This window comes from Protomyctophum parallelum (genome assembly GCF_964188405.1).
Source record: "Protomyctophum parallelum genome assembly, chromosome: 10".
Taxonomy (NCBI): domain Eukaryota; kingdom Metazoa; phylum Chordata; class Actinopteri; order Myctophiformes; family Myctophidae; genus Protomyctophum; species Protomyctophum parallelum.
The window spans coordinates 50,854,980-50,927,068 of record NC_139704.1 but is presented as its reverse complement, the minus strand read 5'-3'; the positions used below and the strand labels follow the sequence as shown (position 1 = coordinate 50,927,068).

General features: G+C 45.8%; 2 protein-coding genes across 2 annotated transcripts in view; both read right to left on the bottom strand.

Moving 5' to 3' along the window:
- The window catches only part of ppp2r5d (protein phosphatase 2, regulatory subunit B', delta), a 39,285-nt gene extending 25,979 nt beyond the window's left edge, over positions 1 to 13,306 (bottom strand). The window contains exons 1-3 of the mRNA XM_083775689.1: positions 13,202 to 13,306; positions 9,142 to 9,222; positions 301 to 499 (exon numbers count right to left, since the gene is read on the bottom strand). Coding sequence (XP_083631815.1) covers positions 301 to 499; positions 9,142 to 9,222; positions 13,202 to 13,237 — 316 coding nt within the window. The 5' untranslated portion in view covers positions 13,238 to 13,306. The remainder of the gene's footprint in view (positions 1 to 300; positions 500 to 9,141; positions 9,223 to 13,201) is intronic.
- A 7,707-nt stretch (positions 13,307 to 21,013) lies between these two features.
- On the bottom strand, positions 21,014 to 62,391 carry znf318 (zinc finger protein 318). The gene is made up of 18 exons (XM_083775107.1): positions 61,830 to 62,391; positions 56,766 to 56,887; positions 53,666 to 54,131; positions 51,766 to 52,008; positions 49,610 to 49,830; positions 48,315 to 48,564; positions 48,109 to 48,183; positions 44,135 to 44,295; positions 43,613 to 43,759; positions 42,033 to 42,526; positions 37,928 to 38,004; positions 37,668 to 37,767; positions 35,955 to 36,031; positions 33,924 to 34,208; positions 27,643 to 27,837; positions 26,810 to 26,909; positions 25,989 to 26,107; positions 21,014 to 25,523 (listed from the first exon to the last, which is right to left on the bottom strand). The coding sequence occupies exons 1-18, from the start codon at positions 62,229 to 62,231 to the stop codon at positions 21,771 to 21,773; spliced, it is 7,287 nt and encodes a 2,428-aa protein (XP_083631233.1). The 5' UTR covers positions 62,232 to 62,391; the 3' UTR covers positions 21,014 to 21,770.
- Between the last annotated feature and the right edge of the window lie 9,698 nt (positions 62,392 to 72,089).

The following is a 72,089-nucleotide window of genomic DNA, read 5'->3' as shown; positions in this document are numbered from 1 at the left end:
TCCCCGGCCGGACGTAGAGCGTGGAAGGGACACGTAGTTTTAGAGACCAGGATTACGGCATGTTTTTGTGAGGGTATCTACCCTAGGGGACACGGGGAGAACATGCAAACGTACCTTTGAGAGCGGGCAGCTTGTGCAGCTCCCTGTTCTTGGCCAGGTTGAAGCGGGAGGAGCTCTGCCTCCTCTATATATATATATATATATATATACCTTTGAGAGCGTGCAGCTTGTGCAGCTCTCTGTTATTAAGCGTACCTTTGAGAGCGGGCAGCTTGTGCAGCTCCCTGTTATTAAGCGTACCTTTGAGAGCGGGCAGCTTGTGCAGCTCCCTGTTCTTGGCCAGGTTGAAGCGGGAGGAGCTCTGCCTCCTCTCCTTCTTCACGATCTGAGGACCCCCTGAGTACTTGATCTTCTGCAGCTGGGTGGGGGGAGGGGTGCTGGTGCTGGGGGGGGCGGGGGGCCCGGGGGGCCCGGGGGCCCGCTTGGAGCTCTGCTGGGCCTGCACGCACAAACACACGCACACACACACACACACACACACACACACACACACACACAGACGTACACGCACACATACACGTCATTTCAAATCCAACGCTTCACAGTTCATCTACACAGGTGGTGGGCCACATGAGGCCCCCACATTCACTTAACCCATTCTGAACGGGCACCCATTTTGGTGTCGGCATCATGTCATGCTTTAGCTATTGAAAAATAGCAGATCTACAAGCTCATATCGCGCCACCGAGTGGCGCGATACGAGCTTGTAGGTCTGCTATTTTTGAAAAATTGAAGAGCGACTGACATTTTTTAGAATCTGATCTCAGGTCAGAATGGGTTTTAATGCGGCCTCTGCATGTTAATATCAGAATATTACTTAATATCAAAGCCTGTTAAAACTCACTCAGTGCCGCAGGATGCCTTCGGACGCCTCCCCCCTAATCATGATTATGCTAAGAATGAAGCATGCTGTTATGTAGCTCAGTGGGTCCTCACAGTGGGGTCCGGGGACCCCCAGGGGACCCCCAACAGACCCCCAACGGACCCCCAACGGACCCCCAACGGACCCCCAACAGACCCCCAACGGACCCCCAACGGACCCCCAACGGACCCCCAACAGACCCCCAACAGACCCCCAACGGACCCCCAACGGACCCCCAACGGACCCCCAACAGACCCCCAACGGACCCCCAACGGACCCCCAACAGACCCCCAGGGGACCCCCAGGGCCAGGGGTCATAATAAGGAATCAAACCATATCAACCATATGGAACCAAATGGACCCTCATGGGTCTGTAACTCTGAGAGTGTAGAAATGGAACCAAATGGACCCTCATGGGTCTGTAACTCTGAGAGTGTACAAATGGAACCAAATGGACCCTTATGGGTCTGTAACTCTGAGAGTGTACAAATGGAACCAAATTGACCCTTATGGGTCTGTGACTCTGAGAGTGTATAAATGGAACCAAATGGACCCTTATGGGTCTGTAACTCTGAGAGTGTACAAATGGAACCAAATGGACCCTTATGGGTCTGTAACTCTGAGGGTGTACAAATGGAACCAAATGGACCCTTATGGGTCTGTAACTCTGAGAGTGTACAAATGGAACCAAATGGACCCTTATGGGTCTGTAACTCTGAGAGTGTAACAAATGGAACCAAATGGACCCTTATGGGTCTGTAACTCTGAGAGTGTACAAATGGAACCAAATGGACCCTTATGGGTCTGTAACTCTGAGAGTGTACAAATGGAACCAAATGGACCCTTATGGGTCTGTAACTCTGAGAGTGTACAAATGGAACCAAATGGACCCTTATGGGTCTGTAACTCTGAGAGTGTACAAATGGAACCAAATGGACCACTTGTACACTCTCAGAGTTACATCATAACATTGATTTTACAATATTTAAATTGTGGTCTCAGAGATAGAAATGCCATTAAATGGGGGGTCCTTGGAATTAAAGGAGAATTCCATGCTAGAATGCTTTCTTATCTTTCTTACCTTTCTTTGTAGTTGTTACGTCCCCACCAAAGAGGTCCAGGTGTTTTTGTGTGCAAAAACTCCTTATTGGATATTTTCCCTACCATAAGCCCTCAATGAATTGCATTGCATTGAATGGGAATTGAATGGGGCTATGGGGTGTTATGCTAGTTAGCTTATTTCCATCGAAAGAAGTAGTAAAGTGTGCCGCTTGGGATATTATTTACATTATGAAGAGAGGATATATACAAAGAAATTATAATTTTGAGCGATGGAAATAAGCGAATTAACACAACACCCCATAGCCCCATTCAATTCCCATTCAATTCAATGCAATTCATTTAGGGCTTATGGTAGGGGAAATAGCCAATAAGGAGCTTTTGCACAAAATAACACCTGGACCTCTTTGGTGGGGACGTAACAACTACAAAGAAAGGTAAGAAAGCCTTTTAGTATGGAATTCTCCTTTAAACAGGTTGATAATCACTGTTGGAGCCTTCTCTCATGGGGGTCTCTGTCATATCTTCTCTTATGGGGGGTCCCTGGTATATCTTCTCTTATGGGGGGTCCCTGGTATATCTTCTCTTATGGGGGGTCCCTGGTATATCTTATCTTATGGGGGTCCCTGTCATATCTTCTCTTATGGGGGGTCCCTGTCATATCTTCTCTTATGGGGGGTCCCTGGTATATCTTCTCTCATGGGGGTCCCTGGTATATCTTCTCTTATGGGGGTCCCTGGTATATCTTCTCTTATGGGGGGTCCCTAGTATATCTTCTCTTATGGGGGTCCCTGGTATATCTTCTCTTATGGGGGGTCCCTGGTATATCTTCTCTTATGGGGGGTCCCTAGTATATCTTCTCTTATGGGGGGTCCCTGGTATATCTTCTCTTATGGGGGGTCCCTAGTATATCTTCTCTTATGGGGGTCCCTGGTATATCTTCTCTTATGGGGGTCCCTGTCATATCTTCTCTTATGGGGGGTCCCTGGTATATCTTCTCTTATGGGGGGTCCCTGGTATATCTTCTCTTATGGGGGTCCCTGGTATATCTTCTCTTATGGGGGGTCCCTGGTATATCTTCTCTTATGGGGGTCCCTGGTATATCTTCTCTTATGGGGGGTCCCTGGTATATCTTCTCTTATGGGGGGTCCCTGTCATATCTTCTCTTATGGGGGGTCCCTGGTATATCTTCTCTTATGGGGGTCCCTGGTATATCTTCTCTTATGGGGGTCCCTGGTATATCTTCTCTTATGGGGGGTCCCTGGTATATCTTCTCTTATGGGGGGTCCCTGGTATATCTTCTCTTATGGGGGGTCCCTGGTATATCTTCTCTTATGGGGGGTCCCTGGTATATCTTCTCTTATGGGGGGTCCCTGTCATATCTTCTCTTATGGGGGGTCCCTGGTATATCTTCTCTTATGGGGGGTCCCTGGTATATCTTCTCTTATGGGGGTCCCTGGTATATCTTCTCTTATGGGGGGTCCCTGGTATATCTTCTCTTATGGGGGGTCCCTGGTATATCTTCTCTTATGGGGGTCCCTGGTATATCTTCTCTTATGCCTGACGCTCCGATACGCCACCATTCTATTTTCCAGGCGTTGCCACGCGGAAACGCCTGCGCCGCGTCGCAATCTGTGTGTTTCTTCTCCTCTGGATGCTGTAGTATTTAGATGGTTCTATGACTTCTCCTCTGCATGCTGTAGTGTTTAGATGGTTCTGTTATGACTTCTCCTCTGCATGCTGTAGTGTTTAGATGGTTCTGTTATGACTTCTCCTCTGCATGCTGTAGTGTTTAGATGGTTCTGTTATGACTTCTCCTCTGCATGCTGTAGTGTTTAGATGGTTCTGTTATGACTTCTCCTCTGCATGCTGTAGTGTTTAGATGGTTCTGTTATGACTTCTCCTCTGCATGCTGTAGTGTTTAGATGGTTCTGTTATGACTTCTCCTCTGCATGCTGTAGTGTTTAGATGGTTCTGTTATGACTTCTCCTCTGCATGCTGTAGTGATGGTTCTGTTATGACTTCTCCTCTGCATGCTGTAGTGATGGTTCTGTTATGACTTCTCCTCTGCATGCTGTAGTGATGGTTCTGTTATGACTTCTCCTCTGCATGCTGTAGTGTTTAGATGGTTCTGTTATGACTTCTCCTCTGCATGCTGTAGTGTTTAGATCAGTGGTAACCAACCTTTTCAAGCCCAAGAGCCCATTTTATTCCCAATTGTAAGCCAAGATCTACCACTAAAACGTGTTAGAAAAAACACTTGTTTTTTTGCTATTTCTGACAGGCTCAATGCATGTGCACACATCCACACAAAGACTAAAGCTTAAATAAGAATAAAAACTTATAGTAAGTTATATTATCAATGTCAAATAATATTAAAGGACCTATAACATAGAATTCAACTCTTTTCTGTTTTTGGAGCTCCCATATGTGTTTTCTATCCCCACAAATAACCAATTTTGAACAATCAGGCTTTCATATCATATCAGGTGCTTTAATAGAAATTGCTCTCAGGAACAGCTCAACTGATTTTGGCCTCATCGTGATGTCATCAATGTCACCCTACTTTGTATAATTCCTCCTCTTCTTAAGTATTCAGTTCCAAATTTGCATTTCCACTTTGTTTACAATGTCCACCATTGTCGATTTTCCAAGCTGGCATGGAATGGAAACAACCTGGTTTTATCTAGCATCAGTATTATAATGACTCAAATATTAAATAATCTGCATCTGCACCCCCACCACCTCAGGACATTGTGGTACTGCAGCTAGAGATAGAAATGCCATTAAATGGGGGGTCCTTGGAATTAAAGGAGAATTCCATGCTAGAATGCTTTCTTATCTTTCTTACCTTTCTTTGTAGTTGTTACGTCCCCACCAAAGAGGTCCAGGTGTTTTTGTGTGCAAAAACTCCTTATTGGATATTTTCCCTACCATAAGCCCTCAATGAATTGCATTGCATTGAATGGGAATTGAATGGGGCTATGGGGTGTTATGCTAGTTAGCTTATTTCCATCGAAAGAAGTAGTAAAGTGTGCCGCTTGGGATATTATTTACATTATGAAGAGAGGATATATACAAAGAAATTATAATTTTGAGCGATGGAAATAAGCGAATTAACACAACACCCCATAGCCCCATTCAATTCCCATTCAATTCAATGCAATTCATTTAGGGCTTATGGTAGGGGAAATAGCCAATAAGGAGCTTTTGCACAAAATAACACCTGGACCTCTTTGGTGGGGACGTAACAACTACAAAGAAAGGTAAGAAAGCCTTTTAGTATGGAATTCTCCTTTAAACAGGTTGATAATCACTGTTGGAGCCTTCTCTCATGGGGGTCTCTGTCATATCTTCTCTTATGGGGGGTCCCTGGTATATCTTCTCTTATGGGGGGTCCCTGGTATATCTTCTCTTATGGGGGGTCCCTGGTATATCTTATCTTATGGGGGTCCCTGTCATATCTTCTCTTATGGGGGGTCCCTGTCATATCTTCTCTTATGGGGGGTCCCTGGTATATCTTCTCTCATGGGGGTCCCTGGTATATCTTCTCTTATGGGGGTCCCTGGTATATCTTCTCTTATGGGGGGTCCCTAGTATATCTTCTCTTATGGGGGTCCCTGGTATATCTTCTCTTATGGGGGGTCCCTGGTATATCTTCTCTTATGGGGGGTCCCTAGTATATCTTCTCTTATGGGGGGTCCCTGGTATATCTTCTCTTATGGGGGGTCCCTAGTATATCTTCTCTTATGGGGGTCCCTGGTATATCTTCTCTTATGGGGGTCCCTGTCATATCTTCTCTTATGGGGGGTCCCTGGTATATCTTCTCTTATGGGGGGTCCCTGGTATATCTTCTCTTATGGGGGTCCCTGGTATATCTTCTCTTATGGGGGGTCCCTGGTATATCTTCTCTTATGGGGGTCCCTGGTATATCTTCTCTTATGGGGGGTCCCTGGTATATCTTCTCTTATGGGGGGTCCCTGTCATATCTTCTCTTATGGGGGGTCCCTGGTATATCTTCTCTTATGGGGGTCCCTGGTATATCTTCTCTTATGGGGGTCCCTGGTATATCTTCTCTTATGGGGGGTCCCTGGTATATCTTCTCTTATGGGGGGTCCCTGGTATATCTTCTCTTATGGGGGGTCCCTGGTATATCTTCTCTTATGGGGGGTCCCTGGTATATCTTCTCTTATGGGGGGTCCCTGTCATATCTTCTCTTATGGGGGGTCCCTGGTATATCTTCTCTTATGGGGGGTCCCTGGTATATCTTCTCTTATGGGGGTCCCTGGTATATCTTCTCTTATGGGGGGTCCCTGGTATATCTTCTCTTATGGGGGGTCCCTGGTATATCTTCTCTTATGGGGGTCCCTGGTATATCTTCTCTTATGCCTGACGCTCCGATACGCCACCATTCTATTTTCCAGGCGTTGCCACGCGGAAACGCCTGCGCCGCGTCGCAATCTGTGTGTTTCTTCTCCTCTGGATGCTGTAGTATTTAGATGGTTCTATGACTTCTCCTCTGCATGCTGTAGTGTTTAGATGGTTCTGTTATGACTTCTCCTCTGCATGCTGTAGTGTTTAGATGGTTCTGTTATGACTTCTCCTCTGCATGCTGTAGTGTTTAGATGGTTCTGTTATGACTTCTCCTCTGCATGTTGTAGTGTTTAGATGGTTCTGTTATGACTTCTCCTCTGCATGCTGTAGTGTTTAGATGGTTCTGTTATGACTTCTCCTCTGCATGTTGTAGTGTTTAGATGGTTCTGTTATGACTTCTCCTCTGCATGCTGTAGTGTTTAGATGGTTCTGTTATGACTTCTCCTCTGCATGCTGTAGTGTTTAGATGGTTCTGTTATGACTGCATGCTGTAGTGTTTAGATGGTTCTGTTATGACTGCATGCTGTAGTGTTTAGATGGTTCTGTTATGACTGCATGCTGTAGTACAATTTACAATTTACAATTTAGGCATTTAGCAGACGCTCTTAATCCAGAGCGACTTACATTTAAGCAAGAACAAAAGCATGGGAATACATCACATAAAAGTATTTATCATGAAACATGCGTAAGCTAAGAAAGTAACAGTGGAATATCTATATAATTAAACTATACATACACTATACATATAAACTATACATATTTACTACTATGCTATACATATGTACTATGGCGTGCTATGACTAAATACAATACAATTATAGTGCTGTCTACATAACATGCTATAAGTCTGTATCAAATGCTATCTAAGCCAACATAAATGCTATCTAAGGGGTTAGGGTAAGTGCTATGGGCCATGATGGAGTCTGAAAAGGTGGGTTTTAGATGGTTCTGTTATGACTTCTCCTCTGCATGTTGTAGTGTTTAGATGGTTCTGTTATGACTTCTCCTCTGCATGCTGTAGTGTTTAGATGGTTCTGTTATGACTTCTCCTCTGCATGTTGTAGTGTTTAGATGGTTCTGTTATGACTTCTCCTCTGCATGCTGTAGTGTTTAGATGGTTCTGTTATGACTTCTCCTCTGCATGTTGTAGTGTTTAGATGGTTCTGTTATGACTTCTCCTCTGCATGCTGTAGTGTTTAGATGGTTCTGTTATGACTGCATGCTGTAGTGTTTAGATGGTTCTGTTATGACTGCATGCTGTAGTGTTTAGATGGTTCTGTTATGACTGCATGCTGTAGTGTTTAGATGGTTCTGTTATGACTGCATGCTGTAGTGTTTAGATGGTTCCGTTAGGACCTATCTAGGACATATTATTCCTTATAGCAGCTTTAATTATACCAGTCGTCAAATTTGGAGTGTTGCAGGTTTGCTGTTTCTCTTTCTTTTCTTTTCACCAGCTGCAGCTGGAGCTGGTCAATATGAGCTTCTATAAATTATATCCGACCGGTAGATACACACTGGAGATGGACACCACTCTGCTGAGCCTGCACGAGTGGCGTGCGCATGCGTGAAATTGGAAGCCACGCCCACTCCACAGTGTGGTCTCATCTCCCTCTAGTCCACTGTCCGCAGGAGATGAGGAGAAGAGAAACTCACGGAAGGAGGAAATGTCGGCTCACGATTTTGCTTATTCCTTCTAAATCTCTGTATATAAAATATAGCTCACGCAGCGAATCTCTTAGTTACATCAACATTGTTCTTCGACAATATTTTGTTTGTGCTTAAGTATTACGAGTAGATAGGTTGCATTGCCTATTTCGCCTGCCATGCAGTGACGCGCCTACGCTTCCCAGCCATTAGCCATGATGTCCCAGAGCCAACTAATAGAACAGTTGCGACATTTAGGGGGCAAAAGAAATCGCTGATTTAATGGGTAACAGACAGTAACACATTTGAGTCTCAGACAGTGACTGTACTCGCGGACTACCACGCATACTACCGCGGACCCCCTCCACCCCGCGCCAAACTCCTCGGGGACCTCCAGATTGACATGTCAATTATGTTCGGGTGTCAATCAAACCAACTGCGTGAGTGCTGTATAATAAATGTATGTTATAATGTAGGCTATAATACAAGTTCACGCGCGCACATTGTCACCATGACGATCTGCAAGCTCACAACTCGCTGCATGTGGACGCAACAGTTGGAGTTTGTAGATACACGGAATGACGATACACATTTCACAGAATATATTATACCACTTTGAATTAAAACAATCGGTTGTGCTTTGGGCACCAATACAAATGAAATCACCAGTCTCACACTGCATCATATTCATATCTTCACTCGTTGGGAGCTTGTAGATTTGCTATTTTTTAATTCTGTGGACCACCACCACCACACATGACAAAAGTCATGGACTTTGATATAATAACAAAAACAAGAATTGATGCAAATCAATTAATTACCAGCTGCTGCTGCATTATATCTCCATAATTGTGCTATTATATGACATGTATATATCTGTGTGTGTGTGTGTGTGTGTGTGTGTGTGTGTGTGTGTGTGTGTGTGTGTAAACAACAACAGGATGTGACTATGTAAGTGTGAGTCTAGCCTAGTACTGCACGAGTGGTGTGCGCAGGCGTGAAATTGGAACCATACATAGAAGAAATTGGAACGAATAATGCAGCTGGTAATTAATTGATTTCATCAATTTGGGCTTGTTTCTTTGCAAACTGTTAATAAAGTAATCAATCAATCAATCAGAACAGGATGTCAGACTCACCTCATCGGCGTTGTCGGCTGTCGGTTCTTTACTGACACTGTTTTTACTGCTGCTCTTAGGAGCCTTCACCACTGCAGGGTCCTGTACAACCACAACACACTGTTTCTTTACTACAGCGTACAACCACAAAGGTCTGTCTGTTTACCCTCTGACGTACAGTACTAACTATAGGCTATATAACAGTATTATCCAATCAGTGAACATATAGACACATATCTGAGGATAAGTAATCACAGTAATCACTGGTATCCGGAGAACTCGCCACTTTACCAACTCGCCGCAGCGAAAGTCCTTCATCAGTGTCTTCATCGTTATGCTAACATGCTGTCTTCACCGTTATGCTAACATGATGTCTTCATCGTTATGCTAACATGCTGTCTTCACCGTTATGCTAACATGCTGTCTTCACCGTTATGCTAACATGATGTCTTCATCGTTATGCTAACATGATGTCTTCACCGTTATGCTAACATGATGTCTTCACCGTTATGCTAACATGATGTCTTCATCGTTATGCTAACATGATGTCTTCACCGTTATGCTAACATGATGTCTTCACCGTTATGCTAACATGCTGTCTTCCACGTTATGCTAACATGATGTCTTCATCGTTATGCTAACATGATGTCTTCATCGTTATGCTAACATGATGTCTTCGTTATGCTAACATGCTGTCTTCATCGTTATGCTAACATGATGTCTTCATCGTTATGCTAACATGCTGTCTTCACCGTTATGCTAACATGATGTCTTCATCGTTATGCTAACATGATGTCTTCATCGTTATGCTAACATGCTGTCTTCATCATTATGCTAACATGCTGTCTTCATCGTTATGCTAACATGATGTCTTCATCGTTATGCTAACATGATGTCTTCACCGTTATGCTAACATGCTGTCTTCATCGTTATGCTAACATGATGTCTTCATCGTTATGCTAACATGCTGTCTTCATCGTTATGCTAACATGATGTCTTCATCATTATGCTAACATGATGTCTTCATCGTTATGCTAACATGCTGTCTTCATCGTTATGCTAACATGATGTCTTCACCGTTATGCTAACATGCTGTCTTCATCGTTATGCTAACATGTTTATGTCAAACCCACAGATGTTATAGTTCATTTCCAAAGTGATCAAATTATATTGTGCAATTAAATGGTCAGCTATTCAATGATAAGTTGAGTAGAGCCTATATGTGAATACCAATGATAAGTAGCCCTACCATTTAAAAGGTGAGTATGTGAATACCAATGATAAGTAGGCCTACCATTTAAAAGGTGAGTATGTGAATACCAATGATAAGTAGGCCTACCATTTAAAAGGTGAGTATGTGAATACCAATGATAAGTAGGCCTACCATTTAAAAGGTGAGTATGTGAATACCAATGATAAGTAGCTCTACCATTTAAAAGGTGAGTATGTGAATACCAATGATAAAGTAGGCCTACCATTTAAAAGGTGAGTATGTGAATACCAATGATAAGTAGCCCTACCATTTAAAAGGTGAGTATGTGAATACCAATGATAAGTTGAGTAGAGCCTATATGTGAATACCAATGATAAGTAGCCCTACCATTTAAAAGGTGAGTATGTGAATACCAATGATAAGTTGAGTAGAGCCTATATGTGAATACCAATGATAAGTAGCCCTACCATTTAAAAGGTGAGTATGTGAATACCAATGATAAGTTGAGTAGAGCCTATGTGAATACCAATGATAAGTTGAGTAGAGCCTATGTGAATACCAATGATAAGTTGAGTAGAGCCTATGTGAATACCAATGATAAGTTGAGTAGAGCCTATGTGAATACCAATGATAAGTTGAGTAGAGCCTATGTGAATACCAATGATAAGTTGAGTAGAGACTATGTGAATACCAATGATAAGTTGAGTAGAGACTATGTGAATACCAATGATAAGTTGAGTAGAGCCTATATGTGAATACCAATGATAAGTTGAGTAGAGCCTATGTGAATACCAATGATAAGTTGAGTAGAGCCTATATGTGAATACCAATGTTAAAGTAGGCCTACCGATTCAGGATTGTTCACTAATTAATTACTAAATTAAAGTAAAAACTAAAATGCACTAAACCACGGCGAGTCAATAAACTCCCCCCCCCCCCCCCCCCCCCCAACAGAACACACAGCAGCACATTCTAACCACTCATTCTCTATGTACAGAATGTAAGCAACACCCAGACAATATGACTCAAGATTTACAGACAGGACAATATGACTCAAGATTTACAGACAGGACAATATGAGTCAAGATTTACAGGCAGGCAGGCAGGCAGGCAGGCAGGCAGGCAGGCAGGCAGGCAGGCAGGCAGGCAGGCAGGCAGGCAGGCAGGCAGGCAGGCAGGCAGGCAGGCAGGCAGGCAGGCAGGCAGGCAGGCAGGCAGGCAGGCAGGCAGGCAGGCAGGCAGGCAGGCAGGCAGGCAGGCAGGCAGGCAGGCAGGCAGGCAGGCAGGCAGGCAGGCAGGCAGGCAGGCAGGCAGGCAGGCAGGCAGGCAGGCAGGCAGGCAGGCAGGCAGGCAGGCAGGCAGGCAGGCAGGCAGGCAGGCAGGCAGGCAGGCAGGCAGGCAGGCAGGCAGGCAGGCAGGCAGGCAGGCAGGCAGGCAGGCAGGCAGGCAGGCAGGCAGGCAGGCAGGCAGGCAGGCAGGCAGGCAGGCAGGCAGGCAGGCAGGCAGGCAGGCAGGCAGGCAGGCAGGCAGGCAGGCAGGCAGGCAGGCAGGCAGGCAGGCAGGCAGGCAGGCAGGCAGGCAGGCAGGCAGGCAGGCAGGCAGGCAGGCAGGCAGGCAGGCAGGCAGGCAGGCAGGCAGGCAGGCAGGCAGGCAGGCAGGCAGGCAGGCAGGCAGGCAGGCAGGCAGGCAGGCAGGCAGGCAGGCAGGCAGGCAGGCAGGCAGGCAGGCAGGCAGGCAGGCAGGCAGGCAGGCAGGCAGGCAGGCAGGCAGGCAGGCAGGCAGGCAGGCAGGCAGGCAGGCAGGCAGGCAGGCAGGCAGGCAGGCAGGCAGGCAGGCAGGCAGGCAGGCAGGCAGGCAGGCAGGCAGGCAGGCAGGCAGGCAGGCAGGCAGGCAGGCAGGCAGGCAGGCAGGCAGGCAGGCAGGCAGGCAGGCAGGCAGGCAGGCAGGCAGGCAGGCAGGCAGGCAGGCAGGCAGGCAGGCAGGCAGGCAGGCAGGCAGGCAGGCAGGCAGGCAGGCAGGCAGGCAGGCAGGCAGGCAGGCAGGCAGGCAGGCAGGCAGGCAGGCAGGCAGGCAGGCAGGCAGGCAGGCAGGCAGGCAGGCAGGCAGGCAGGCAGGCAGGCAGGCAGGCAGGCAGGCAGGCAGGCAGGCAGGCAGGCAGGCAGGCAGGCAGGCAGGCAGGCAGGCAGGCAGGCAGGCAGGCAGGCAGGCAGGCAGGCAGGCAGGCAGGCAGGCAGGCAGGCAGGCAGGCAGGCAGGCAGGCAGGCAGGCAGGCAGGCAGGCAGGCAGGCAGGCAGGCAGGCAGGCAGGCAGGCAGACAGCTCTGCTGTAGCATCATTCACCATTCCTGTTAAAACCTCTGGTTCCATCAAGTGATGCTGATGAATGAATGAATGAATGAATGAATGCTTCCACAGCACTATAACTGCAGCTAACCCATTAGCTTTTAGCCGAGCCAGGCCTTTACAACAAGCAGCAACAAGCTATAACATGTCCTCCCCAACAATACAACGTATATATAGATATATGCATATGTCTAAACAACAAAATAATTCAAAAATAAAATAAATAAATACACAGCTATATAATTCTCCTAACACATCACATTTGACATTTGTAAACATTGTGCATTCGATTATTAAAATGGGGGGTGGGATTTTCATAAAACATAATTATGTATAAAGCAATACCATCATAAGACAATCATCCTCAATAAGCAACCATCGCCGTTATTATATTGCCATAACGGTAACTGCTACATCCCTCCTCTGTAGCTATGCAGCTGCATAATTATATGCCCGCAATTCAAACACACATTAAATATGAACATGTCATTACATGTTTAACGTCATATCACGGCCATGTTTTCACCTTAGTGTCCTTATTCTTGCTCTTGGCCTTGTTCATGGTGGCTGGATGGAGGCTTCTCTCATTCAGCGGGACATCCGTCACCAGCTCCCCGGCACTCAGACGCTGTGGCTGGGCTGCTGTCAGCTCGCTGCGTCGCTCTGGTCTGGTGGTCTGGTCTGGTCTGCGGCCAGCCAGCCCCGCCCAGCCCACCGCCCCCGACGGAGGAACCCCATTGGTCGACGGACAGGCCCTTCCATCCTGCCTAGTGACGACGAACCCACAGCCTTCTTCTTTTTTTGCGATTGGACAGAAAGCGTCCAATGAGGACATTATACTTTGACCGGATTCTGCTGTGAGTTACACGCAACCTGGTGACCCGTGGAATCCTGTGACCAGGCAGAGGATTATGCCCTTTTCCTAATCGTTTATGTGATGATTTGGTTATTTTAATTTAGCTGCTTATAGATGTGTTGTTGTGTATATTTGAACATGTCCCAACCCAACAAAACACTCAGACAAGCCTCCACCCTCCAAAACACACCTCTTCAACATCGCTTTCCTATAGCCAACACCTTTTCACTGTTTTCACTAATTTAGTAGTTTTTATTTGTGTTACTACCTCTGCCTACCTCTGTTGCTACCCCCCCCCCCCCCCACCCAATGTAAAGCATCTTTGGGTAGCCTACTCAGAAAAGCACTTTATTATATGTTTGAGATATTGTCGTTTTAAATGCCTTGATTAATTGGAAAAATAGAGGACCCTGGTGTAAAGAAGTGTCAGTGCTTTCCCATTCTAAAATTACAATAATAAGTGTTTTTCCATTCTAAAATTACACTATAATAGCCTACCATTTCAATCAATCAATCAATCCTCTTGATATGTTTCATAATAAATTGCAATTTTCAACTTTCAAGTCTCGGCACCGAGTGCCGCGCTATGAGCTTGTAGATCTGCTATTGTAATTAAGTCTGCTATTTTTTAAAAATATTGAAAATGTGGCGCAAATGTTTTAACATAGCTTATATTGTGACCATTTTTAACTCAAGTCTTTGCTTCTGGGGGGGGGGGGGGGGGGGGTCCCTGGAAGGAACTACATATTTTTAGATGGGGGTCGGCGGCCAATTTCATAATCATTTCTGGGGGTCCTTGACATGAAACAGTTTGAGAACCACTGACATATAGAAACAGGTTTTTCAGAAAACCGATTTAGAAGACCTTTTCCTTCTCGAAACGGCCTCAGGTCTAAATGGGAGGAAAAAGGGCCGGGGTGAGTTGTCCAGTATTCCTCAGGCTTAATGTCGTGTTATCCTTTTATAATCATTGTATGATTGTTGTACCACTGTACTTTTTATTTTATTTCTCAACATGTTAAATCTAGTCTGAATAAATATTTATAACATATGTTGTTGACTATAATAGTCAGATAGACTTAAAAGGGTCTTTTTTTTTATCAACTCTCTTCTAACCTGCCATCGTTTCCCCTTCATCCAACACTTTCACAGAAGTGGAAAATCAGCGCCCCCTGCAGTCCAATTATTGTTCGACAGGTAACCATCTCCGGTGTGACTCCGGACTAATCCACATAGCAGCAGCACCGCACATCTGAGAATTAATGTTGTCACTTGTTCTAAAACTAAACTACTAACTAGTCTACATCAGAGTATTAATGTTTGTCACTTGTTCTAAAACTAAACTAACTAGTCTACAGAGTATTAATGTTGTTGTCAAACTAAACTAGTAACTCGTCTACATCTGAGTATTAATGTTGTTCTAAACTAAACTAGTAGTCTACATTTCAGTATTAATGTTGTCAAACTAAACTACGGTAGTCTACATCTGAGTATTAATGTTGTTCTATACTGAACTACTACTATATAGTAACTATAGTCTACATAAAGCAAAGGTAGCCTACTATGTTTACCCAGGGTAACTGGACTAAGGAAAGGTTTGATTGATTGATTGAAATATTTATTAACAGTTTGTAGAATTTACAGTACATTTTAAGCACAAACTCAATACAAAGACTGTCAACTGTGAGTGGACGACCCAATTAAGCATTACACTTGTTTACAACAGGGTCCACATTGTTCAATTCATCAAACAGGAAAGGTACTATGTTTACCCAGGGTAACTGGACTAAGGAAAGGAAAGGTACTATGTTTACCCAGGGTAACTGCATGGACTAAGGAAAGGAAAGGTACTATGTTTACCCAGGGTAACTGGACTAAGCTCAATAACTTGTTTACAGCCAGGCCCTGCTCATAGAACATTTCATGGTAGGGGTTCAATGCCTTGCTCAAAGGGCACTTCAGCGGTGGTAAAATTAACGTGCCGGTCCGGGGATACGAACTATAGCGACCTTCCGATATCAAGACTGCAAACCGTTCGGCCACCGCTGCCTATAAATGGCTGATACCATAGGCCTATAGTGTGTCGTCATCTCATCCTCACCACCACCTTATTAAGAAAACTTCAAATGTAGTCCATTTAATTTAAATGATGTTTACTCAGTTTAGAATATACTTTTGATTGAATTGATCAAAGTATGTATTAACAGTTTTGGAGAATTAGGCCTAGAGTAGGCTATATTTAAAGCACAACTCGATACAAAAACTGTTAACTGTGAGTGGACGACACCATAAAGCACTACACTTGTTTACAAGAGGGTCCACCTTGTTCAATTAATCAAAATTATTGTGTGTGTAAAGTATCATGCTGATACAGCGGTATAGTTTTGCATTGCCTGATGGGACATGGTTGAAGTTAAACACAAAATGTATGCTATGAAGACAAAACCAGAAAAGACTTGTTTACATTAACCCATTCTGAACGGGAACCCATTTTGGTGTCAGCATCACGTTATGCTTTAGCTATTGAAAAATAGCAGACCTACAAGCTCGTAGCGCGCCACTCGGTGGCGCGCTACGAGCTTGTAGGTCTGCTATTTTTGAAAAATCGAAGAACGACTGACATTTTTAGAATCTGATCTCAGGTCAGAATGGGTTCATCAGACCAGTGTGTGTCCAGTGGAAACCTCGTATGAATCTGATCTCAGGTCAGAATGGGTTCATCAGACCAGTGTGTGTGTCCAGTGGAAACCTCGTATGAATCTGATCTCAGGTCGGAATGAGTTAAGGTCCATTTTCAATTGCCGGTAATCAGAATTAGTAATTTTAAGTGTCTTACCTTCATCTTCATTCATGTGGCCAGTGGTTCTTGAGAGAGATCCAGGGGGTCCCCAGCTAAATGATAGTTTGGAACCAAATGGACCCTTATGGGTGTGTATAACTCTGAATGGACAAATGGAACCAAATGGACCCTTATGGGTCAGTAACTCTGAGAGTGTACAAATGGAACCAAATGGACCCTTATGGGTCTGTAACTCTGAGAGTGCACACAAATGGAACCAAATGGACCCTTATGGGTCTGTAACTCTGAGAGTGTACAAATGGAACCAAATGGACCCTTATGGGTCTGTAACTCTGAGAGTGCACACAAATGGAACCAAATGGACCCTTATGGGTCTGTAACTCTGAATGGACAAATGGAACCAAATGGACCCTTATGGGTCTGTAACTCTGAATGGACAAATGGAACCAAATGGACCCTTATGGGCCTGTAACTCTGAATGGACAAATGGAACCAAATGGACCCTTATGGGTCTGTGACTCTGAGTGTACAAATGGAACCAAATGGACCCTTATGGGTCTGTAACTCTGAATGGACAAATGGAACCAAATGGACCCTTATGGGCCTGTAACTCTGAATGGACAAATGGAACCAAATGGACCCTTATGGGTCTGTAACTCTGAATGGACAAATGGAACCAAATGGACCCTTATGGGTCTGTAACTCTGAATGGACAAATGGAACCAAATGGACCCTTATGGGTCTGTGACTCTGAGTGTACAAATGGAACCAAATGGACCCTTATGGGTCTGTAACTCTGAATGGACAAATGGAACCAAATGGACCCTTATGGGCCTGTAACTCTGAATGGACAAATGGAACCAAATGGACCCTTATGGGTCTGTAACTCTGAATGGACAAATGGAACCAAATGGACCGGTCTCAGTTAACTTGACATTGATTTTACAATATAAATGGGGGGGGGGGGGGTCTTAGAGATAGAAATGCCATTAAATGGGGGCATTAAATGCATGTCAAACTGGGGGTCCTTGCAATTAAACAGGTTGAGAAGCACAGCTAAACCAGTAAAAAAAAAAAAAAAAACTCTTATGGGGGTCCCTTGCATGTATTTTCAAATGGGGGTCCTCGGGGTAATTATGTCAATTTGGGGGTCCTTGACATGAATTGAACAATGTGGACCCTGTTGTAAGTGTAATGCTTAATTGGGTCGTCCACTCACAGTTAACAGTCTTTGTATTGAGTTTGTGCTTGAAATGTTACTGTAATTCTGCAAACTGTTAATAAATATTTCAACCAATCAAAAAACAGTTTGGGAACCACTGGCCATAGGAACCAAATGGACCAGGGGGGGGGGGGGGGGTCCCCACTCCCAGTTATTAATCGGCGTTTGCTGGTTCATAATGTCCTCCCGTTTCTTCAGTTGATACCATACCGCCATCTAGTGGTCAAACGGTGTAACTGTCCCATGTGAAGTCAGTGATATTTGTTTGCAGTTACTTTAAGTAATGCATACAAAAGGGACAGAATAACAATTACACCACCGCTGTGTGCGCGCGCACCGAGAGGCCAATTACACCACCGCTGTGTGCGCGCGCACCGAGAGGCCAATTACACCACCGCTGTGTGCGCGCGCACCGAGAGGCCAATTACACCACCGCTGTGTGCGCGCGCACTGAGAGGCCATTTATGCTGCTAGATGTAAGCACCACATCTATGGCGTCAACAATTTAAAAAACAAAAGCCATAATAAAGTTACTTTAAAATCCATTGGTACTGATCCCAGAGGGTTCTGCATTGATCGAGGCAGCAGTGAACCGCTCCCAGTGAGCGCACGGAAACAGTGGCTTTGAATTATAGTGCCTATAATTGCGATATCTTTGAATTCTCCCGACAAAAGATCACCTTCACACAGAAATGCAGGAGCGCAAACCAGGATGACTGGAAGCGAAGATGGAGGGCTGGTCTGAGGACCACCTAGACTAGGGTCTAGGTCCTGCTACCCATCTGAACTGGACCTTAAGACCTAGGACGGTTCTGTGACACTTTAGCGTTGGATTAACTACATACATCATATGTTGAAAAATAGCCCATATGCAAGCTACTATATATCTATTTTTTGAAAAATCGTCTGCAAGTCTTTGAATATATAGGCCTACATTTTTTCACAAAACTAAAATCTTTGTTTCTGGGGGGGGGGGGCATTAGTTAATTTACAAGAAGTCTACAGTAATTAGAACAACAATGTAGAACTATTGTTATTTTGGTCGTTTGCCAAAAGCATGGAATTGTAGACAAAACGGGAGACAAAATATTCTTCAGTTTTGGGTCTGAGGAGTATAAATTGAGCTTAAATTAAACAGTTTTGGGTCTGAGGAGTATAAGTTGAGCTTAAATTAAACAGTTTTGGGTCTGAGGAGTATAAGTTGAGCTTAAATTAAACAGTTTTGGGTCTGAGGAGTCTAAGTTGAGCTTAAATTAAACAGTTTTGGGTCTGAGGAGTATAAGTTGAGCTTAAATTAAACAGTTTTGGGTCTGAGGAGTATAAGTTGAGCTTAAATTAAACAGTTTTGGGTCTGAGGAGTCTAAGTTGAGCTTAAATTAAACAGTTTTGGGTCTGAGGAGTATAAGTTGAGCTTAAATTAAACAGTTTTGGGTCTGAGGAGTATAAGTTGAGCTTAAATTAAACAGTTTTGGGTCGTAGGAGTCTAAGTTGAGCTTAAATTAAACAGTTTTGGGTCTGAGGAGTATAAATTGAGCTTAAATTAAACAGTTTTGGGTCTGAGGAGTCTAAGTTGAGCTTAAATTAAACAGTTTTGGGTCTGAGGAGTATAAGTTGAGCTTAAATTAAACAGTTTTGGGTCTGAGGAGTATAAGTTGAGCTTAAATTAAACAGTTTTGGGTCGTAGGAGTCTAAGTTGAGCTTAAATTAAACAGTTTTGGGTCTGAGGAGTATAAATTGAGCTTAAGTATACGTTGAGCTTAAATTAAACAGTTTTGGGTCTGAGGAGTATAAGTTGAGCTTAAGTATAAGTTGAGCTTAAATTCCGTTATTCGGTGAGGCTATAGAGCGTGGCAGCCCCGCCCCCTCGAGAGACCCGGATTTTTTTCCGCCCCCATAGACTTTTCAAAAAGTATTTATTTAAAGACGTTTACGCCGCGGACAAAGACAACTCTTTATTTAAAGACGGTTACGCCGCGGACAAAGACAACTCTTTATTTAAAGACGTTTTTACGCCGCGGACAAAGACAACTCTTTATTTAAAGACGGTTAGGCCGCGGACAAAGACAACTCTTTATTTAAAGACGTTTACGCCGCGGACAAAGACAACTCTTTATTTAAAGACGGTTACGCCGCGGACAAAGACAACTCTTTATTTAAAGACGTTTTTACGCCGCGGACAAAGACAACTCTTTATTTAAAGACGGTTACGCCGCGGACAAAGACAACTCTTTATTTAAAGACGTTTACGCCGCAGACAAAGACAACTCTTTATTTAAAGACGTTTTTACGCCGCGGACAAAGACAACTCTTTATTTAAAGACGTTTACACCGCGGACAAAGACAACTCTTTATTTAAAGACGTTTTTACGCCGCGGACAAAGACAACTCTTTATTTAAAGACGTTTACGCCGCGGACAAAGACAACTCTTTATTTAAAGACGGTTACGCCGCGGACAAAGACAACTCTTTATTTAAAGACGTTTACGCCGCGGACAAAGACAACTCTTTATTTAAAGACGTTTTTACGCCGCGGACAAAGACAACTCTTTATTTAAAGACGTTTTTACGCCGCGGACAAAGACAACTCTTTATTTAAAGACGGTTACGCCGCGGACAAAGACAACTCTTTATTTAAAGACGTTTTTACACCGCGGACAAAGACAACTCTTTATTTAAAGACGTTTACACCGCGGACAAAGACAACTCTTTATTTAAAGACGTTTACGCCGCGGACAAAGACAACTCTTGTCGTGACAAATCATGACAATAAACACAATGTTTTGGGCCGAACAAAGAATTAGAAAGAAGAAAAAAAACGGCAGGTTACAACACTTTTTTTTCTTCTTTGTAATCATTTGTTTGTTGGCTTCTTACGACGCTTAAAAGGTCTTTAAACAAACACTTTTTGAAATGTCTATGGGAAAATGCATTGGGAATGATTTCCTGGGCCTGGCGTTGTCATGAAAGGGGGCAGGACTGCGACGCTCTATAGCTTAATGCCATCTGGACTTAAGGCATATTCATAGTCTGGAGTTTCAGTGGTGAGGTGACCACCGCTCCGGTGGTGAGCTGACCACCGCTCCGGTGGTGAGGTGACCACAGCTCCGGTGGTGAGCTGACCACCGCTCCGGTGGTGAGCTGACCACCGCTCCGGTGGTGAGCTGACCACCGCTCCGGTGGTGAGGTGACCACCGCTCCGGTGGTGAGGTGACCACCGCTCCGGTGGTGAGCTGACCACCGCTCCGGTGGTGAGCTGACCACCGCTCCGGTGGTGAGGTGACCACCGGAGCTGAAATAACGTTGAGCGGTGGTGAGTAAAAACAGAGAGAAGGGCTGGAGCGGTGGCGGTGGTTTGCTCTTCACCGCGGCTCAGTGACGTCATGTTGTAGTCCAGACTATGTATGTATGAGCCTTTACAGTAAAATAAAGGACTTTCATTTGAATGAAACTACAAAACGTGTCTGTACAACTGTCACCGTTTATTCGTTTTTTTTTTATTTGAACACAAATTAAGCAACATTATCAAGACAAGCTTTTTTTTTTATTGAATTTGTCTTTTCGATTCGTTCAGCTACACAAAGTACACAGACCAGCGGGCTAGGAAATAACACACAGAAAAGAAATATGAGTTAATGTGTTTAGTTGTTGGTGGAATATGTGATTTGTCTGTGTCTATAAAAAAGGGGGGGAATTCACAATTACATTTCGATTCAATTCAACATCGAATGATGAGGTGGTCAAAGGTCATACAAACCAACGTTCTCCCGGGGATCAATAATCAATGATGAGGTGGTCAAAGGTCATACAAACCAACGTTCTCCCGGGGATCAATCGATCGGTCCGTGCCGAGCGTGAGACTCCTGTCAAATCAGTAACGCCTCGTCTCCACCAAAAACAAGGAAGAAATAAACAGGTGAGTCCGAGGCTCGTCGAACGACGACACACAGTATTTAACGTCGACAGAGAGAAGAAGTCCTTTACCTCTTTAAAGCTTCTTCTAGAAAAAGACAGGATTTTTTTTTTTTTTAGCTTTTTTTTTTATCAACGCAAAAAAACAAAAAAAAGAAGGTTGACGGTTTCAGAGTCCAAGTCTTTCAGCTCCAGCATCTCGGGCGGGCGGGTCGGCTGAACGGACGGACGGACCGACGGACGGTCTGGCGTCCGTTCGTCCACCTATACTGACCATCCTTAACGACACGCTGACATTCGGGGAGTTTCTACTCGAAATCGAAGTCGTAGTCGAAGCCCATGGTCATCATGTCGGACGGGAGCCCCAGGGTCTCGGGGGTGGGGGTGGTGGGCTCCTCGGGGTTCTGCTCGTCCTGGGGGGGCGTGGCGCCGGCGGCGGCGTCCTCTGAGGCCTGCGGCGCGGCGGCGCCCGGGGCGGAGGCGTCCTGGCCGCCGCTGGGCTCCAAGGAGGAGGAGGAGGAACACTCCAGGAGCGAGTCGGGCTCGGCCGCCGCGGCGTTGTCGTCGTCGTCGTCCGAATGCTGCCGCTGCTGCCTGCGCGTCTGGTACCGGGTCTGGGAGCGGGTGCCGGAGCGCGTCTGTCGGCCCCGGCCGCGGCCCCGCCCGGCCGAGGGGGTCTTCTTGGCCTGCGGGGAGGTTTTGGACTTGCCTTTAGGGGCGGGCTTGGGTTCAGGCTGGGCCTCGGCCTCGGGTTCGGGTTCAGCCATGTGCTGAAGGAGGTCCAGCGTGGGTTGCAGAACGGACTCTGGGCACGGATGGGGTTCCAGGGCAGGTGGAGGTTGGGCCTGGGTCTGCTGGGGTTGGGCCTGGGCCTCGAGGAGCAGCCGTGTCTGGGGTAACGGGTCCTGGGTGTCGTTGGGACCCGGCTGGGCGTCGGGAAGCGTTTCTTTCCGAGGTGGTGGTGGCGGCGGCGGCGCCTGGGTTCGGGGTGGTGCTTCTACCTCGGGAAGGGGCTGGGTCTTAACCTCGGGAAGGGGCTCGGTCTCGTTCTGGGTCTCGTTCTGGGTTGGCTGGCTCTGGATCTCGGGCAGGGGTTGCTGGGTCTGGGGTGGCGTTTGGACCTCGGGAAGGGGCTGGGTCTGGCTCAGGGGAGGTGGCTCATGGGTCTCGGGTATGGCTTTTTGCGACGCAGCGACTTGGGACGACAACGAAACCTCAGCGGCTGCGGCGGGGCTGCCGTCGGGTTCCTTCAGGGACGACGGCGTCACAGCTGCAGGTTGGGGCTGTGGAGCTGCAGCAGGTTGGGGCTGTGGAGCTGCAGCAGGTTGGGGCTGTGTAGCTGAAGGAGGTTGGGGCTGTGGAGCTGCAGCAGGTTGGAGCTGTGTAGCTGAAGGAGGTTGGAGCTGTGTAGCTGAAGGAGGTTGGGGCTGTGGAGCTGCAGCAGGTTGGGGCTGTGGAGCTGCAGCAGGTTGGAGCTGTGTAGCTGAAGGAGGTTGGGGCTGTGGAGCTGAAGGAGGTTGGGGCTGTGGAGCTGAAGGAGGTTGGGGCTGTGTAGCTGAAGGAGGTTGGGGCTGTGGAGCTGAAGGAGGTTGGGGCTGTGGAGCTGAAGGAGGTTGGGGCTGTGTAGCTGAAGGAGGTTGGGGCTGTGTAGCTGAAGGAGGTTGGGGCTGTGTAGCTGAAGGAGGTTGGGGCTGTGGAGCTGAAGGAGGTTGGGGCTGTGGAGCTGAAGGAGGTTGGGGCTGTGGAGCCGGGGGGGGTTTGGACTGAGCTGCCGGGGGGGGTTTGGACTGGGCCGCCGCGGGCGCGGTGGACTGAAGCCTCTTGGCGGCGGGGGGTGGGGTGGCGGGGGGGGGCATGCACAGCGCCGAGGGCCCGATGCTGCTGTAGAACAGGTCGAACAGGTCCTTGGCGGCGGCCGCGGCCAGGTTGGACTTCAGCTTCTCCGACTTCTGGGCGCCGTCGCCGCTGTTCATGAAGGGCGGCGGCTTGACGTAGACGGCCCGCGTCTGCTCGCTGCGCGGAACGCCCGGCACGAACACGTCGGGCTCCATCATCATCATGGACGTCGCCATCATGGCGTTGGCGGGAGGAGGAGGAGGAGGGGCTAGCATGGACTCCGGAGCCGCGGCGGCTACGGTTTCCCTAGCCGAGGGAGGAGGAGGAACAGCGGCCGCGGCGGCGGCGGCCGCCATCACCATGTTGGCCGTGGCGTAGCTCATGGCTCGGGCCTTCAGGTCCTCCGTGGCGGCCGACGCGGCCTCCGTGGGTCTCGCCATCGGTCCGATGGTCACGGCGTTTCCCGCGGGGGCGGGGGGGGGCGTGGCCTTCGCCCCGCCGGTCCCTCTGGCCGTCGCGGTCGTCGAGGTACTTTCCGCGGCGGCCGACGCCTTCGCCACAGCTCCCGTCGTCGGTACACTTCCGGACGCCGGTACCGTCGTTACGGAGGACACACACGACGACGACGACGCGCTTTTGGTCGTCTCCGTAGCGGCGGGAGGCGGAGGGGGAAGGCTCGGAGGAGGAGGAGGAAGGTTGAGGGGGGGAGGAGGAGGAGGAGGAAGGTTGGAGGGAGGGGGGAAATGGGGAGGAAGCTGCGGCCCGATGGGCGCGGCGTGCGCGTACGCGTGGTTGCTGCTGCTGCCGTCGCCGACACCGCCGTTGTCGGGCGTCGTCGTCGCCGCGGCGAACTGCCCGGGGCGGGGCGACACGTAGCTGAGGAAGGACGGCAGCGGAGCGGGCTTGGTGAACACGCCCCCGCCCCCACCCCTCCTCATCATGGTCATGTTGGGGTGGCGCGGGCCGGGCAGGTTGGGCCGGATGCGCCCGCTCCAGGGCGGGGGCGGCGCCGCGGCCCCACCCCCCACCCCCCCGGGGGGGCGCGTGGCCGCCAGCTTGTGGGCGATCTCCTGCGCCACCGCCACCGACTTGGCGAACGAGTCCTCGGCCAGCACCGTCTCGCGCTCCCGGACCGCCGCCTCGTCCTCCTTCAGGAACTGCGCGGCGATCTGCTCCGCCTCCTTGGCCAGGACGTTCTCCTTCTTCTTCCACACGAACTTCCCGAACGGAGCGGTGGTGGTCGTGGCCGCGGCTGCTGGGGGCGTGGGCGCAGACGCAGGGGGCGCCACGGGGGTGGTGGTGGGCGCCGCCGTCTTAGCCGTCTCGGCGCTCTGCTTGCGCAGCTTGGCCCTCATGGCCGGGCTGGGGCCGCACAGGACCTTGGGCGGTTCGTACGGCTTCGGAGGAGGAGGGGGGGCGGCCTCCTTTTTGGGCTCCTCTTTGTCCTTGGAGGAGGAGGAGGAGGAGGAGGGGGGGGGCTCGGGCTTCTTCAGCGCCTTGGAGGAGGAGGAGGAGGAGTCCTTGTCGCTCTTGCTGCTCCTCCGCGGGGGGGCGTCGTCCCGGTCGCGGCTGTCGCGGTCGTCGTCGCGGTCGTACTTGGACGAGGAGGAGCGCGAGGACGACGACGGGCCGAAGATGTGCCGGCCGTAGCGGGAGCCGTCGTCCGCGCTGCGGGAGTAGTAGCGCGACGAGGACGAGCGCGACTTGTACTCGTCGTGGCGCCCGCCGTCGTCGTCGTCCCTCTTGGCGGAGGCGCCGCCGCCGCCGTAGCGGAGGAGGAAGGCCGAGCGTTCCTCCTCCTCCTCCTCCTCGCCCGGCACCCAGATGTGCTTCTTCTCCGCCGGCCCCACGCCGTCCCCACGCCGGCCCGCCGCCGGCTTGAACTTCTCCGGGTCGTCCGACGAGAGGAGGTCCTTCTTGTTGTCGGCGGGCTTCTTTTCCTCCTCCTTGTTGTTGGCGGGTTGTTGTTGTTGTTGTTTGGCGTCGTCTTTCTTGCCTTTCCCCGCGGCCGCCTTGGGCTTGCCGTCCTCCTCCTTGTCCTTCTTGTTGTCGTCCTCCTTGTCCTTCTTCTTGTCCTTGCGGTCCTTCCTGTGCTTGGAGGACGTCTTGTCGTCCTTGCCGTGCGTCTCCTCGTCGTGTTTGCGTCTCTTGGTCTCCAGCGTGAGGCCGGCCTGGCGGTCCAGGTTCCGCCGCTGCTCGTACAGCGGGTTCTCGTACATCTGTTTCTGTGGGAGGACGCACACACACACACGCACGCACAGAGACACTCACGCACACACACACACACGCACAGAGACACTCGCGCACACACAAATAGACGCGCACGCACGTCGCGCACAGATACACACACAGAGATACGCACGGACAAACATGGACGGACACACACACGGACAGAGACACACAGAGACACACACACACAGAGACACACACATAGAGACACACACACACACACACACACACACACACACACACACACACTTGGATTATTTTTGCCTCACTTTTGTGCTCATCAATCAAAGACAATACGTGTGAGTGCTTCATTGGTATCTTGTAGAAAAAGGCATTTGAACAGAATCATGACGTGCTGCTCCTAACACCTCTCCCTAGTAGGACTGCGTTACCTGTGTGGCCATCAGACTCCTCAGATGCAAACTAAACCCTCCATTCGACCGACCACCGGTCGCACCCACCTTGTAGTTCTCGTTGTGGCCGTGCGTGGTCACGTGCTCCTCGGCACAGATGGCGTCTCCGAAGAAGGCGTGGCAGAGCGTGCAGAAGAAGCCTCGCACGGGCAGCAGGAACTCCGAGCCTGAGAGAGAGGGGGAGGGAGAGAGAGAGGCGAAAAGTTACCCTGAACGAGCGTCCCAACAAGGCTCAGCTGCACTCATTCATGTTTACCTGGCTACCGCCAGCCAGCCAGCCAACCGCGGGACACGGCCACAGCAACACACCTGCCATGAGATGACGACAGCCGGGTTAGTGAGGGGTCAGTCAACGTTCCATCTCATGACAATACAGAGATATGTTGTTTTTGTTCCTTTCCTTTTAAAAAACGGAAATATGGATATGAAAGCACAATGCATCGTGATATCCACGTCGTGGTGGGACTCCATGAGAACATTTATTTTTTTGTTTTTGTTTTTTTTTTTGGGGTGGGGGGGGGTGGGGGGGGGGTGTGAAGGGACAGCGGAGCTCTCCCAACGCGAGTCCGTGGTGCAAGCATCGGGGGGGCGTTTCGGAGCTTCGTTCAGAGTCAAGAGGTTCTCCTTTTAAAAGGAGAACCAGACACAGAACCAGACAGCCAGACAGAAGCACCTGAAGGGAACCTGGAGGAAGGGGATTTACTACAGCTCAATCATTTTCATTAAGAAGAAATGTAATTCATACAAATAAAAAATAAAACACTTTTTTTTTTTTTTTTTTTACAAAAAGGATTGTGTTGAAATCCTTCCTGGTGGGTGATTGTTTTTTTTTTCTTTTTTTTTGTAACGGAGGAGGAAGTCTTAAGTACCTTTGGCCGGCTTGGTCATCTTCTCCTGGCCCGAGTAGGTCTTATTGCTGCTGGTCTTGTTGGGGTTGGAGGCCCAGGGTCTGTTGTAAGGGTCCAGGGTCTGTGTGTGTGTGTGTGTGGGGAATCATAGGTTAGGTCAGGTACGCAAAAAAAAACTTTCAAAACAAAGTGTTCGATCATGAAAATGGCTTCAAAAGCTGTCGTTTTTTTTTTTTTCTTTCTTTTCTTTTTTTTTTTACATTACCAGGTACAAGTTTACAGCATGGTGTTCTTATATTGCCGTAGAGATTATATTCTCAATGCTGTATGATATTCTCGATACTGTAAAGTTTATCCTGAATATTTAGAAATACTAAACATTACATGAGTTACATTCCACTACGATGTCCATTATTAATTAACATCGCAAAGTGGCTTGACAAAAAGTCGATGTTAGTGATATTTGCTAATAAGACAGTCGCTATATTACCAAATATAAGAGTTATATCAGAAATATATCCAACAACAGTCGATCTATCACTTACAAAGGAAGAGCAGAATATATGGAAGGTGGTCCTTTGAGACATAATATTATATTTCACATTCTTCATAAGCCTTGGTAATGTTAACCCAACACCACCACATAACACTGCATCTCAGAACGCGCTCCCAGCCCTTTACCAAATGTTAAACACAATGTACGAATGAACGAACGAACCATCGCAAAGGGGCTTTTTGAGTACTTAAGAAACAAAAATTGCAATTCATTATGAATTCATTTATAATAATAATAATAATAATAATAATAATAATGATATCTCAGGGTTGTTCGTTGCCCCGTGCAGGTCACAAACCTTCCGGTGAGATTTGCAGTGCAAGTGAGTGAAAAAATCGAACATGGACCCCGAGGTGACGTTGCAGCTGTGGCACCAGTGATTCCCCGCATCGTAATATTCAAACAGGTCGGCGGTGGGCGGGGCCTTGGCGCCGACGGACAGCTCTCCTTTGTCCAAAGTCGACTGGTTTTTCGAGGACGCAGCGCCGCTCTGCTAAGAAACACACGTTTATCGGGAGTTAGTTTGGACAGGAACACACACACACACACACACACAGAGAAAGACGCACGCACACACACACACGCACGCACACAGTCACGCACGCACGAGTGCAGAAAACATCTGAAGAATTGATTTGTTTAAACTCTCAGCCCCTGGAAATAAAAAATATCTTACCTTCGTCTGAGTCGATCTGGGTCCCACAAGACAGGATGAAGTTACTCAAACCGATATTTACGGAAATCCAACCGTCTTATTCTTTAAATTATTAATGAGGCTCTCATGACGACAGATTTAAATTGACTGGGTCCAGCGCTGAGGACCGATTCATAAAACAATCCCATGTTGACAGCCTCGTAAATCGCGTTAACATTAAAATTGACTTTCGACCATTTCAATCAGTCTCTGTTGCAAATGCATCAAAAGGTTCATAATATCCCAATTGATCGTTTCATTTTAAATCTCGTCATGCTGATTTTGACTTTCTTGCACTAGCCTATATATAAAAATTTAAATGAATGGGGTAAGACAACCCTGACAACTTTAACTTTTAAGCATTACATTGGAGGACAACTCAATAAAAAAACGACGGGGATTATCTGTGAACAACAAGTTTATGAGACTCGGCCCTCTGTTCCTGTCCCTCAGAACATCCCCTTAATAAGAATAATGACAATAGGTTGTGATGTTGATGAATGCCGTTTCGGTCACACTTAAATAAACGTTTCATACAGTCTGGAGCAACGGAAGCTCTGATCATGAGTAAAATATAAATGCTTCCTTCGTACAGTCTGGAGCAACGGAAGCTCTGATCATGAGTAGAATATAAATGCTTCCTTCGTACAGTCTGGAGCAACGGAAGCTCTGATCACGAGTAAAATATAAATGCTTCCTTCGTACAGTCTGGAGCAACGGAAGCTCTTATCACGAGTAGAATATAAATGCTTCCTTCGTACAGTCTGGAGCAACGGAAGCTCTGATCATGAGTCAAATATAAATGCTTCCGTCGTACAGTCTGGAGCAACGGAAGCTCTGATCATGAGTCAAATATAAATGCTTCCGTCGTACAGTCTGGAGCAACGGAAGCTCTGATCATGAGTAAAATATAAATGCTGCCGTCGTACAGTCTGGAGCAACGGAAGCTCTGATCATGAGTAAAATATAAATGCTGCCGTCGTACAGTCTGGAGCAACGGAAGCTCTGATCATGAGTAGAATATAAATGCTTCCTTCGTACAGTCTGGAGCAACGGAAGCTCTGATCACGAGTAAAATATAAATGCTTCCTTCGTACAGTCTGGAGCAACGGAAGCTCTGATCACGAGTAGAATATAAATGCTTCCTTCGTACAGTCTGGAGCAACGGAAGCTCTGATCATGAGTCAAATATAAATGCTTCCGTCGTACAGTCTGGAGCAACGGAAGCTCTGATCATGAGTCAAATATAAATGCTTCCGTCGTACAGTCTGGAGCAACGGAAGCTCTGATCATGAGTAAAATATAAATGCTGCCGTCGTACAGTCTGGAGCAACGGAAGCTCTGATCATGAGTAAAATATAAATGCTGCCGTCGTACAGTCTGGAGCAACGGAAGCTCTGATCATGAGTAAAATATAAATGCTTCCTTCGTACAGTCTGGAGCAACGGAAGCTCTGATCATGAGTAAAATATAAATGCTTCCTTCGTACAGTCTGGAGCAACGGAAGCTCTGATCACGAGTAAAATATAAATGCTTCCTTCGTACAGTCTGGAGCAACGGAAGCTCTGATCATGAGTCAAATATAAATGCTTCCGTCGTACAGTCTGGAGCAACGGAAGCTCTGATCATGAGTAAAATATAAATGCTTCCGTCATACAGTCTGGAGCAACGGAAGCTCTGATCATGAGTAAAATATAAATGCTTCCGTCGTACAGTCTGGAGCAACGGAAGCTCTGATCATGAGTCAAATATAAATGCTTCCGTCATACAGTCTGGAGCAACGGAAGCTCTGATCATTAGTAAAATATAAACGCTTCCGTCGTACAGTCTGGAGCAACGGAAGCTCTTATCACGAGTAGAATATAAATGCTTCCTTCGTACAGTCTGGAGCAACGGAAGCTCTGATCATGAGTCAAATATAAATGCTTCCGTCGTACAGTCTGGAGCAACGGAAGCTCTGATCATGAGTCAAATATAAATGCTTCCGTCGTACAGTCTGGAGCAACGGAAGCTCTGATCATGAGTAAAATATAAATGCTGCCGTCGTACAGTCTGGAGCAACGGAAGCTCTGATCATGAGTAAAATATAAATGCTGCCGTCGTACAGTCTGGAGCAACGGAAGCTCTGATCATGAGTAAAATATAAATGCTTCCTTCGTACAGTCTGGAGCAACGGAAGCTCTGATCATGAGTAAAATATAAATGCTTCCTTCGTACAGTCTGGAGCAACGGAAGCTCTGATCACGAGTAGAATATAAATGCTTCCTTCGTACAGTCTGGAGCAACGGAAGCTCTGATCATGAGTAGAATATAAATTCTTCCTTCGTACAGTCTGGAGCAACGGAAGCTCTGATCATGAGTCAAATATAAATGCTTCCGTCGTACAGTCTGGAGCAACGGAAGCTCTGATCATGAGTAAAATATAAATGCTTCCGTCATACAGTCTGGAGCAACGGAAGCTCTGATCATGAGTAAAATATAAATGCTTCCGTCATACAGTCTGGAGCAACGGAAGCTCTGATCATGAGTCAAATATAAATGCTTCCGTCATACAGTCTGGAGCAACGGAAGCTCTGATCATTATTAAAATATAAACGCTTCCGTCGTACAGTCTGGAGCAACGGAAGCTCTGATCATGAGTAAAATATAAATGCTTCCGTCTAGGCATATATACTATAGCTTGTTGCTTGGTAGAAAAGGAAAACAAATGTAAAGATATTTTAAAAGATATTTCCGTGAACGGAAATAGCAGCATCCCTACTCGGATTTCGGGAGGCCTAGTTCCAGACTCTATATAACATTCAGGAGGTGTAGTTCCAGACTCTATATAACCATTGCATGGGCGCAAAATCGTCAATAATTTCCATGTCTTGAGAATAATTTGTCGTTGACGTATCTGCCCTGTGAAATGTGTGATTACGAAGCCTAAAAAGGAACCGGAAGAAATACAAATTGTAACATTTTATCGTCATATTTGGGTGACAACTAAAAACTAATGGTCAACTTAACCCATTCTGACCGGGCACCCATTTTGGTGTTGGCATCATGTTATGCTTTAGCTATTGAAAAATAGCAGATCTACAAGCTCATATCGCGCCACCGAGTGGCGCGATACGAGCTTGTAGGTCTGCTATTTTTGAAAAAAATCGAAGAACGACTGACATTTTTTAGAACACTAACACTACTGCTTTAGATTGTGGGGGGCCTAAATAATATAGAAGCGTTTTTATCAAGAATCGATCAATGTCACCGCATGGTCCACACACTACAAATTAAGAAAAAAAATAAACTTTTTTTTTTTTTTTAGCACATTGCCAAAAGGGCAAGACACCCCCTAGTGTCTATTTGTGCACGCCACTGATAATCTATACCAGGGCTGGGCAACTTTGACGATGGCGAATGCGCCAATATATCTCCACACTCACTCCAGAGGGGCCACAGTGCATTACTGTCGTAGCAAAAAATAGCCGATCTACAAGAACTACTAAGATCTACTTGTAGATCGGCTATTTTTGCTATATTCGAATTGAAAACCTGAATAATGTTTTGCTATTTTTGAATTGGAATCCTGAAAAGTAACCTTTTTATTGAAATGCATTTAGTTATAGTTCTGTTAACTTTATTAACTGTAGTGTTAACATAACTACACTGGACACAAAAAGACAATAACATTTGAATACTAGTCATTTAATACTAGTCATGAAGAAATTAAAGTGGGTTTGGAATTGTAAAAGCTGAAATCAATCAGTATTCTGATATTAACATGGGGGCCACATTAAGTGAATGTGGGGGCCGCATATTATACACAATAATCTATATTGTGTATAATATATCCACCCATCTAGCTACATACTCACCTGTCCTCGAAAACTAAACTACAGTAATTAGAACAACAATGCATGTATTTTTTGGCCCAACTTCACCTAGACTGTATTACCTTAATAAACATGGTCATGAATACCTTCTGCTTCCAGTCACTAGTTTAAAGTCTCATTTCTAATGTCATAATATTCTTTTTGGAAAATTATGGTCCCATGGGGGGGGGGGGGGGGGGGGGGGGGTGGGAGTCCCGCCTCGTTGTCTGGGCCAGCCAATGGCCAGATGGGCCCAAACGGATCTAGAAATATGGCGACTTACAGTGCAAGGAATTACAGGCTTCATTTTACGTCCATGTTAGATCTGGGGATCGCTTTGTCCATATTTTGTACAGTCTATGGATGGAACCCAGAACCCATATAGGAAGGAACCAATTCAGAGAAATTAACTGGCTCCCAGTAGAACCCAGTAGAGCCCATATAGGAAGGAACCAGTTCAGAGAGCTGAACTGGCTCCCAGTAGAACCCAAGGTTACAATGGCTAGACTAAACATGATCCATACAATTAAAGGACAACTTTAGTTTTTTTTTCAACCAAGGTTCATGTTTTAGGTTGTTATTAGAGAAAGTAAAAGGTGAGTGTTATTTGTTTTTCATTTGCTGAGGAAGGTCGCAAGACCAAAACGTTGCTCAATCAAATTAAATTGCCCTGAACTGGCAATTGGCAGTGAGCGTAGCCTGGCAGCCTGGAAACCAGCGTTAAAATGACCTCCAATCTGAGGACATTTAAACAGAAAACTAAACAATGGCTACTGGAAAAGGTTCCCCTATAGAGCGTCGCAATCCCGCCCCCTCGAGAGACCCGGAAAAGAAATCGCCGTTCATTTTCCTCATTGGCATTTCTTAAAGTATTTATTTAAAGACGGTTACGCCGCGGACAAAGCCAACTCGGATCGTGACAAATCATGACAATGAACACAATATTTTGGGGGCGATCAAATCATTAGAAAGAAGAAAATAAAGGCAGGAGACAACACTATTTGTTTAGTTTTTCTTCTCATAAATTATTTGATCGGCCCCAAAACATTGTGTTCATTGTCATGATTCGTCACGATCCGAGTTGGCTTTGTCCGCGGCGTAAACGTCTTTAAATAAATACTTTAAGAAAAGCCTATGGGAGAAATGCATTGGGATTCATTTCCTGGGCCACTCGTCGTTCTGAAAGGGGGAGGGACTGCGACGCTCTATAGAGGGTCATATCAGAGGGAAGGATAGGGACGTACTTGTTGTGTTGTGTATGTAATGTTTATGTACCGTTATGTATTTGTGATGTATTCTTAAGTATGGTTTCCGTTCAGTGTGAGAGAGGACCTCAGTGGAAATAAAGTCTTTGAGCTTTACTGTGAAATCCCGCCGATTATAATGATGTATTATTATTGCTTTTCTAAATAAATAAATAAATCTAATAAAAAATATCCAGAAGACATTTTTTAAATGTCGATATCAGGCCTAATATGGGTTTAAGTCTACAGGACTAAAAACCACTGGTTTAGTTACACTGGTCTGTACGATAGACTGACCTGGTTTAGACTAGTCTCCATAAACCACTGGTTTAGACTAGTCTCCATAAACCACTGGTTTAGACTAGTCTCCATAAACCACTGGTTTAGACTAGTCTCCATAAACCACTGGTTTAGTTACACTGGTCTGTACGATAGACTGACCTGGTTTAGACTAGTCTCCATAAACCACTGGTTTAGTTACACTGGTCTGTACGATAGACTGACCTGGTTTAGACTAGTCTCCATAAACCACTGGTTTAGTTACACTGGTCTGTACGATAGACTGACCTGGTTTAGACTAGTCTCCATAAACCACTGGTTTAGACTAGTCTCCATAAACCACTGGTTTAGACTAGTCTCCATAAACCACTGGTTTAGACTAGTCTCCATAAACCACTGGTTTAGTTACACTGGTCTGTACGATAGACTGACCTGGTTTAGACTAAACCCACTGGTGCCTGCAGGTGGCGCTACACTCATCTAAATGGTGGTGGATGCGTTTTACTACCTTGGCCGCTCCGTCGGTCGCCGATCGCTGCTCGGCAGGACTGGCGCCTCGCTCGCGTTTGCTCTTCTTCTGCGGTGGCGGCGACGACGAGTCCTCCGGCTCCTCCCCCCCCTCCCCCTCCTCCTCCTTCTTGACGCCGGCGCCCCCGGGCGGGCGGGCGGGGCGGCGCGGCCGGTCGGACGGCGTCAGGCCCAAGATGGACGCCACCTTGTCCACCTCGGAGCGCTTCCTCTCCGCCGACTCGTGCTCCTTGCGGAGCTCAGAGATCTGGCTCATTACCTCCTCCTGGAGGACGGGAGGGGGAACGCAGTGGCATTCATGGGAAGCGTTTATTGTGCATTTATGTGCATTTATATTTATTGTGCATTTATATTTATGTGCATTTATGTGCATTTATATTTATGTGCATTTATATTTATGTGCATTTATGTGCATTTATATTTATGTGCATTTATATTTATGTGCATTTATATTTATGTGCATTTATATTTATGTGCATTTATATTTATGTGCATTTATATTTATGTGCATTTATATTTATGTGCATTTATATTTATGTGCATTTATATTTATGTGCATTTATATTTATGTGCATTTATATTTATGTGCATTTATGTGCATTTATATTTATGTGCATTTATATTTATGTGCATTTATATTTATGTGCATTTATATTTATGTGCATTTATATTTATGTGCATTTATATTTATGTGCATTTATATTTATGTGCATTTATATTTATGTGCATTTATATTTATGTGCATTTATGTGCATTTATATTTATGTGCATTTATATTTATGTGCATTTATATTTATGTGCATTTATATTTATGTGCATTTATATTTATGTGCATTTATATTTATGTGCATTTATATTTATGTGCATTTATGTGCATTTATATTTATGTGCAATTATATTTATGTGCATTTATATTTATGTGCAATTATATTTATGTGCATTTATATTTATGTGCATTTATGTGCATTTATATTTATGTGCAATTATATTTATGTGCATTTATATTTATGTGCATTTATGTGCATTTATATTTATGTGCATTTATATTTATGTGCATTTATGTGCATTTATATTTATGTGCATTTATGTGCATTTATATTTATGTGCATTTATGTGCATTTATATTTATGTGCATTTATATTTATGTGCATTTATGTGCATTTATATTTATGTGCATTTATGTGCATTTATGTAAAGTGCTTTTGATTCAAAGCGCTTTACATAGATTGATGTGCATTACATTCATCCATATCCTTTCATCCTTTCAGAGTTTTGTAACTCAAATCTTTGCTTCTATAGGGGGGGTCCTTCTATTTTTAGATGGGGGTCCCTGGAACAACATATTTTTAGATGGGGGTCCCTGGAACAACATATTTTCAGATGGGGGTCCCTGGAACAACATATTTTCAGAGGGGGGTCCCTGGAACAACATATTTTCAGAGGGGGGTCCCTGGAACAACATATTTTCAGATGGGGGTCCCTGGAACAACATATTCTAGAGGGGGGTCCCTGGAATAACATATTTTTAGATGGGGGGTCCCTGGAACAACATATTTTTAGATGGGGGGTCCCTGGAATAACATATTTTTAGATGGGAGTCCCTGGAATAACATATTTTTAGATGGGGGTCCCTGGAATAACATATTTTTAGATGGGAGTCCCTGGAATAACATATTTTTAGATGGGGGGTCCCTGGAATAACATATTTTTAGATGGGAGTCCCTGGAATAACATATTTTTAGATGGGGGTCCCTGGAATAACATATTTTTAGATGGGGGGTCCCTGGAACAACATATTTTTAGATGGGGGGTCCCTGGAACAAGCCAATTACTACATATAATTCTGGGGGTCCTTGGCGTGAAAAAGGTTGAGAACCACTGAACACCTGAAACAAACCGACTTTTCAGAAAACTGGGTTAACTGTGTTTGTGTGGTGTATGGTAAAGGTCAAAGGTCAAACTGGGTTAACTGTGTTTGCGTGGTGTATGGTAAAGGTCAAAGGTCACATACCTGCAGACGGCTGATCTCTGACAGCAGAGGGTCTTTATGACCGTCTTTCTCTCTCCGCTTCTTCCTGAGGAGCTCACCTAGCGCACGCACACACACACACACACACACACACACACACACACACACACAGTCAAACACACACACACACAAACGCACACACAGTCACACGCACACACACACACACAGTCAAACACACACACACACACACACTTTTATCTCTGAATCTAAATCACAGATTCTTATCAAAACGGTCAAGACGGTCGCGTCGCTAGTCGCGGTCAAACAAACCATGCCTCAGGTGGTACGCACACACACACACACACGCACGCACACACACACACACACACACACACACACACACACACACACACACACACACACACACACACACACACACACACACACACACACACACACACACACACACACACACACACACACACACACACACACACACACACACACGCGCGCGCGCGCACGCACGCACGCGCACGCACGCGATAGAATTGGTCAACCGTTTGCTAACGTCCGGTCAAGAGCCCTGGGTATTTTTGAGGGGCGCCAAGCCCCTCAAAAATACAGGTTTAATGTTTGTCTTTAGTTCAAAGATGGTTTAGTAAACGCCATTGACAATGGAGGGAAAATGTACGTCATATCGTCGTCTTTATTGTTAATGGCGTTTAATTAAGCAACATTACACGAGAGGGTGTGGTTTAACGTGATTATTGCCACGACAGGGATGCGGTCAGGAACGAGACGGAGTCGAGTTCCGCAAAGCATCACTGAAGTGACAATAATCACGTTAAACCAACACCCTCGAGTGTAATATTGCAATTCTACCACAGTTACCCTTAAAACTAAGAAAATCGCTGAAAGATTTTTTTTTTTTTAATGACAGATGTAGTCACTACGACCACAAATGTCCCAATAAACTAGCTAGCCTAGCCACCGAGTTTGCTAGCGCTCTGGGAAAACAGAGCGGCTGAATTGTTTGTTTTGATTATAGGTGGTGAACAGTAGTGGTTTGATCAACGGTTAGAAACCTGTGTGGAGTTTGCATGTTCTCCCCGTGTCCCCTAGGGTAGGTACCCTCACAAAAAACATGCAGTAATCCTGGTCTCTAAACTGCCTCCCCCTGGCCAGCCGGGACGCCTGATGGAGGGGAAAGGAACTGGTTGGAATAACGTGTTCCTTCCATGCGCTACGTCCAACCAGGGAAACTCCCCCCTGTCAGGTGTAAAGGAGCAACTTGGACACTCAAGCATGAAGGAAGCATGAGTTAAGTCCGTTGCTCTCCCCAGGTTGGTGGAGGGTGTGTAGAGCCCAGGATCACATTAGATGATTGACACAGGGGTGAAAATGGGTTACAAAATCGTGGGATAAAAAATATATATTAAAAAAGAAACCGTTTCAACCAATCAGATTGCTTCCTCTTAACGACCTGTTGTAGAATGTTTGTTTTACATCACCATTACATCACCTGATCGACATGAGTTAGACTTTAATATATCAGCGCGCCTCACTTCACACGGGTGTGATCTTTTGTTTTAGAGCCATTTGGTTCTATGCTCTCGACAGTTACAGATCTAATTCCAACTGTGGAACCTCCTCAAGGACCCCTGGTGGTCCCCGTACGGGCCCCTGGTGGTCCCCGTACGGGCCCCTGGTCTAGAACAACAGAGGCCCTTGAGCAAGGCAGTGGTTGCTGGTCACCTTGCTGCTTCCTCAGTCTCTCCAGTTCCTTCATCAGATATTCTTTCTTCTTCATACGGATGTCTCTCTCTGTCCGAAGCTTCTCCCTCTCTTCTAGAACCTACCACACACACACACACACACACACACACACACACACACACACACACACACACACACACGATCACATAATCATATTAATCAATAATGTTAAGCTGTGTTAGTTAAAAGATGACCAGGCATGTGGCGTTGCGTTGAGTCTTGGTGTGTTTTGAGCAAACCTTTTGTTTTTGACTCTGGTTGTTCTGCTCATCAGACACGCTGGAATCTCGACTCGTCCTGCTTTCCCTCTGTAAAGCTGAGAGAAATATGATGTTTACATCTCTGTAAAGATGATATAAATATGATGTTTACATCTCTGTAAAGATGATATAAATATGATGTTTACATCTCTGTAAAGCTGAGAGAAATATGATGTTTACATCTCTGTAAAGATGATATAAATACAGTATATACACATGTTTACATCTCTGTAAAGATGATATAAATACAGTATATACACATGTTTATATCTCTGTAAAGATGATATAAATACAGTATATACACATGTTTACATCTCTGTAAAGCTGAGAGAAATATGATGTTTACATCTCTGTAAAGATGATATAAATACAGTATATACACATGTTTATATCTCTGTAAAGATGATATAAATACAGTATATACACATGTTTATATCTCTGTAAAGATGATATAAATACAGTATATACACATGTTTACATCTCTGTAAAGCTGAGAGAAATATGATGTTTACATCTCTGTAAAGATGATATAAATACAGTATATACACATGTTTACATCTCTGTAAAGCTGAGAGAAATATGATGTTTACATCTCTGTAAAGATGATATAAATATGATGTTTATATCTCTGTAAAGCTGATATAAATATGATGTTTACATCTCTGTAAAGCTGAGAGAAATATGATGTTTACATCTCTGTAAAGATGATATAAATATGATGTTTACATCTCTGTAAAGATGATATAAATACAGTATATACACATGTTTACATCTCTGTAAAGCTGAGAGAAATATTATGTTTACATCTCTGTAAAGCTGAGAGAAATATGATGTTTATATCTCTGTAAAGCTGAGAGAAATATTATGTTTACATCTCTGTAAAGCTGATATAAATACAGTATATACACATGTTTACATCTCTGTAAAGATGATATAAATATGATGTTTACATCTCTGTAAAGCTGAGAGAAATATGATGTTTACATCTCTGTAAAGCTGAGAGAAATATTATGTTTACATCTCTGTAAAGATGATATAAATACAGTATATACACATGTTTACATCTCTGTAAAGATGATATAAATACAGTATATAATATACACATGTTTACATCTCTGTAAAGCTGAGAGAAATATTATGTTTACATCTCTGTAAAGCTGAGAGAAATATGATGTTTACATCTCTGTAAAGCTGAGAGAAATATTATGTTTACATCTCTGTAAAGATGATATAAATATGATGTTTACATCTCTGTAAAGCTGAGAGAAATATGATGTTTACATCTCTGTAAAGATGATATAAATATGATGTTTACATCTCTGTAAAGCTGAGAGAAATATGATGTTTACATCTCTGTAAAGATGATATAAATATGATGTTTACATCTCTGTAAAGCTGAGAGAAATATGATGTTTACATCTCTGTAAAGATGATATAAATACAGTATATACACATGTTTACATCTCTGTAAAGATGAGAGAAATATGATGTTTACATCTCTGTAAAGCTGAGAGAAATACAGTATATACACATGTTTACATCTCTGTAAAGCTGAGAGAAATATGATGTTTACATCTCTGTAAAGATGATATAAATACAGTATATACACATGTTTACATCTCTGTAAAGATGAGAGAAATATGATGTTTACATCTCTGTAAAGCTGAGAGAAATATGATGTTTACATCTCTGTAAAGCTGAGAGAAATATGATGTTTACATCTCTGTAAAGATGATATAAATACAGTATATACACATGTTTACATCTCTGTAAAGATGATATAAATACAGTATATAATATACACATGTTTACATCTCTGTAAAGCTGAGAGAAATATTATGTTTACATCTCTGTAAAGCTGAGAGAAATATTATGTTTACATCTCTGTAAAGATGAGAGAAATATGATGTTTACATCTCTGTAAAGATGAGAGAAATATGATGTTTACATCTCTGTAAAGATGATATAAATATGATGTTTACATCTCTGTAAAGATGAGAGAAATATGATGTTTACATCTCTGTAAAGATGAGAGAAATATGATGTTTACATCTCTGTAAAGATGATATAAATATTATGTTTACATCTCTGTAAAGCTGAGAGAAATATTATGTTTACATCTCTGTAAAGCTGAGAGAAATATTATGTTTACATCTCTGTAAAGCTGAGAGAAATATTATGTTTACATCTCTGTAAAGCTGAGAGAAATATTATGTTTACATCTCTGTAAAGCTGAGAGAAATATTATGTTTACATCTCTGTAAAGCTGAGAGAAATATTATGTTTACATCTCTGTAAAGCTGAGAGAAATATGATGTTTACATCTCTGAAAAGCTGAGAGAAATATTATGTTTACATCTCTGTAAAGCTGAGAGAAATATGATGTTTACATCTCTGTAAAGATGATATAAATACAGTATATACACATGTTTACATCTCTGTAAAGATGATATAAATACAGTATATACACATGTTTATATCTCTGTAAAGATGATATAAATACAGTATATAATATACACATGTTTACATCTCTGTAAAGATGATATAAATATTATGTTTATATCTCTGTAAAGCTGAGAGAAACATTACAATGCTTTATATCTCTGTAAAGCAGACCCTGGTCAGACTGGACTAGTTTACTGGTCTAACCCTGGACTAGTTTACTGGTCTAACCCTGGACTGGTTTACTGGTCTAACCCTGGACTAGTTTCCTGGTCCAACCCTGGACTAGTTTACTGGTCTAACCCTGGTCAGACTGGACTAGTTTACTGGTCTAACCCTGGACTAGTTTACTGGTCTAACCCTGGACTAGTTTACTGGTCTAACCCTGGACTAGTTTACTGGTCTAACCCTGGACTAGTTTACTGGTCTAACCCTGGTCAGACTGGACTAGTTTACTGGTCTAACCCTGGACTAGTTTACTGGTCTAACCCTGGACTGGTTTACTGGTCTAACCCTGGACTAGTTTACTGGTCTAACCCTGGACTAGTTTACTGGTCTAACCCTGGTCAGACTGGACTAGTTTACTGGTCTAACCCTGGACTAGTTTACTGGTCTAACCCTGGACTGGTTTACTGGTCTAACCCTGGACTAGTTTCCTGGTCCAACCCTGGACTAGTTTACTGGTCTAACCCTGGTCAGACTGGACTAGTTTACTGGTCTAACCCTGGTCAGACTGGACTACTTTACTGGTCTAACCCTGGTCAGACTGGACTACTTTACTGGTCTAACCCTGGACTAGTTTCCTGGTCCAACCCTGGACTACTTTACTGGTCTAACCCTGGACTAGTTTCCTGGTCCAACCCTGGACTAGTTTACTGGTCTAACCCTGGACTAGTTTACTGGTCTAACCCTGGACTAGTTTACTGGTCTAACCCTGGACTAGTTTACTGGTCTAACCCTGGACTAGTTTACTGGTCTAACCCTGGACTAGTTTACTGGTCTAACCCTGGACTAGTTTACTGGTCTAACCCTGGACTAGTTTACTGGTCTAACCCTGGACTAGTTTACTGGTCTAACCCTGGTCAGACTGGACTACTTTACTGGTCTAACCCTGGTCAGACTGGACTACTTTACTGGTCTAACCCTGGTCAGACTGGACTACTTTACTGGTCTAACCCTGGACTAGTTTGCTGGTCCAACCCTGGACTACTTTACTGGTCTAACCCTGGACTAGTTTCCTGGTCCAACCCTGGACTAGTTTACTGGTCTAACCCTGGACTAGTTTACTGGTCTAACCCTGGACTAGTTTACTGGTCTAACCCTGGACTAGTTTACTGGTCTAACCCTGGACTAGTTTACTGGTCTAACCCTGGACTAGTTTACTGGTCTAACCCTGGACTAGTTTACTGGTCTAACCCTGGACTAGTTTACTGGTCTAACCCTGGTCAGACTGGACTAGTTTACTGGTCTAACCCTGGACTAGTTTACTGGTCTAACCCTGGACTAGTTTACTGGTCTAACCCTGGTCAGACTGGACTAGTTTACTGGTCTAACCCTGGTCAGACTGGACTAGTTTACTGGTCTAACCCTGGTCAGACTGGACTAGTTTCCTGGTCAGACTGGACTGGTTTCCTGGCCTCACCGTGGTCGTTGTGCACGGTCTTCATGTAGGGCTGCTTGTAGGGGTCCAGGGGGGTCTTGTAGGGGTCGGGGGGGCTGCCGTACTCGTCCTGCTGCGTGTGGGGGGGCAGGGGGGGCACCATGCCGGGGGGGGGGTACATGGGCGGCCACTGCTGGGGCATGTAGGGCATGTAGTAGCCCGGCGGGGGGTAGTTGGGGGGCACCATGCCGGGGGGAGGGGTCTGCCCGTACGGGTGGGCGTGCTGGATGGGCTGCTGCTGGGTGGTGGGGGGGGGCGGCGTGGCGCCCACAGCGGGGGGGGCAGGGAGGGGGGGCTGTTTCTCCGCCTTGGCCTCCTTGCCGCTGCGGGTGAGGGAGGAGGAGGAGGAGGGGGGGGAGCGGCCGCGGCGCGTCGTGGTCGCGGCGTTGGCCGCCGCGCGGCCGCGGTTGTCGTCGTCGCTGCTCCAGCTGCGTCCGCGACTGCTGCTGCGGCTGCTGTCTGAGCTACGACTGTCACTGCAGGGATATACGATATGTTACTGTAATACTGCAATACATTACTGTAATACTACAATACATTACTGTAATACTACAATACAATTACTGTGACTGCTGTCTGAGCCGTGACCGTCACTGGAAGTAACAAGAATCACACCCGTGTGAAGTAAGGACCACTAAACCAACCCTCCTCCTCCTCCTCTTAGGAAAGATTCTCACCTAATACTTCGGTAGACTCAGATCCGTATGGGCGGGGAAATGGAATTCTTGCATATTTAATTGGCTGAGGTTTGCCTTCACACTGTCATTCGCAGCAATTGGAAACGCAGCAGGGGGGACCTTTATCAATGTGTTCCATTCATAAACTATAGCCTACAACACAGCCTACAACGCAGTGAAATCTATTGTGATAAAATTACACTCATAACGTGCATGTGTCGTGCCGTCTGGGACCCCCCCCCCTCTCTCTCTCTCTCTCTCTACGCACACAGCCGCCACACACTGTTCTTTTGGGCATGCAGCACAGCGCTGCATGAGCGCACTGATATAACTCCCCAGTCCCACACAGTGACAGCACTCCATGTTTACGGCACGCACAGACAGACAGACAGACAGAATATGATGTAGGCTATAATACACTGCAGTGTTTTTATGTGTTTTCTTAAGCAATTGATTAATGTACACGTCCTCATTTCGATCAGGGCTTCAGTCTCCTTATTCGACCACGTCTATCCACAGTAACGGGACATCTTTGCGCTGCGTAAAATATGCCTTCTCCGTCTCCAACTGTGTTCAGCTCCTCACCCGCCACATTATGTTTGCTTCATTTCCTTTATTTACTGCGGATTGCATTCACACCTGCACCGAATCGTAGTCAAGTGCGATTCGAAGCGAAGCGAAACCCACGTTTTTGGGCGGAGTAAAATGCGGTTATTTGCTGCGCATTAGGATTCGAATGAGCCTTCACACCTGCCAAACGAAGCGCACTTTCTGACAATGCGCAGCAGGATTCGTTTTAATCGCAGCAAAGCTCTCTGGTATGAATGTGACCTTAGTGTAACTAAACCAACCCTCCTCCTCCTTAGTGTAACTAAACCAACGCACCTCCTCCTCCTCCTCTTGCGGTGTCTGCCTCCACTGCCGCTGCCGTCAGAGCTCCCCCCCGACGAGTCCCGCCTCTCGCTCCTCCTGTCGGGCCGGCGGGTGGGGGTCTTGGGCGGGGCCTTGGTACCCTGGAGACGCTCCTTGGTCCTGGGGAGGGGGGGGGAGGGGGTTTACAATTAAATCTTTAGTCCGTTGATTTGATTGAGTGATCAATAAAGGTTCAGTTATAACAACACACTGCTGCTGCTGGCGAGGTGAATACATCCGTCTCTGTGTCTCACCAGCCAACACACACTGAACTGAAACCATCATCTTGCTGCTGATATGTCCCTACCTGGCGGCCATCTTGCTGAGGTCCAGTAAAATAATGTCCCTACCTGGTGGCCATCTTGCTGAGGTCCAGTAAAATAATGTCCCTACCTGGCGGCCATCTTGCTGAGGTCAGCCACCCCCAGGTCCAGTAAAATAATGTCTCTACCTGGCGGCCATCTTGCTGAAGGTCCAGTAAAATAATGTCCCTACCTGGCGGCCATCTTGCTGAGGTCAGCCACGCCCAGGTCCAGGCCGATGGTCTTCAGGAGGTCCTGCAGTTTCTCGTACTCCTCCACCGCCTGGCGCTCGCTCTCCTCCAGGGTCTCCCCCCCACCCCCCGGACCGTAGGACGCTGAGGGGGGGTTGGACACCTTAAAGACCCCCCCCACATTATTATTATCATATCAGGGGGACACTGGGGAGGGGAGGTACTGGGGAGCAACTGGGCAGACACTGGGGGAGGCACTGGACATTTCATACCACACACACCATGATTCACTAGCCCCCTCGAAAAACAAATTAAATAAATAAAAATATTTTTTTCTTTTTTTTTGACAATGTAGCCGCGTCTCAGTAAACTATAGGATCATAGAATGCAGAGAGACAGTGTAGCGTCTCAGTAAACTATAGGATCATAGAATGCAGAGAGACAGTAAACTATAGGATCATAGAATGCAGAGAGACAGTGTAGTGTCTCAGTAAACTATAGGATCATAGAATGCAGAGAGACAGTGTAGTGTCTCAGTAAACTATAGGATCATAGAATGCAGAGAGACAGTGTAGTGTCTCAGTAAACTATAGGATCATAGAATGCAGAGAGACAGTAAACTAAGGGATCATAGAATGCAGAGACAGTAAACTATAGGATCAGAATGAAGAGAGACAGTGTAGTGTCTCAGTAAACTATAGGATCATAGAATGCAGAGAGACAGTGTAGCGTCTCAGTAAACTATAGGATCATAGAATGCAGAGAGACAGTAAACTAAGGGATCATAGAATGCAGAGACAGTAAACTATAGGATCAGAATGCAGAGAGACAGTGTAGTGTCTCAGTAAACTATAGGATCATAGAATGCAGAGAGACAGTAAACTATAGGATCATAGAATGCAGAGACAGTAAACTATAGGATCATAGAATGCAGAGAGACAGTGTAGCGTCTCAGTAAACTATAGGATCATAGAATGCAGAGAGACAGTAAACTAAGGGATCATAGAATGCAGAGACAGTAAACTATAGGATCAGAATGCAGAGAGACAGTGTAGCGTCTCAGTAAACTATAGGATCATAGAATGCAGAGACAGTAAACTATAGGATCATAGAATGCAGAGAGACAGTGTAGTGTCTCAGTAAACTATAGGATCATAGAATGCAGAGAGACAGTAAACTATAGGATCATAGAATGCAGAGAGACAGTGCAGCGTCTCAGTAAACTACAGGATCATAGAATGCAGAGAGACAGTAAACTATAATATCATAGAATGCAGAGAGACAGTAAACTATAGGATCAGAATGCAGAGAGAGAGTGTAGCGTCTCAGTAAACTATAGGATCATAGAATGCAGAGAGACGGTGTAGCGTCTCAGTAAACTATAGGATCATAGAATGCAGAGAGACAGTAAACTATAGGATCATAGAATGCAGAGACAGTAAACTATAGGATCAGAATGCAGAGAGAGAGTGTAGTGTCTCAGTAAACTATAGGATCATAGAATGCAGAGAGACAGTAAACTAAGGGATCATAGAATGCAGAGACAGTAAACTATAGGATCAGAATGCAGAGAGACAGTGTAGTGTCTCAGTAAACTATAGGATCATAGAATGCAGAGAGACAGTAAACTATAGGATCATAGAATGCAGAGAGACAGTAAACTATAGGATCAGAATGCAGAGAGAGAGTGTAGCGTCTCAGTAAACTATAGGATCATAGAATGCAGAGAGACAGTGTAGCGTCTCAGTAAACTATAGGATCATAGAATGCAGAGAGACAGTAAACTATAGGATCATAGAATGCAGAGAGACAGTAAACTATAGGATCAGAATGCAGAGAGAGAGTGTAGCGTCTCAGTAAACTATAGGATCATAGAATGCAGAGAGACAGTGTAGCGTCTCAGTAAACTATAGGATCATAGAATGCAGAGACAGTAAACTATAGGATCATAGAATGCAGAGAGACAGTGTAGTGTCTCAGTAAACTATAGGATCATAGAATGCAGAGAGACAGTGTAGTAGGGCTGCCCTTTGATTACGTTTTTGATGATCGACGCTTCGATATAAATTTGTTTCGATCTTCGACGCTTCGAAAGCCAACGGGGGGGGTGCGATGCGAGGTGCGCGATGCGAGGCGCGCACCTTAAACAATAGCGGAGAGAAGGGCATGCTTGGATTGGTCTCATTTATTTAAAACGATAAGCATTGAAGCAACAACTGTTGCAGCCTTCATGAAAGCAGTGACGCACACATAATTAGGCTTAATAAAACATCCGACTGTAACAAGTCAACTGCCTGACGCAGGCATTACCTCTCAAAAAAAAAATATATATAGCCTATAATCCAGAAAATGTAGGGATTTAGCTTCTCTTCCGATTGAAACAAAGATGTGAAAACACCAAAAAAAGCACCAGTCCTGGAGCTCCAGGCGTGCTAATTTGCGCCGCGGTCTACGCCGCTCTCAGACCCTTCCGACGAGGCTCTTTCTTGGGGTAGAAAAGTGTGGATGACCGCGGCTCAAATTAGCGCGCCTGGAGCCCAGGAGGTCAGGGGCTTTTTTCCCCTGTCCCATGCGTGAAATCTCGACGAGGATTTTTCGCCGCACTTGGGCCATCCCGTATGTGATACGCCAATTTCTTGTCACATAGTTGATACTGTACACCACTTGTTCTTTGTTCTCCTTGCATATTCTAAAATGCAACCACACTTTAGATTTATTTTGTGGCGGCATGACTGCAGGCTGCTGTGTGACTGTGTTGACTTCCTTGTTGTTCGGGGAGAGGGCAGGAGGCGTTGCGGTGCTGCGAGGCGCGAGCATGGCTCGCGGACCAAATGGGGCCGTATCGCGGACCAAAAGCATCCGCTTTTTTTTTTAATGACTATTCGATTCAAAATTTAAAAATCGATTCCCGTGCGTATCGATTGAACATCGATTAATCAATTTTTTTGGGTCAGCCCTACAGTGTAGTGTCTCAAAAACTATAGGATCATAGAATGCAGAGATACAGTAAACTATAGGATCATAGAATGCAGAGACAGTAAACTATAGGATCATAGAATGCAGAGAGACAGTGTAGTGTCTCAGTAAACTATAGGATCATAGAATGCAGAGAGACAGTGTAGCGTCTCAGTAAACTATAGGATCATAGAATGCAGAGAGACAGTAAACTATAGGATCATAGAATGCAGAGAGACAGTAAACTATAGGATCATAGAATACAGAGAGACAGTAAACTATAGGATCATAGAATGCAGAGAGACAGTAAACTATAGGATCATAGAATGCAGAGACAGTGTAGTGTCTCAGTAAACTATAGGATCATAGAATGCAGAGAGACAGTGTAGCGTCTCAGTAAACTATAGGATCATAGAATGCAGAGAGACAGTAAACTATAGGATCATAGAATGCAGAGACAGTAAACTATAGGATCATAGAATGCAGAGAGACAGTGTAGCATCTCAGTAAACTATAGGATCATAGAATGCAGAGAGACAGTAAACTATAGGATCATAGAATACAGAGAGACAGTAAACTATAGGATCATAGAATGCAGAGAGACAGTAAACTATAGGATCATATAATGCAGAGAGACAGTAAACTATAGGATCATAGAATGCAGAGACAGTGTAGTGTCTCAGTAAACTATAGGATCATATAATGCAGAGAGACAGTAAACTATAGGATCATAGAATGCAGAGAGACAGTGTAGTGTCTCAGTAAACTATAGGATCATAGAATGCAGAGAGACAGTAAACTATAGGATCATAGAATGCAGAGACAGTAAACTATAGGATCATAGAATGCAGAGAGACAGTAAACTATAGGATCATAGAATGCAGAGAGACAGTAAACTATAGGATCATAGAATGCAGAGAGACAGTAAACTATAGGATCATAGAATGCAGAGAGACAGTAAACTATAGGATCATAGAATGCAGAGAGACAGTAAACTATAGGATCAGGTAAATGTTTCTACCTGAACCGTGATGTTGTTGTCTGTAGTCAGGGTGGGTCTGCTGCTGCTCTGGTACTGAACCTCAGGCCCGCCGGACTGCACGACCAACACAGCCACGTGCACGCACACACACACACAGACATCCATTTACAATTTAGGCATTTATCAGACCAGTGGACGATCTCAACCCAGAGCGATGTACTAGTATTATGCAAGAACAAACCGACCTGTGTGAGGCTGTAGACGTGTTGCTGCGTTGGGGGAGCGGGGTACAGGTCTGCGTACAGCGAGTCCTCCGTCACGTCTCCGTACAGGTCGGGGTAGGAGGCGGGGTGGTGCTGGTGGTGGTGGGCGGAGCCTACGGGGGCCTGTGGCGGCCCGCGGGGCGGATCCTCGCTGCTGTCGCCGTACAGGAACTTCTCCTCGTCGTCGATGTCGTCTTTGGGCCGGCTACTGTCGCGGTTGGTAGAGAGACGCCTGTTGGTAGAGAGAGAGGCGCCCGTTAGTACCGTTGGTAGAGAGGCGTTTATTTAGTCGGGGTTTATTTAGGGTAAGTAACGGTAAGTGATTTGATATTTAACCAGGGGGGGCAGTCAGACAGATATTTAACCAGGGGGGCAGTCAGACAGATATTTAACCAGGGGGGCAGTCAGACAGATATTTAACCAGGGGGGCAGTCAGACAGATATTTAACCAGGGGGGCAGTCAGACAGATATTTAACCAGGGGGGCAGTCAGACAGATATTTAACCAGGGGGGCAGTCAGACAGATATTTAACCAGGGGGGCAGTCAGACAGATATTTAACCAGGGGGGCAGTCAGACAGATATTTAACCAGGGGGGCAGTCAGACAGATATTTAACCAGGGGGGCAGTCAGACAGATATTTAACCAGGGGGGCAGTCAGACAGATATTTAACCAGGGGGGCAGTCAGACAGATATTTAACCAGGGGGGCAGTCAGACAGATATTTAACCGGGGGGGCAGTCAGACAGATATTTAACCAGGGGGGCAGTCAGACAGATATTTAACCAGGGGGGCAGTCAGATAGATATTTAACCAGGGGGGCAGTCAGACAGATATTTAACCAGGGGGGCAGTCAGACAGATATTTAACCAGGGGGGCAGTCAGACAGATATTTAACCAGGGGGGCAGTCAGACAGATATTTAACCAGGGGGGCAGTCAGACAGATATTTAACCAGGGGGGCAGTCAGACAGATATTTAACCAGGGGGGCAGTCAGACAGACATTTAACCAGGGGGGCAGTCAGACAGATATTTAACCAGGGGGGGCAGTCAGACAGATATTTAACCAGGGGGGCAGTCACAGATATTTAACCAGGGGGGCAGTCAGACAGATATTTAACCAGGGGGGGCAGTCAGACAGATATTTAACCAGGGGGGCAGTCAGACAGATATTTAACCAGGGGGGCAGTCAGACAGATATTTAACCAGGGGCCCTTATTGGCCATCGATGACCTCATCGTCAAACTGAGCGTCTGTCTCCTCCTCCCTCCTCCTCACCTGTCGTCCTGCTTGGCTCCGCCCCCTCCCAGCAGCTCCAGCAGGCCGGCCATCTCCGATTGGTCGAGCCCGGCGCGCTGCGCCATGTGGGGGTGCTCCCTGAGCTGAGACAGCATGGAGGCCAGCGAGTCGGGCTCCATTCCCTTCACGGCCCCCAGGAGGCGCTCTGCCACGCGCGACATGCTCGACGTGTCCAGTCCTCCCCGCGGCGAGTCCACGCTCTGGAGACAGGAAACACAAGAGGACAACGATTAGCTAGAGGCTACGCTACAGGAAACACAAGACAACGATTAGCTAGAGGCTACGCTACAGGAACACAAGACGTTTAGCTAGAGTCTACGCTACAGGAAACACATGACAACGATTAGCTAGAGTCTACGCTACAGGAAACACATGACGTTTAGCTAGAGGCTACGCTACAGGAAACACATGACGTTTAGCTAGAGGCTACGCTACAGGAAACACATGACGTTTAGCTAGAGGCTACACTACAGGAAACACATGACAACGTTTAGCTAGAGTCTACGCTACAGGAAACACATGACGTTTAGCTAGAGGCTACGCTACAGGAAACACATGACAACGATTAGCTAGAGGCTACGCTACAGGAAACACATGACAACGTTTAGCTAGAGGCTACGCTACAGGAAACACATGACAACGTTTAGCTAGAGTCTACGCTACAGGAAACACATGACGTTTAGCTAGAGGCTACGCTACAGGAAACACATGACAACGATTAGCTAGAGTCTACGCTACAGGAAACACATGACGTTTAGCTAGAGGCTACGCTACAGGAAACACATGACAACGTTTAGCTAGAGTCTACGCTACAGGAAACACATGACAACGATTAGCTAGAGGCTACGCTACAGGAAACACATGACGTTTAGCTAGAGGCTACGCTACAGGAAACACATGACAACGTTTAGCTAGAGTCTACGCTACAGGAATCACATGACAACGTTTAGCTAGAGGCTACGCTACAGGAAACACATGACAACGATTAGCTAGAGGCTACGCTACAGGAAACACATGACAACGATTAGCTAGAGGCTACGCTACAGGAAACACATGACAACGTTTAGCTAGAGGCTACGCTACAGGAAACACATGACGTTTAGCTAGAGGCTACGCTACAGGAAACACATGACGTTTAGCTAGAGTCTACGCTACAGGAAACACATGACAACATTTAGCTAGAGGCTACGCTACAGGAAACACATGACAGCGATTAGCTAGAGGCTACGCTACAGGAAACACATGACAGCGATTAGCTAGAGGCTACGCTACAGGAAACACATGACAACGATTAGCTAGAGGCTACGCTCTAGGGAGAAGAGTCTGGGAAAGGAAAGGAAAGGTACTATGTTTACCCAGGGTAACTGGACTAAGCTCAATAACCCGTTTACAGCCAGGCCCTGCTCATAGAACATTGCATGGTAGGGGTTCAATGCCTTGTCCAAGGGCACTTCAGGGGCGGTAATTCTAACGTGCCGGTCCGGGGATACGAACTATAGCGACCTTTCCGATATCAAGACCGCTCCGCAAACCGTTCGGCGTAGAGTAGAGTCTTCAGAGACTCATTCTGATAGGCTGTAGAGCAGGGGTCCTCAACTAGAAATGATGAAGGTCCACAAATATTTTTTTGAATAAGACCGAGGTCCGGTCCCATGCGCGGCGTCCATCGGAGAGCGGGGCTCTATGCCCGTTTAGTATGGTCAAGCCAAGCTTATACAAATCAGATCCCCTTCCAACCAACCAATAATGGGGTGCAGAGTGCAGGCCCGGAGTGGAACTCCAAATCAGGCCGGGAGTTATACGCCCTGGCAGGCCACACTGTGCGCGCGCATAGCGTGCGCCAGAATTTTGGGGGACCTTGGGGGACATTTTGGGGGCCTTTGCAGCAATTTCACATGAGAAATGTACCATCTGATGTTATTTATATTATTAACTTAAAAAATAAAATAAAAAGTTGAGTACCCCTGCTGTAGAGTCTTCAGAGACTCATTCTGATAGGCTGTAGAGTCTTCAGAGACTCATTCTGATAGGCTGTAGAGTCTTCAGAGACTCATTCTGATAGGCTGTAGAGCCTTCGGAGACTCATTCTACCTACCCTGATGGGCGTGGAGTCCTCAGAGACTCATTCTACCTACCCTGATGGGCGTGGAGTCCTCAGAGTCCAGCCTCTTCTTCAGGATGGACTTGGTGGGCGGTCCGAGGGTATCCTCCAGAGCCTTCCTCCGCCGCGCCAGCTCCAGCTCCTGAAACTCCTTCTTGTTCTTCTTGCTCTTCTTCTTGCTGTAGCCGTCCTGCTCGTCGGCGCCCCCGTCGCTGCTCTGGCTGCTGCTGGTACTGCTGGTGCTCACGCTGCGGCTGCGGCTGCGCTCGCGGCTCGGCTGAAAAAGAGTTAAGAGGGTTTTTTTAGCTAGAAGGTCCTGGGTTCGATTCCCGCTCGAGGCGCTGACGGCGTGTTTCCTCCTCCGCGTCATCAGTGCCCACACCCGAAGGCAGGGTTGGCGAAAGGGCCTTTCTGTGTGGAGTTTGCATGTTCTCCCCGTGTCCCCTAGGGTAGGTACCCTCACATGTTCTCCCCGTGTCCCCTAGGGTAGGTACCCTCACATGTTCTCCCCGTGTCCCCTAGGGTAGGTACCCTCACATGTTCTCCCCGTGTCCCCTAGGGTAGGTACCCTCACATGTTCTCCCCGTGTCCCCTAGGGTAGGTACCCTCACATGTTCTCCCCGTGTCCCCTAGGGTAGGTACCCTCACATGTTCTCCCCGTGTCCCCTAGGGTAGGTACCCTCACAAAAAACATGCAGTAATCCTGGTCACTAAACTGCCTCCCCCTGGCCAGCCGGGGCGCCTGATGGAGGGGAAAGGAACTGGTCAGAATAGCGTGTTCCTTCCACGCGCTACGTCCAACCAGGGAAACTCCCCCCTGTCAGGTGTAAAGGAGCAACTTGGACACTCAGGCATGAAGGAAGCATGAGTTCAAGTCCGTTGCTCTCCCCTTGTCCCCCATATATGGGGACTAGGTTGCTCTCCCCTTGTCCCCCATATATGGGGACTAGGTTGCTCTCCCCTTGTCCCCCATATATGGGGACATGTTTTCATTGTTTAATTCACTGTCTTGGCCAACATTTCCTAATGATAGTATACTGTAGTTTTAACCAATTTCCTAATGATAGTATACTGTAGTTTTAACCAATTTTGGGTGGGAACCCCTTTTGGCGTTTTAAGCATCATGTTATACTTTAGCCATTTAAAAATAGCAGATGTACAAACTCATAGCACGGCACCGAGTGTAGGTCTGCTACTTTTTTTTTAAATCTTGAAAATGTGGCTCAAATCTTTGAATGTATATTCTTTCAGGGTGAACTTTTTTAACTTAAATCTTTGCTTCTGAGGGGTTCCTGGAACAACATATTTTCAGATGAGGGTCGGAGGCCGATTACATATAATTTTTGGGGTCCTTGACATGAAATATTGAGCACCATCGACACAGAAAAATTAGTTATTTTCTGAAAATTGTGATCATTTAAAAGACATTTTCTTTAAAACGTCGACGTCAGGCCTAAAGGGGTTAATGTCTGCCAAGGACTTAAAGGTATATTCAGTGATTTCACTTAATTCAAATATCACTTATTTTTTTGTTTTGTTGTGATAATCCTCCCTACTATAGAGTGTGCTGGCCATATAAGGAGTTCCTCCCTGTCCCCAGTTAACCCCTGGGGGTCAAAAAACCTTAGGTTTCGTTTTTGACTCTCTATCCTGATTGGACGAAAGGCTGGGTCCCACAGCCAAAAACGAAACCTAAGGTTTTTTGAGTGAAATCACTGAATATACCTTTAACTTATTTTTTTATCAAAAACTCCCACAGCGCCAACAACGCCATTAACGCCTTTTTTTAAAACGTGTGTATAACGTTGGGCAGAAAACAAAAAGAATACTAATAAAATAAAATAAAATAAATGTATAGAAACTGGCAGTCAGTCAGGGCCCTTTTTGCGCCCCCTAGTGGCGATGGAAGAGATACTTATTAGTAAAAGAAGCACCTTGCGCGCCACACTGCGTCCTCTGCTGCGCGCCCTGCTGTGACTCCGAGACCTGGACCTGGACCTGGACTTGGATCTGGACCTGGATCTGGATCGGCTGCGCGGGCGGCTCTTGCTCCGCCCCCGGCTCTTGCTCCGCCCCCGGCTCTTGCTCCGCCCCCGGCTCTTGGCCCGGCCCCGGTCGGGGGGGCTGGGCGTGTTGTTGTTGTTGTTGTTGCGCGCGCGGCTGCGCGCCCGGCCGGAGCGCGCGGGGCTGGGCCGCTCGGGGCTGCGCGTGCGGCTGCGCGGGCCGCGGCTCTTGCTGCGGCCGCCGCCGCCGCCGCGGCTCTTGGCCCTGCTGGCGCCGCGCTCCTTGCTGCGGCTCCGCCCCCGGCTCCGCCCCCTCTCCCTCTCCCCCCTGTCGCGGCTGGGACTCCGCCTCCTGCCGCCGCCGCGCTCGTGGCTGGAGCGTCTCGACGGGCCGTCTCTGGAGACATGAAACACATGGTTAAATATTTACCCCCTTTGGTGTTAGCATTACGCTATGCTTTAGCCATTTAAAAATAGCAAGACCTACAAGCTCCTACGAGCTTGTAGGTCTGCTATTTTCGAAGAACGACTGACATAGAAACATAGCTTTTAGGGTAGGTATACCCTCACAAAAAACATGCAGTAATCCTGGTCTCTAAAACTGCCTCCCCCTGGCCAGCCGGGGCGCCTGATGGAGGGGAAAGGAACTGGTCTCTATACTGCCTCCCGCTGGCCAGCCGGGGCGCCTGATGGAGGGGAAAGGAACTGGTCTCTATACTGCCTCCCCCTGGCCAGCCGGGGCGCCTGATGGAGGGGAAAGGAACTGGTCTCTATACTGCCTCCCCCTGGCCAGCCGGGGAGCCTGACGGAGGGGAAAGGAACTGGTCTCTATACTGCCTCCCCCTGGCCAGCCGGGGCGCCTGATGGAGGGGAAAGGAACTGGTCTCTATACTGCCTCCCCCTGGCCAGCCGGGGCGCCTGATGGAGGGGAAAGGAACTGGTCTCTATACTGCCTCCCCCTGGCCAGCCGGGGCGCCTGATGGAGGGGAAAGGAACTGGTCTCTATACTGCCTCCCGCTGGCCAGCCGGGGCGCCTGATGGAGGGGAAAGGAACTGGTCTCTATACTGCCTCCCCCTGGCCAGCCGGGGAGCCTGATGGAGGGGAAAGGAACTGGTCTCTATACTGCCTCCCCCTGGCCAGCCGGGGCGCCTGATGGAGGGGAAAGGAACTGGTCTCTATACTGCCTCCCCCTGGCCAGCCGGGGCGCCTGATGGAGGGGAAAGGAACTGGTCTCTATACTGCCTCCCCCTGGCCAGCCGGGGCGCCTGATGGAGGGGAAAGGAACTGGTCTCTATACTGCCTCCCCCTGGCCAGCCGGGGCGCCTGATGGAGGGGAAAGGAACTGGTCTCTATACTGCCTCCCCCTGGCCAGCCGGGGCGCCTGATGGAGGGGAAAGGAACTGGTCTCTATACTGCCTCCCGCTGGCCAGCCGGGGCGTCTGATGGAGGGGAAAGGAACTGGTCTCTATACTGCCTCCCCCTGGCCAGCCGGGGAGCCTGATGGAGGGGAAAGGAACTGGTCTCTATACTGCCTCCCCCTGGCCAGCCGGGGCGCCTGATGGAGGGGAAAGGAACTGGTCTCTATACTGCCTCCCCCTGGCCAGCCGGGGCGCCTGATGGAGGGGAAAGGAACTGGTCTCTATACTGCCTCCCCCTGGCCAGCCGGGGCGCCTGATGGAGGGGAAAGGAACTGGTCTCTATACTGCCTCCCCCTGGCCAGCCGGGGCGCCTGATGGAGGGGAAAGGAACTGGTCTCTATACTGCCTCCCCCTGGCCAGCCGGGGCGCCTGATGGAGGGGAAAGGAACTGGTCTCTATACTGCCTCCCCCTGGCCAGCCGGGGCGCCAGATGGAGGGGAAAGGAACTGGTTGGAATAACGTGTTCCTTCCACGCGCTACGTCCAACCAGGGAAACTCCCCCCTGTCAGGTGGAGCAACTTGGACACTCAGGCATGAAGGAAGCATGAGTTCAAGTCCGTTGCTCTCCCCTTGTCCCCCATATATGGGGACTAGGTTGGTCTCCCCTTGTCCCCCATATATGGGGACTAGGTTGGTCTCCCCTTGTCCCCCATATATGGGGACTAGGTTGGTCTCCCCTTGTCCCCCATATATGGGGACTAGGTTGGTCTCCCCTTGTCCCCCATATATGGGGACTAGGTTGGTGGAGGGTGTGTAGAGCCCAGGGTCACATTAGATGATTGACACAGGGGTGAAAAATGGGTTACAAAATCGTGGGATAAAAAATATATAAAAAAAAAAAGAAAACTGTCATTTTCAAACAGACATTTCTTAGGATCTGATCTCAGGTCAGAATGGGTTAAGCATTGCGTTATACTTTAGTTTTTGAAACATAGCAGATCTACAAGCTCGTAGCACGGCACTCGGTGCCGCCATCAGAGTAATATGCGTCTCCAACTTCAATTTCTGTAATACTTTCACATTTGTTAAAATATACATGATCTAAAATACGCATCAAATGGCGGGTCGGCTGGCACGGTTTTTGGCGCAAAGTAACCACAGTATATCGCTAATCAACTTACAACTACATACTCTATATAGTATATGTATATGTATACGTATGTCTTACGTCATCATTGAGAGCTAGTCATACATGAGAGCTGGTCCCAGCAAATCAGGCACAATTTGCTATTTTATTTGACTGATTATGTATATAGTATACGTATGACTAGCTCTAAATGATGACGTAAGACATATGGTCATTTATGTAATCTGGTCCCAGCAAACCAGGCACACATTTGCTGTTTTATTCGCATACGCATCAAGCGGCGGGTCGGCTGGCACGGTGCACATAGACCGGGCGAAATTATTACTTGCGCGCTCTGCTTGCGCAAGTAATGATAATATATAAGCAGAAATACAATGTGCAGCGCAGTGAGGACAAATAATTGGTCAATGTGGACCAATGATTGGTCAATGCAACAACAGAAAAGTTAGTCGCAATTTGTGTGAAACAATGTGTGTGTGTGTGCGCGCGCCTGCCGTGCGTGTGTGTGTGTGTGCATTGCGTCACCTGTTCTGTAGGTGGCGTGGGGGGGCGGAGCCAGACGGCCCGGTCAACTCGTTGCCAACGGTGATGACCAGGTTGTGGTCCAGTGGCATGCCCCCTCCTCCTCCTCGAGGAGAGGGAGATCTCTGCAGGGAAAACAAACGCACCCCGACATCAGTCACACTATGGATGGAACAATTCAAACGCACCCCGACATCAGTCACACTATGGATGGAACAATTCAAACGCACCCCGACATCAGTCACACTATGGATGGAACAATTCAAACGCACCCCGACATCAGTCACACTATGGATGAAACAAATCAAACGCACCCCGACATCAGTCACACTATGGATGGAACAATTCAAACGCACCCCGACATCAGTCACACTATGGATGGAACAATTCAAACGCACCCCGACATCAGTCACACTATGGATGGAACAATTCAAACGCACCCCGACATCAGTCACACTATGGATGAAACAAATCAAACGCACCCCGACATCAGTCACACTATGGATGGAACAATTCATTGAACTAATGGTCCATCCTTTACCTTTAGCTATAAGCCCCGCCCCCTCTCCCACTTAGACACGCCCCCTTTGGACAATGACCAGCCGGGCTCATTCATTCTAATGTAAATATCATGGATTTTACACATTAACTCATTCTGACCTGAGATCAGATTCTAAAAAAAAATGTCTTCTACATCCTGACAGTTTTCTGAAAAAGCTACGTTTCTATGTCAGTCGTTCTTCGATTCCTAAAACATGAACCTTGGTTGAAAAAAAAAACTAACATTTTCCTTTAACCCATTCTGAACGGGCACCCATTTTGGTGTTGGCATCATGCTATGCTTTAGCTATTGAAAAATAGCAGATCTACAAGCTCATATCGCGCCACCGAGTGGCGCGATATGAGCTTGTAGGTCTGCTATTTTTGAAAAATCGAAGAGCGACTGACATTTCTAGAATCTGATCTCAGGTCAGAATGGGTTCATCAGACCAGTGTGTGTCCGGCGGAAACCTCGTATGAATCTGATCTCAGGTCAGAATGGGTTAAATACTGGTTCAGTTTTGGAACCAGAACAGGGCTCGAAATTAACTTTTGTACTTTTGGTAGCGCGTGTGCTACCAATTTCAAAATGAAGGAGCATCAGAAAAGAATTAGGAGCACCCACCAAAATCTAAGGAGCACCAATATGTAATCGATTTTTTACATTCATAAAAACAACATCATAACGTGTGGTTTACAAATAACATAAAATGACCAAAGTATAAAAATGCATGCCAGAATTTTAAATGTAGTGTCTGTCCCTCATCCATCCATCTCTTCAAAGAGACAGAGGCATCAAACATCTCCAGATGAGAACCCTCTATAGTCTACACTGATTCATCAAACATCTCCAGATGAGAACCCTCTATAGTCTACACTGATTCATCAAACATCTCCAGATGAGAACCCTCTATAGTCTACACTGATTCATCAAACATCTCCAGATGAGAACCCTCTATAGTCTACACTGATTCATCAAACATCTCCAGATGAGAACCCTCTATAGTCTACACTGATTCATCAAACATCTCCAGATGAGAACCCTCTATAGTCTACACTGATTCATCAAACATCTCCAGATGAGAACCCTCTATAGTCTACACTGATTCATCAAACATCTCCAGATGAGAACCCTCTAGTCTACACTGATTCATCAAACATCTCCAGATGAGAACCCTCTAGTCTACACTGATTCATCAAACATCTCCAGATGAGAACCCTCTATACTATAGAGGGTTCTCATCTGGAGATGTTTGATGAATCAGTGTAGACTATAGAGTCTATAGTCTACACTGATTCATCAAACATCTCCAGATGAGAACCCTCTATAGTCTACACTGATTCATCAAACATCTCCAGATGAGAACCCTCTATAGTCTACACTGATTCATCAAACATCTCCAGATGAGAACCCTCTATAGTCTACACTGATTCCGGCCAGTCACATCACCTGTTTTCTTATTCTTTATTTTGTGTTTTTCACCTTCATAGCCTATTTAGATCATATAATTAGAATTTCTAATATAAAATAATTTCGATGTAAAACATTATATTTATAGCTATGCATACTCACTTCTAATCAGTGGTGGATAAATTACTCTAATGTTTTACTTAAGTAAAAGTATCAATACTGCTGCTATGTAGAAACACTTACAAGTCTGCTATTCTCTCTCATTCCCTCCCTCTCTCTCTCATTCCCTCTCTCTCTTGCATGCGTGTGCGGCTGTGCGCGCACACACGCATGCACACACACACAGCTGAGCCGGTCCGCCTCCAAACGAAGAAACCGAGTGCAAGAATTTGGGCATTCAAACAAATAGTAACACATTGTACATGTTTATCCTGCAGTAGCAAAGTTAGGTAAACATTATCTGAGCAGCTCACAGTTCACAGTAGGTTGCGTTCCAAAAATAATAAAAATAATAAAGATATACAAAAATATACAATTCGAGGCCTAGCCGCAATTTGCAACCCTCCATTGACTCCCGACTCATCTTTTTTGGTTTGCGATCTGCTTGTCTTAAACGACGTTAAACTCACCAACATTGCAGCTGCAGTCCACGCTTGAATTATCCTCTTTCAATCTGCCGAGCTTGTTTTTCATAAAAATCCACCGTAGAGATGTTATGAGCTACTTTCTGTCAAGACATCCTCTGCAAGTGATTCTTTTTGTTGTGTTGCAGTTTGGAAAAACTCGTTTTTGTTAAGGGGTCGCGCTGCTGCCTCCTGCATTATGTGCAAATTTGAAACAGGTGGAACGCAGGGCCGTTCAGTGACGTACGACGAGTGCTTCCAAACTCCAGCACTTAGAAAAATAATCACTTGCAGAGGATGTCTTGACAGAAAGTAGCTCATAACATCTCTACAGTGGATTTTCATGAAAAACAAGCTCGGCAGATTGAAAGAGGATAATTCAAGCTTGGACTGCAGCTGCAATGTTGGTGAGTTTAAAGGACAACTTTAGTTTTTTTCAACCAAGGTTCATGTTTTAGGTTGTTATTAGAGAAACTAAAAGGTGAGTGTTCATTTTCTTTCATTTGCTGCTTTCTTTCGTTTTAGGGATTTTAGCAGTTTTTGACAGGGGGACGGGGGCATTCGAGCATGGGGCTACATATGTATTTTTTAACACAATTTTATGGTGATTTATTTTTTTATTGTTTACTATAGTCCTAATAAACGCCAGGAAATTACATCTGGCCACAAAAGATCACAGGATCTATTGAATGTGACAAACTGACATATTGAGCCTATACACACACAGTATAAGCCTTCCCCCAGTAGGCTACCTTCACATTCAGTAGATCCTGTGATCTTCTGTGGCCAGATGTAATTTCTTGGCGTTTATTAGGACTATAGTAAACCATAAAAAAAGAAATCACCATAAAATTGTGTTAAAAAATACATATTTAGATCCATGCTCGAATGCCCCCGCCCCCCTGTCAAAAACAGCGAAATTCCCTAAAACGAAAGAAAGCAGCAAATGAAAAAAGATTAACACTCATCTTTTACTTTATCTAATAACAAACTAAAACATGAACCTTGGTTGAAAAAAACTAAAGTTGTCCTTTAACGTCGTTTAAGATAAGCAGATCGCAAACCAAAAAAGATGAGTGGGGAGTCAATGGAGGGTATTTCAACTCTAGATTCATCCTAGCCCCTCTCAGAACCCTCCATAAAGCTTTTCTGAAATTTGGATGTCGCTTTGTGTAGTGTCCCTGTACATATCTATATTTTCGTATGGGAATTTTGGAACGCGGCCATAAATATGCTCGGTAACATCGTATCTGTGCCGTTTGACGGCCTGTTTTCCTTTGAGGGCTTCTGAATCTGTGAACTATAAGTACCTATACATACCGCTGCGAATATCTCCTGTGGCGCGGAAGCCGTTAAGTATTTTTAATTTTAATTTTAGTATTTGTTTGACCGATTTGGTCGCTTTGATTCTTCTTGTTTATTGACATCCAATTGTACCGCCTCCCGATGTGCGGTTGGCTTGTGCCGGCTACGTCCCTGCCTCTGATCTGCTCTGTCATAGCTATAGCGCCACTAGCTAGCCAGATAGGCGGTACAATGAGGTGTCAATAAACAAGGAAGGAAAAGAAGAATCAAAGCGACCAAATCGGTCAAACATAGATTAAAAATACTTAACGGCTTACGCGCCACAGGAGATATTCGCAGCGGTATGTATAGGTACTTATACTTCACACATTCAGAAGCCCTCACACGGAAAAAAGTCGTCAAAGAGCTCAGACAGGCGTTATCTTGCGTTAAATTGTTTATGTTTTATTTATGTCCGCGTACCAGGTGGCAGGGTAGAGCTGGAACAGGACCCCATGGTCTGTGTCTAAAAAATGTCAGAAACTTCAGTACTATTGGGTTCTGCTTGGAGGGCTAGATTCATCCCATTATAAAAGAATCTAGAGTTGCAAATTGCGGCTATTCGAGGCCATGTTCCATAATATGTATACCAGTGGTTCCCAAACTTTGTCCATGTCAAGGACCCCCAAATTGACACTAATTAGCCCCACGGACCACCATTTGAAAAGGATATGCCAGGGACCCCCATAAGAGAAGTGTTTCTACGTCTCTAGCAGTGATTCTCAACCCGTTTAATTCCAAGGACCCCCCAGTTTGACATGCATTATAGTCTACGTACGGACCCCCCATTTAATGGCATTTCTATCTCTGGGGGACGCCCAATGTATATTGTAAAATCAATGTAAATTTAACCCTGAGAGTGTACAAATGGAACCAAATGGACCCCATTTGGTTCCATGTGTTACACTCTCAGAGTTACAGACGCATAAGGGTCCATTTGTAGTGTACACTATCAGAGTTACAGAACCACAAGGGTCCATTTTGTTCCAAACTATCATTTAGCTGGGGGGACCCCCCCTGGAACTCCCTTCAGGGACCCCCCTGGACCTGGGGCTCCCCGGACCCCCACTACTTTGTAAACCACTGATAAACAACATTCAGCTCATACATAAATAATTATATTAACAGCACGGATCCACTTTTCTTTACCTCTCTAGCTTTGGCTCCACCAGGGCCAGAAGAACCGGAGGAGGCGGGGGTAGGCCAGTAGTCTGCGGGCGGCGGGCCGCGGTGCTCCCTGCTGCCCGGGCCGGGGGAAGGGTACCTGCGGCGGGGAGGCGGCGAGGAGCCGCGGCGGTAGGGCTCTGGTGGTGGCGGCGGTCCGCCTCCTCCTCCTCCGTGGTGGTGGTAGTGAGGCGGCGGCGGCGGAGGACCCCGGCCTCCTCCTCCTCTGTCGTCCCGGTAGGAGGGAGGCCCGGGCGGGTAGCCTCCTCCACCTCCACCGGGCCGGTGGTGGTGCGGCGGCGGGCCTCCTTCATACGGAGCTCCGCCGCCGGAGGAGGAGGAGGAGTACGGAGGAGGGCCTCTCGGCGGAGGCCGTCCGCGGTACATCGTTTCGCCGTTTATCTCTCTCACACCACTGTGACTACCTACCGCTGATTAAATCAATTAAACCCACCGTTTTGTTTTGTTATAAAACGTTAAAATGGTCGTGTTTTTGTTCTCTGTTTTGTTTTAATGGTTCCTTCCTTCGCGCGAGCTTCTCTCTCTCTGTGTGTGTGTGTGTAGTTTAGTGATAATAACAGTCTGACTGCACTGCACTGCACGGGGCAGCTCACACTTCCAACATGGCGGCCAGGGGGGCAGTGTTGTTGCCAGGGGGTTTTTTTGTGGGAGAAATAAGCCAACCAGGTCTATCAATCAAAACGAGCCCAAAAGAAGCATTTATTTTTATTGATTGATACATTTATTAACAGTTTGTAGAATTACAGTAACATTTCAAGCACAAACTCAATACAACGACTGTTAACTGTGAGTGGACGACCCAATTAAGCATTACACTTGTTTACAACAGGGTCCACATTGTTCAATTCATCAAAAAAAGCAACTGCACTATAGGCTATTGAAAATAGCCGATCTAGAAAAAATGTGACAAAATGTGGAATATTCGTTGAAACATGTTAACACCAAAACAAATCTTGTGAACCCCCCCCCCCCCACACACACACACACACACACACACACACACACACACACCCTTTCCCCCTCACTGTATGTTTCTTTTTCCTTTTTACCTAATTTATGATGATTGATTGATTGATTGATTGATTGAAATATTTATTAACAGTTTGCAGAATTACAGTACATTTCAAGCACAAACTCAATAAAAAGACTGTTAACTGTGAGTGGACGACCCAATTAAGCATTACACTTGTCTACAACAGGGTCCACATTGTTCAATTCATCAAAACATTTAGAGACATACAAATAGACACTTATATGTATTTAAAGAACAACAACTGCACTATAGGCTATTGAAAATAGCCAATCTAGAAAAAATGTGGAATATTCTTTGAAACATGTTAACACCAAAACAAATCTTGTGAACCCCCCCCCCACACACACACACACACACACACACACACACACACACACACACACACACACACACACACACACACACCCTTTCCCCCTCACTGTATGTTTCTTTTCCCTTTTTACCTAATTTATGATGAATTCCTGTTCTGTTCTTTAACTACATAGAAGTGTCTATTTGTACGTCTCTAAATGTTTTGATGAATTGAACAAGGTGAACCCTCTTGTAAACAAGTGTAATGCTTTATGGTGTCGTCCACTTTAACAGTCTTTGTAGTTGTGCTTGAATTGTACTGTAATTCTGCAAACTGTTAATACATACTTCAGTCAATCAATTGTATAAGGGTTCCTGTGACAAATACATTAATCTGGGGGTCATTGACATGAAAATGTGCGAGAATTCGAGAACCACTGGTTTAAACGACATTAGGAAACAAGCCCAAATAAACAGCTACACTCTAGGAATAAAGAATAAGGCCAAAAAAACCGCAACCAGCATCGACAAGCAACTTTACAGAAGAACAAGCCCAAAGTGGCTTATAATAAGCCGACATGGCAACACTGCATGGCGGCGCTTCCTTTGCGCTCAAAGCGGCGACGACGACAACCCAAAGCACTTCCGTTCCGCCCGCGCGTGCTTCAAAAAAAAACCAGGTTGCCTTTATTTATGTAAATGCATGTGAAGCTTTTTTGAAACAAGTAGCAGCAAATATTTTGCAGTCACTTTGGGACAAATAGCGGCATTTTGTTTTATCTCAAGACAAATAGTATTTTTTTTTAAAACTCAGTTTTAAGATGTGATTACGTCTCAGTTTATGTCTACTTGGTGGTATAAGACAAAGCTCTTATACTGAAGGAATACTTGGCGGATGTTTGGTGTGTTGTTGTTGCGATCTTCTGTTGTTTTGGATGCTGCGCACGCGCTTCCGGTGTGTTGCTGCCCCCCAGCGGTAAAGAAAACACATGATAGCGGTTGCATTTATTCACAAAGAAAGGAATCCGTTATTTTTGGATTGATTGAATAGGCCGACTTTATTACTGTGGGGCTATAGACAATATTTTAGGCCAATAAAAAAGACTATATACCAAATGTCCCACTTTAACAAAATAATAAATAATAATAAAACTTTATTTGTATAGCACCTTTCATGACATGAAATGCAGCTCAAAGTGCTTAATACAAAACAATGGAGAATAAAAGAAAAGCAAGGCAACGACATTAAAAAACAAGCAGTAATGCAATACAGTGAGGACATGAATAACAAAAAATAAAAGATCAATTAAAAGCAATGTTGTAGAAGTGGGTCTTGAGCTGAGCTTTAAAAATGTCTACAGAGGCTGCCTGACGAAGGCACAGTGGGAGCTTGTTCCATGCCGACGGCCCGTAGAAGCAAAAAGCTGCTTCCCCGTATTTTTTTGTTGCAATTTTTTAGGCAAAGCGAGCAGGCCAACTGACTAAACAATCAACTAGGCTGTGGTCGGAAACTAAAAACCAGGTTTACTAACATAAACATCAAATCGAATAACACCCTCATCACTGACAAACTCGATGTAGCCAACCACTTGAACATCTTCTTTACAAACATTGCAACAAAGCTGGTTAGCAAACTGCCCTCCCACTCTGGGCGTTTTGGTGTAGAGCACATCAAAGCCTTCTACAAAAACCTTGGTGTTTGTAAAGATGATTTTAAAATGACAATGGTAACAACCGAGGAGGTACTTAAAAAACTGAGTGCCCTCCAACCCCACAAGGCCACTGGCCATGACAATATTCCCTCCAAATTTCTCAGAGACTCAGCCTTTTCCATAGCTCCAGTCATCACCCACATAGTTAACCTCTCCATCAAACAGGGACAGGTCCCCCAAGATTTTAAACTGGCCAAAGTAACCCCCTTGTACAAAAAAGGGAGTAAATTAGAACCCGGCAACTACCGCCCTATTTCTATTCTAAGCTCCATCTCGAAAGTGATGGAAAAAATTGTCTATGAACAGGTTGAAAAGTATCTTGCCTCTAATAAATTGCTGTACGAGTTCCAATCTGGTTTCAGAACATCCCACTCCACTGACACATGCCTCCTCTATTTGAGCGATCACATCAAACACAAGGTGGATGCTGGAAAATACTGCGGCATGGTCATGCTGGACCTCCAAAAGGCTTTTGACACCGTGAACCACTCCATACTGGTTAACAAGCTTAAAGCTATTGGTTTTGATAGCACATCAGTGAGCTGGATGCAATCCTACCTGGAGGGGAGAGAACAGATGGTGGAGGTGAACGGAACAATGTCCCCTCCCCTCCCAGTGAGCTGTGGTGTCCCACAAGGAAGCATACTAGGGCCTTTACTGTTCCTAATTTATGTTAACGACATGACTTCAGCTTGTGACTGCAACTTGTTCCTGTTCGCAGATGACTCAGCACTGCTGGTCTCGGACAGGAACAAACTGCAGGTTGAAAAGACCCTCAGCTCTGAACTCGGTAGAATCTGCACCTGGCTCGCTGATAACAAACTATCCTTACACCTGGGAAAAACTGAATCCATCCTCTTCGGATCAAATAGTAAACTCAGCAAGGCATGGAACGCCCTACCAACAGTCATTAAGACATGTGAATCCCTTGACTCCTTCAAAACCGCTCTCAAAGGGCACCTACGGATGGCTGCAATTCGAAACTGGCCTCTGTAAAATCTGAATCCCCCCCACCCCCCCCCCCCCCACCCCCATTTTCCCTCACTGTATATTGTATCTTTTCCCTTTTTTGCTTCCCATATGATGAATTCCTTTTCTGTACTTTAGCTACATAGAAATGTCTATTTGTATGTCTCTAAATGTCTGTATGTCTTTAAATGTTTTGATGAATTGAACAATGTGGACCCTGTTGTAAACAAGTGTAATGCTTAATTGGGTCGTCCACTCACAGTTGACAGTCTTTGTATTGAGTTTGTGCTTAAAATGTACTGTAAATTCTACAAACTGTTAATAAATATTTCAATCAATCAATCAAAAACCAGCAGTGGAAGACCTTAGGGGGCGGTTTGGGACATATTTAGGCAGGCAGTCATGTAGGTAGGAAGGTGCGAGACCATTGAGAGCTTTATAGACAACTTTAACAAAAGAAGCCTGTCGGCTGCCGGACTATTTGTATTCTAAAACTCAGACCGACGTTTAATGTGAAATGTATCTATAGCTGCTAGAATAATGATCAAATTAATACCTATACTTACCTATACGTCATTTTTCTTCTTAATCCTATTATTACTGAAGCCAAACGACACATTTTGCCAGTAAAGACACAAGTCAGAGACAACATTATCAACAATATATACTGAGACGCATCAGATTGGGATACATCACTGCATCCTAGCGATGCTTTTTAGTTCTTAGTTTTCTATTCCTATAGTGACTCATGTATAGGAATAGACTATGTGACAACCGGGAATATAGTCTGGTGACCACCCGAGAGATGGTTGGCAGCTGGAATGTAGACGGCACCCGGGTAAGCAGGTTGGGTTAGCGCCCCAGCAGTGGAGTGCACAGATAGACACTAGGGGGTGCTAGAGCACCCCCTGCCCTTTTTGGCAATGTGCTCTAAAAAATATATATATATATATATAAGGAAAACTTTTTCTTTTTCTTCTTAATTTGTAGTGTGTGGACCATGCGGTGACATTGATAAAATCTTGATAAGAAACTCTTCTACTATATTATTTAGGCCCCCCCACAATCTAAAGCTATGTTTCTATTTCAAGTGGTTCTTCGATAAATAAATAAAAATAGCAGACCTACAAGCTCGTAGCGCGCCACTCGGTGGCGCGCTATGAGCTTGTAGATCTGCTATTTTTCAATAGCTAAAGCACCAAAATGCGTTCCCACCCCAAAATGTGCTGCACAAGGTGCCCCTTTTTTCACTTGAGCACCTGCCCCTCTAAATGTCTGTGCACGCCACTGCGTGAGGCCTTTAGGATCAGGGCCATTCAAGCCACCAGTTCCACTGCTGAGTGACCCCTGCATGAGTGTGCAGTTAGAAAATAGATTTACAAAAACAATGGAAACTTAAAGTACAACTGAAAACAACAGACCAAACAGTGACTGCCATAAAGGCTATCCCTTAACTAAGGGCCCTGGCAGCTCTGTTTTCCGGCAGTTAATGGCACGCTTTGCCTGCCCAATTCCCACTGACTGTCTGTCCCTTGTAGCCTCCCTTTATAGGGAGTGGGTCCTACCACAAGTACAGATTCCAACTAGAAAAAGTGCCCTTCTGGGCACAAGTCTCCACCAGGATAGGAATGTAGGACATTGCAGCTTGCCTTCATCTGGTGGTTGGATAAAAGGGCAACAAAAGTAAATTATCCACAGATCCGTGCAGTTAGAGGTAAAAACACTTTTCGGCCAGTTATAGCGCCACCTTGAGGCTGAGTTGAAATTGTTCATGTGGCATTTCGGCCTAGTGGGAATGTGCGTGCACAATTTCACGGAAATCACGCGATGTGTTCATGATTTGCAGCATTTTGTTTGAAACTGAGCACTCCTGTGAACTTTGGAAGCCAATCTTAACCAATCAGGATGGAGTCTGAGAAATCTGAAAGACCCGTTTCGTTGAATGGCTCTAGAGAGACTGTGTACCATTTTGCACAAAGCGGCCTCCTGGTGGCGCTATAACAGGCCGTTCTGGAAATTTGGCAGAGGTTCATCGTTGGCATCCAGGGAGTGTGTGTGCAAAATCTGGCATCGACCGGGTTAACGGTGCCGGAGATTAGCTGCTCACGGACACACACACGGACGGACGGACACACGGACGGACGGAGTGCAAAACATACTCTCCCCTTCGGCCTGGTGGAGACAATTAACTATCAATTAGCTGTTACAGACATTTCCCAAACCACAGGAATAATCTAACAGGGGAGACTGTGGCTCAAGAGGTAGAGCAGGTCATCCAATGATCCATGGGTCGGCGGTTCGAATCCCGGCTCCTCCGAGTGCATGCCTTTCATCCGACGGAGCATTGGTCCGAACGACAACCTACCTCCTCCCTCACCCTAACCCTAACCTCCCCCGGGGCAGACACCTAAACCTAACCGCAACCCTCTCCCGACCCGCAGCGCACCTCGGATGATAGTATGCCTCCCGGCTCCTCCTCCTGTCTACATGTCGAAGTGTCCTTGGGCAAGACACTGAACCCCAGATTGCTCCTGATGTGCTGGTTGGTACCTTGCATGGCTTCCGCCGCAATCGGTGTATGAATGTGTGTGTGAATGGGTGAATGTAATGCACAATCTATGTAAAGCGCCTTGGATAAAGGCGCTATATGAATGCACCATTTACCATTTTACCATTTAACTATTAAATAAATGTTGTACAACATAATTGAATCACATTTCTAGGCGCCCATATAATCACAAATACTTTAACAACCCGAACACTGTTAAAAAACCCATCATACACACACCCCTTCTCTTCTACAATACTTTGCACGTTCCTTAACCCTTCTTAACCAACTGGACGGGCTCTGCTCTGAGGGGGGGGGGGGGGGGCAGTACATGCAGAAGACAGACATGTGACAAACAATAACATTTCAGCTTGGTTCCAATAAACAGTGTTTAAAGGAGAATTCCATACTAAAAGGCTTTCTTACCTTTCTTTGTAGTTGTTACGTCCCCACCAAAGAGGTCCAGGTGTTATTTTGTGCAAAAGCTCCTTATTGGCTATATTTCCCCTACCATAAGTCCTAAATTAATTGCATTGAATTGAATGGGGCTATTCAGTATTTAAGTCCGACGTCATTTTGTAGTGCTACGTTACGTCCGGGTCCAAGTGGCACCAGCTCCCGTCCACATCTCATTGTAAATAGAATATCTAAACGCGTGAATCTTTTTACAATGACGTTATTCTTCAGAAAGGAAGCCATTGAGGGTTAAAATGGGTCTTAATGCTTCCAACTCAAGTGGAATTATTAATGTTTTGTACAAGTGTAGCAGGTATATAAGATATACAAGTGGATGCATTCCACCAAAGATCCCTCACATGCCATATTATTTATTGACACTTTATTTTGTAATGTTTTGTGCAATTTATCATTTTGGGAGCTATGTAATGTTTTATTTTGAAGTCCTCACTCCTTCCTGCTGTGACGTCATTCACCTGCGTTTGCTTCCTCCTCTCTCTCTTGCTAGAAGCCAGCTCTGAGAGAGGTGGGTTGGTTTTCTGCTCTTAGTAGATTTTTGCATTAAAGTTGTTTTAAGTGCATTTAACCAGTGCAAACGGTAAAACTATGTTGTAATTCAGTTCTGTATGTTACTATATGTTTGTTTTGCAAAGGTTAAAGTGTTTTAATGTACTGTTTAGTGAAGTTCTGTTTAACAGCACTTGTGAGGACTCTGCACTCTTACACACACAGACACACACACACATCAGTGACTGCAGCATGGCAGCTGATTGCCAATTTGTCAATTGTCCTTCATTGCAGTTGGTGTGGTGTTGCAGAGGTGTGCTGTGCTAATGCCTGCTGCATTCTGTGTGTCTTTCTGTTTCTGTGCAGGTATGTTTTTTGTTGCTCCCATTCATTATTGTATGTTGTATTAAGTGTGTTTTATTGTTTCATTTACTTTTATAGAAAATACTGTTTAGCCAATGGTGTATTTAATTTCAAGTGTAACTCTGTAAGTCATTGTTAGCTGACACGCGCTCTTGCTAGAAGCCAGCTCTGAGAGAGTTGGTGTGGTGTTGCAGAGGTGTGCTGTGCTAATGCCTGCTGCATTCTGTGTGTCTTTCTGTTTCTGTGCAGAAATAAATATGCCAAAGGCTAAAGAGCGATCCCGAGTCCTCTTGTCCGTCTAAACACAACGCAGAGCTCAATCCGGTTACATTGGTGCCGTGACCCGGATGCATCAAGATCGACGCCAGCTTGGTCGCCAGGGGTCATCCGAAAACAACAAACTAAAGGTTCCCTTAAGAAGGTTACTTTGAAGTGACTTTGTCACAGTTATAAGGACATTGTGGGATTTGGTTATTCTTTTTTATTTATTTTTCCTGGAAACGGAAGTGAAAGGAAGTAACTTTCATTGTTTATTGTGAATCAGTATTTTCATTTTATTTATTTATTTTTTCTTACATTGACCAAGTTATTTGAAAGAAAAAAAAATATGGATTCCAATGTTGTAAATGGGAAATCTGTTCATACTGTTAGTTCTGGTTCAGGGAGAGGGGATCAGTTATTTGACACTCCAGTTTCTGGTTTGGGGAGGGGCGCCCGGCTGTTTAACTCTTTCGGGAGGGGGTCACAGCTATTTAACTCTTCGGTTGCTGGTCTTGGGAGAGGGGCACAGCTGTTTAATTCCCCAGATGCAAAACCAGGTGATGTGAGGTCACGAGCGCCCAGATCTGCCCATCCAGTTAGTGTTCCAGACAATATAGGTTCCCCGGGTTTAACCTCCACCCGTCTATCTAGCCACCCACCCATTACAACCACATCTACTGATTCATTGTCAGCCATTCCAGACATGAGTAGCACAGCTTTGAGTGATCTCATCAAACACATCGCCCTAGAAGTAGGACATTCTATATCAGCTCAGTTAAAGGTAGAGAGTCAGAAAAATGAAGGCAGTCAAGTACGGGTTCAGAACCCAGGTACAGGCCAGTCACTTGTTGATTCTACACTTAACCTGACTGGTGTGAAGTTAGTCATGCAGTCCGATGTGAGAGAGCCCCCTGTGTACAGAGGAGATGGGTCTGACAAGCTTTCAGTGCATGAGTGGGAGGAGCTCATGGACACCTACTTGAGGAAGAGGAGCGTACAGCTGAGAGAGCAATATCAGGAAATGTTGTCTAGACTAATGGGCAAAGCCAAAGACATTGTGAGGATTACGCTTCGTAGTAACCCATCACTGAAGCCTCATGAGAACCCAAAAGTTATTACTGACATACTGAAACAGCATTTCAGCGGTGTGTCATGTTCCAGTATGCCTCTTGCAGACTTCTATAGCACTGTGCCTGTAGCAGGAGAGAACCCAGTTGAGTACTGGATCCGCCTTAACAAGGCTGTTGATGCAGCTGAAGAGGGCCTGAGCAGACAGGGGCGGCATATTGATGATCCCTGTCGAGAGGTGACCATGATGTTTGTCAAATATTGTCCTGATCCTTCCCTTGCTGCAGTGCTGCGGTTCAAAGCGCCAGAGAAATGGACGGCTGGTGAAATACAGGAGCATGTTGACCGTTATCAGATCGAGACGAGAGAACAGCTGAACACAAGACAAAACCGTCCTGGTCCAGTGAGGCATGTCACCGCTCATACTCAAGCATCCGTTTCTGAGGAGGCATCTATGCCCAGCCAGCCTGCAATGCCCCCTGTCCAGGCTGAAGCCAGTGTCACATCTGCTCCTCAGTTTGATGATAATTGTCTAAGGACTCTGATTGGTCTCCTTGACCGCACACTCATTCAGAACAGCCAGGCGATGGCTCAGAATAATCAGCCAATGTATAGACAGCATTCGTCTGACCAGTCACAGAGGAAACAATGCAAGGTTTGCAAGTCTATGGAACACTCCACTCTAGCACACTGCAGGCGGGACCGCCTATGTTTGTCTTGCTACAGGCCAGGACATATCAAGAGACTCTGTCCTAGTTACACTCCCGGGCGGGAGGACCAGGCCACACATCCACCTCGAGAGCAGCAGCCTTTAAACTGACTGGCCCGCATTGGGAGAGGGAATGTGCGGGTGAGGACAAACAAACCCTCAGGAGTGACAGTGAAATTGAACAGTGTTATGTGAAAATGTGCAGTGCAGCACCGGCTGGTGTGAAAGTGATAGCACAGAACACACAGAGAATTGAGCCATACGATGAGTTATTCTATGCTCCAGTCAATGTGAATAACGCATTCCA

Coding starts and splice junctions, on each gene's coding strand:
- znf318 (XM_083775107.1), bottom strand. CDS start 62,231: ATGTACCGCGGACGGCCTCCGCCGAGAGGCCCTCCTCCGTACTCCTCC. Junction 52,009..53,665: donor GACGCAGTGTGGCGCGCAAG/GTGCTTCTTTTA, acceptor ACTCTTTTTCAG/CCGAGCCGCGAGCGCAGCCG. Junction 26,108..26,809: donor GATGACCAAGCCGGCCAAAG/GTACTTAAGACT, acceptor CCTCTCTCTCAG/GCTCGGAGTTCCTGCTGCCC.